Source organism: Pomacea canaliculata, linkage group LG2 (assembly GCF_003073045.1).
Source record: "Pomacea canaliculata isolate SZHN2017 linkage group LG2, ASM307304v1, whole genome shotgun sequence".
NCBI lineage: Eukaryota > Metazoa > Mollusca > Gastropoda > Architaenioglossa > Ampullariidae > Pomacea > Pomacea canaliculata.
Genome location: NC_037591.1, coordinates 17,841,896 through 17,913,785, shown reverse-complemented (window position 1 = coordinate 17,913,785; position 71,890 = coordinate 17,841,896). Strand labels below are relative to the sequence as shown.

Here is a 71,890-nt window from a genome sequence, read left to right as displayed (position 1 = left end):
GATGTCCAAAGCATGACGAGAAAGTCGCCATGGAAAAAAAAACTTCAAAAACAACTCTCATATGATTACCTCCCTTGGGAAGTCTGACAGCATTAGCCAGTTCCAATGATGCCCTGTGTGTGGTTATCGCACGTTCTGTCTAATGTGTGGATTATTTTGCGATAGTTTACTTACTGTAAAACAGTGGGTTGCCACAAAAAAAAAAATATCTCCAAAGACAAAAAGCGCGCCCTTAAAATGCGAAGTCACTTCAGTGAATAGTTCTACAATAAAGTAGAAGATTAACTAATAGCAGCAGCACAACATTATAAGTATTAGAAATGAGGACAGGCAGATTAAGAAACAGTCAACGCATAGGTACAAAGCATGGTGGAATAAAAGACAGATAAACATAAAATGATAAGGTGTAAAGTGTGTAACATCATTTATAGTTTGTGGAAGTCACAACCTTAGACATTGGGTCTGCCCTAATAAAATTATGAGCTCTTAAAAAATTCAGTATTTGCTGTCAGTCCGGGAAGACCAAAAGTTAAGAGATATATGTCTGTGAAGTTTAGAAGGCACTATATATTATGTGGTGTAGCGGGATGGGTGCTATTACCAAGGGCTTTTAGTAGAAAATGTCTAACTAATCAAAGCACACGAGGGGTTAAATATCTATTAATTTACGTTGTTCGTGTGAGTATGTAACTTACTGTGTAAGATGTGGTTTGTACGGTTACCAATGTAACTGTGAGCAGAAATGTTGCTTTCAAACATGCTAATATATCTTCTAAACTCTGAAATTAATGTCTTTGTTGTATAGATTAAGGTAAGTTCTTCCATGAAATGTTTTTGGTACAAATAACTTTCTATACGTTTCAGCACTTATAATAAGCATGTGTCTTTAATTTCCACATTTTTGTATTAGTGCTATTTAACAAAATTCGATTTAATAAAAGTTGTAATAAGTAGTCTGAACAAAGTCCATTTATCGCTTCAAAATAAAGTATTAACTTGCGTGCTGTTCTTTCTTCTAGAGTACAGAAAGCTTAATACACTGTAAACTTTAAGATACCTGGTCTCCTTTCCCCCTCATAGAGGTTATCATAGCTTAAAGATGATTTCTTTTACAACTAGATGAATGTAAATCATTACAGCTGTTCGTGACATCCGTGTAACCGAAGTATTTTATTTATATTAGACTCACAAGTTACTATTCAATTATTTTAAATTCCATTCTGTAGCTACAGAATGCATTCTAGCTCTGCATTTCAACTGTATACTTATAGAATGAATTCTGGTCCTTAAACATAAATTGCTACTTCTCACCTGTTGCTCTAGTGTTTACATACATTCATGTGTCATTGTGTTTGGCCTGTCTGTTCGCTCGCTTGAATGAATGCGTTAGATAGGGGAAGGAGATAAGAGAAAACATTTGACAAAAAGCATTATTTTTTTATTCGCCATGTGTTTTGCTTGCGCACGATTGAATGGAGATAGAAGTGAGGGAAAAATTCTTAGCAAGTGATACATATTGGAGGACTGAATTCCGTTAGTCCTGCTCAGTATAACTAGATTGTTTCTTAATTTACTCTGCACCAACTATTCCAGTAGCTGGGCACATCCAGACAGTATCTCTCTGTCAGCTCATCTAAGTTCGTAGTTTCACAAATAATACCATAACAAATAAGCAACGAATAATTACCTTTAAAATATATTTTCAGTTTGTTTGTTGCTGTATTTTATACTCTTTATATTCGGAGAATGGTAGAAATGTGCCCCAATCTTGAGAAAAGTACCAAAGACTTTATATTATGAAAACCGTTCACCAGTCTGGCAAGCGATTATCTCCCTAGTTAAAGAACGGCTGAGGTTCATATTAAGAGTATAACGGACAAAGATATCTTAATATTTGTACACATTTAAATACAGAACACAAAAAGAGAGAACGTTAAATAAAAAAAATTTTTAGGATAAAATCAAATACAACACTATAAGTATCGATTTAGCCAAGTGTCAAAAATAAAGAACATCACTGGTTAAGCAAATGTGTACATTTTTAACCATTGCATTAGTTCTTTGCATTTCAATTCGGCTCTTATTAGATTTGTTAGATAGTTATAATATTGCGTGACAGATTGACATTGTTATGCATGTTTCCTAATAGGTATGTAAGATAATTGATGGTTTACTCATTGGGGAACTGACTAAAAATAACACTTCATCACTTTTTTTTATAGAAAAATCTCCTACATGCGAGCAAAATTTATGGTTTTTTATTTCACTTTGGCCGCTGCTGTAAAACCAACTAAGTCGAGTTTGGACTTTCTCTACATGCATCTTCTTTTAAAATTTCCTTGTAAAATGAAGATTTGATGCTGTCTGTGTGCTTACCAATTCTTGACTGAGCACAGCTAAACCTGAAGCACAGTAAGCTGCTGTTTCAAGAGTAAATTTCTGATACTTAGTGCCAGAAAGGTCACCAGTGAACCTTTATGTTAACACCTTTAATAACAATATATTCCTAGTTTCATCGAGGAAAAAAAAGTAAAACAAGCGATACTTAGATAGTCGAATCTGTAAAAATTGCCTGTACAGTATATTGTACATGTTATCTGTGCTCCTATTTGTGGTATCATCTTAGTTACTGCCCCTGCCCCGTCTTTCGCGTTTCTGGTCACATTTGGTAAACAGATTAAATAGAAATATTGCAAGGTTAAAATTTATGTATAAAATATTACAATTCCTTGTCAGATAGAAAAATTTGAAGTGACAGTTCATTGCAGTGTTCTTTATAGAGGGCATTTGATACAATGCACTGCAAACATCTCCAACGGTCTTCCTTGAATATCCTTCGAAATCACATGCTTTTGTAAAGGGGACTGAACTTTGATCTCATGCTTACATAATTTTCCGAAGTCGAAGGTCATAATGTAAAGTCTTTGGAGATATTTTATTTGAATTTACTATCTTTAAAACTATCATCAAGGTAAAATCCTCTTTGCGTCTATGTTTGACTTTTATTGCTTGTCTGCACTGTGTTTGTTTATCCTTCCGTCCTTCCTGCGCTGTCCATGTCTCGCTCTTGTCTCAAGCGCTGAGAGCATGGTCCTTCATGACCGTCATCATAAATCACATATTTATTATTACTACATAAATCACACATTTATTATAATTACTAAGGAAGACAACATGATAATTATAAGATTTCCAGACCTGAAAATATTTGGACACCTAAAATGTTTCCTTCATGCTATTAACAGGGCCGCCGAGAGCCAGCCCGGGCCCCGGGACAGACGACCTCTCCGGCCCCTTGTACTTGTAATCGTAAATTATTTTCCCAGTATATAATGTATGTTTACAATTCGAATCTCAATAAGAAGAAGAAAAAAAAAAAATCCACTGACCAAGGCCGGGCCCCCTTGACAGCCGCGGGCCCGGGTACACCAGACCCCTTGTCCCCCCCTCTCCTCAGGCCTGGCTATTAATATACACGCACTGCCTAGTATACTAAATTGTTCTACGCAGGTACTGAGCATTAGCGGATTTATTATTTTTAGTCTGTGTTTGTTTTCAAATATTGACAAACAATTTAAAACATACAAAATGTGCAACAAGGTTCAACATATTTACTGCTAATGTGATCTTTGGCTATTTTCTAGAAAGCTGACATTTGTCACTGTTAAATGCGCTGTTACATACAAATATCTCAGACATCTACAACTAAAGTATTAATTTACAGTGAAACTAGATATTTCCATTTGGATTTATATATATACTATCATGTCTTTGATATTTGTAAGATTATATGTAGCTGGTGAATTATATTTCGTTAATATAAGTATCTAAAAACTGTCTACCTTTTTTAGCATTTAGACTTTTACACAATTATGAATTTAAGTGGTGGAGCAACTGGGTGCAGTTCCCTCGGGATAGTTACAGTGACAGTGACAGTGACACTGACAGTGACAGCTTTAATGTCATAGGTTTTGTTTTCTTCATCCACATCAGCGGTTGTTGTTATTTCAAGCCACACATCCTTAATTGCACTATTTAGAGTACTGCGTGTGTGTGTGTAAGATAGAACTTATACATACAAATGAGTTAATATAGGTATGTGTGAGTAAGAGTGTGTATACATAAATTATATGAGTGAGTATATGTGTGTTTGTGAGAGAGCGAGGAAGATTATACATATATAATGTGTGTGTGATCTAGGTAAGAATGAGAGAGAGGGGCAGAAACACACACACACAAGAAAAAAAAAAGAATCCCTTGTTTATATGTGTTTATTTACTTTGTTTTATTTGATTATATACGATAACACGATGTACATTAAATTTTGGCAAGAAGGAAAGAAGGAGTAAGAGATACAAAAAAAAAATAGTATACTAGGTGTTATAAACTGACCAGTGAGCGTGTTTCAGTGAAAGATATTGTGTATAAAGATAAGAATGTGTGAGTATGTATTTACTTTGAATATCTGTAAACAGATATGCATGACAATGACAGTGTGCCAGCAGGTCGTGCTCTTTCCAGATCAGCAATTCTTTAATGAGGTCAGAGTTCGTAATGATGAGCGGACTAAGGTGCGCACATGTTGCCATCAATGTATTTTGTGGCAAGATGTGCATCATTTCTGGAAACAGATTTTGTAGCCCCCTTGCTGTCGTAAAACGTTGTCAGACATGGATGGTTGGTTGGTTTATTTAGTAGTAAAGTGCTTCAACCTTGCGGCGATTTCGCACTATGGGGTAAGAGGGAGTGGGGGGAAACCGGAGTACGCGGAGAAAAGCCCAGCACTGCGAACAGGTGTCACATCTAGAGAGTGTCCCGAGACGAGATTTGAACCCTGAGCCGCTGACGGCACTGATCACAAGCGAGTGTTTTTAACCACGACACTAGCAGGCGCCTCTCTCAGACATGGAGCTGATGTCACGGGTCGTGGTGCTCAGTGTTGAGGTTGTGTCAGTCGGCAGGTGCGGGGACTCCGAGTGAGGATGAGGGCACCCTTGCCTTTGTTCCATTGTGTAGCGCCCCGAGAAGCCGCGAGAGAATGTTTTTCAGCCCTCGACACCGCGTCCCCGACCGACGCGACTCACCGCCCGCCCGGCAAACACTTACAAACGTTCGGCCTCACTGACGCCGCTGGAAAAGCAGGGAACCTCCCCGTTTTCTTCGGAACTTTCTACGGAATTGGGCTCGAAATCGATTTAGAAGAGAGGGGTGTCTTCTTGACAGCCCCCATCCACCCAGTCTGTCGGTGCCAAATGATGTAATCGCCTCTCTTTTGGTACAAACTCTGACTTCTGACTTCAAGAAGGAACTCTCCCAGCGCACTTCTTGCTACTCAAACCCTGATGACATAAGAAATAGTACTAATGGTATTTCGTACACTGTTAGTACTATACTCGGTCTCCCCACTGTTACACCCCTACATCTCGTTACACCCTTCCACCTCACACACCTCATACACCCTTACCCAAATATACTCAGATTGTCAACATTGAGCTCTGCCCCCGAAGTGATGGGCAGCAATGGTAAACATGGAAGTGCTGACACTCCGAGACAAATCTCATGGAACGAAAATTATTTTATTATTAATAATATTATTATTATTTTAGTCGCACTTACCGATGGGAGTTCCACATACTAGTGTGAAAAGTGTGACTGTTCGAGGTAAATATTAGATGAGTTACTTGAGTGTCACCGATACAACGTTTACATTTGACAGACCAGTGGGACATGTGGCTGGTGTCGATAACCAGGATGAGGACATGATGATATATCAGTCTGAAAGCTTTGTAGCTGCTAGAACTGAGTTCTGTAGCTGTTTGCTATACTTATCTTAATCTGGGTAACCTGCAAAGATAACACAATTTAATTTAGCCTCCTCATCACCAAGAACATTTTTACAGCAAGATCTCGAGGCTGACTGGCTGCAAAAGATGTGTTTCAATGATTTTCTGTATTTACCCTGACCGTCTTTAATTTCGTTGTCTGCTAAATTCTTCCGGTAGAGCTAGTGGATAAGAATAGAAAAAAAAAAAAAAAAACCCCGCTTAGTGAGAATTCGCGTAAAAAAATATTTATTTAAAATATGAAATGTATAATAGACATTAATAAAAACAAATCTTTTGTAAACAATATTCTAAGCACAAAAGTAAAAGTGTGCCAACCGGTTCACCTGTCAGTTTAACAAAACACAATTAAACACGCGAACAACAAACCAGACAATCAACCACAGTTCAGGGAGGTCGAGAGAACATTTTTGGCGAATGCATCGCCTCTAACAACGACCTGCAGTACAATAATGTTGTATAAAGTGCGAAGTTGAAAAACAAATGTTTACATCAGTGACTGCCACTCACAAATATTATTTCAGTGTTAGGATCGGTGAGGTGGTGTTGACAAGCGCACGTGACAGTCGCCAGTTCCCTCCCTTCCCTCACGTACCCCGCGGGTGACAGAGAGACGAACAACAGTGTGTTTGTGTGTGTGTACACAAGGTTAAACATATGGCTGAGACATCGCAATAGATAAAAGTGGAGACGCACAGTAAATTTTTGATAAAAGTTATTATTTTTAAGACAAATACCTGTATTATTTAGAAAGGTATGAAAGCAGAGTTTGTTTAGTGGTGTGCCTGAAGTCCATGCTGCGATTCTCGCTAGATGTGTCACGCCTCAACTTGTGTGATTGTCACCATATTAGCACTCACATGTTTTCCCTAGGTTCCATACTCTAAATGCGTTTTAATTCAACAGATCTTTAAGAGACATGGCATTTCTATATTGTGTGCTTCATCTTTGGATATATGGTATATGGCTTAGCTAGCTTTTACTGGACTACCCTAAGTTGTCGAGACTATGCCGTTGTTACATCTTACACGACTATTTCCAAAATCGTAATAAGTTTTTTGTTTGTTTGCTTTAATTTGTCACCTAGATGTCCACAAGCAGCTGGAAATTACTACCACAGCGTCCTCTCGTGATGGGAACGACTCCCAGGACAGCGACATCAGCCACGACGCCAGTCCTGGTCACGTGGTGCATGCTTGCTCCGTGAGTCCAGTCTCCGATGCGCGAGACGTCAGCTACACGCGATCGTCGAGCCCGGAGGATTGTGGGAAAGATGGAGGGCGGGAGCTGGCGAGCGTGGTGAAGTCAAGGCGACGTCGCACGGCCTTCACCAGCGAGCAGCTGCTGGAACTGGAGAAGGAGTTCCACAGCAAGAAGTATCTGTCCCTCACCGAGCGCTCGCACATCGCGCGTGCACTCAGACTCTCCGAGGTGCAGGTCAAAATATGGTTTCAGAACCGGCGGCCAAGTGGAAGAGGGTGAAGGCCGGGCTGGTGCACGCGAGGTCGGGGCTCGGGGGCACTTCCTGTAGTCAGGGCGAGCAGGGTCACAAACCCAAGATCGTTGTGCCCATCCCCGTGCACGTCAACAGGATCGCCATCGCAGCCAGCATCAGCAGATGGAGAAGACTCCCCGCCCCACATCCTGACCTTCCGGGTGCTGACAGTCGGGTGACTGGGATTCCTTTATTGACCATGTGGCAACGTTAGTCAGTGACTTCTACACCTATTCACTGTGTCAAGACAAGCCGGGGCACCGGAAGGGAATGCTAGACCATGGTGTCATGTGCATAGGTGTGTCATGTACAGCAAATAACCAAGATTATTTATTATTATTTTTTGCCAAAACGAAGCAGTTACATACAGCAACTCCTGTCATATTCACTTACACTGTAAACTAATGAAAAACTGATCCTTAGAAACTCATTATGATGCTCTTTAGTGCTGTTCACCTCCACTTATCAATCACATGTTGAACCCACCAAACAATAGAGAAAAACTTTTAGAGACAATATTGAAATAGCTCTCTTTTTAGTTTGAGAATGAAGTTTTTTATGTATTTTATTAACATGCTCATGCAGAAATTTCTACGTGTACATGAAAGTTCAGTAGGCGTTCTCGCTACTGGGGTGACTTCATAGTGAGGGGTGGTGGTAGGGGGGTCACTTTCCGCGAGTTTCCATTGGCTAAGATATGAAGTGTTCAGGTAGATAACACACTTGACATGTGACGTTTTCAAAGACATGTAGACTTACTTTGTTCCAATTCAATAAGCATGCTACAAGTCGTTCCACTCCCAGCATTCCCTACTCAGTCCTAGAGGTTTAGTCACACAAGTTACCCGTTACCAGACTATTTTGAAGGAAAAGTCATTTTCTGCTATTTTGGTACTTGTGGATTCAAAGTCGTAGGCTTTAATGTGTCACAGTAATTGTAGTAAACATAAACACAGTGATAACTTTTAAAAAACAAAATATTTGAAGAGTGCTTCCGTCTGAGGACATGTCTGTGCGTGCCGGTGTGTAAACGATGGTCAGCTAACGACAGTAGCACAATCACACAATAGTTGTGGAGAGATGTGATTTGATGTGATGTGATGTGATGATCATTGTCACAAGATTCTCATTTGTAAAACTGGCAATACAAAGAAAATGGTCATTGAAAGATTGTATTTGTACTTGTATGTATGGTTGTACTTGTCCATCTTTCTCTGTTTCTGTGGGTGCTGTTGAGAGAGTAATATGTGTGTGAGTATTATATATATATTCTCTTTTGTCTGCGTAAATTATTTCAGACACTACTGCATTGCACACACTCATAGATATTCAACCCATGTTTAATTATTGTGAACATATACTCTTTTTCTTTTCGATCACCATACAGATGATTATAATGACGATTATGATAGCAATGATTTATGGGTGTATTCTTATTTTTAACATACATGGTAACATGCATATTTTATTTTTTGAAAAAGTCTGATAACTATATAAAAATTAAGCTAATTGAATATAAGAATGTGCAAGGAATGAACTCACTATATGTATAGTAGGAGTAACCAAGTGAAGAGGCAACTAACCCATGGGAGCACTTTAGAGATGTGCTTCGTGATAATTCAGGGAATGTTTACACTGCTAACAGTTTTTTTTGCCAGACTTTAACAATATTTTATTTAGAAAATAAACACAAACCACATAAAAATTTCTGACAGTCAACTGAGCGAAATGCAGCTCTGACCAATCATTGAAAAGTATGATAATCATAGCTGACATTCTTTCCTTTTTTTTTTTCCTTCATCTTCTGCCGTGTAGCAGTCACTCCTAATCAGCTCTGACGAAGTGTCAAAGAAACCCCACTGACAAACACCGTCATACGAAGGTGGAGAGGCTCCGGCGATCCTTTCATTTTGCAGTTCTTATTAAATCGTATTTCCCAGCCTGAAGCATGCAGATGATGAAGATAAAGACTTCAAAGAAAGCGTTAATTTTAAAATTGCTTTGCCTACACTGTTGCAGACCACACAACAAACACTCCAGTCTTCAATTGACGAGCAGTGCTACCGGGAGAGAGACTTCCCTGGTGCTTTTCATGAGACATTTGTTGGTGTGATAGCAATTCTGTAGCTGGATAAACATGCTCTTGAATAGGGCAAGAAAGTACTCTCATCCGCTCGCTGGCTATTTTTTCTCTCTCTTCCTCCTTTTTTTCTCTCTCTCTCTTTCTCACACACATTGAGTCATACTAAGAAAAGTATAAAGATGAATAGGGCGATAGAATGCTAACAGATAGGCAAGCAGGCTGACAGACAGTCTATGAACTGTTGTCATATTCTCTCCTATTATGTTGCTACCTAAAGTGAAAATCGTACTGATTCCTGAATTCCATGTTTCAGGACAATAATTATCTGTAAGAACTGGTAAGAGAAGACATTTTTGTGACAGTCAGCTGGAAATTCCCTCCTTCTCTCTCTCACACACACACAGAGTCAGAATCGCTAGCATGAGTTGCGATCTGTTAACAAAATTATCGTCCCGCCTTCCCCCCACCTTTCACCGGATACTCGTCTTGGACTCGGAGGGTAACAACTGGGGGCTGACATGGACCCGCTCTGTCGCTGCGTGCGAGAAAACACCCAGACAAGGGAGACAACAGCTTGTGCGCCTGGGGCAAAGTTGACGGCGACCATTGGATAAACATTGTGGCACAACAGCGCCCCCACAGCCTCGCATAATTGCAGGATAACTCTGAGCGTCTTTTCGCCTCTCTCCGCGTTTGGCGAGTCATCAGGCGCTCAATGCGCGCGCTCAGGTTTGCAATTTAGTGTCGGCTTCAGCCTGCCCTCGAATCTGCCGGCCATTATTACATTTTCTCTTTCAAACGTTTTCTCTACCGGCCTTCCTCTATTCTCCGTCTCTCAGTCTCCCTACCGCTCATCAAACTTGCAAAACTGGCACGCGTCTGAATAGGAAAGGGCAAGCTTTGAAATCCGAAACTCCTTCCACCACCACCATCACCACCGACTCACCCACCTCTCTCCTCCTTGCTCCCTCCCTGCCTCCTCACTCTCCTTTCTACTTTCAGAACACGGTGCAGTGGAAGTCGTTGTGACACAAAAAGCGCAAATATTAAAATAATCGACTGCAATCATAATGATATGCTTCTGCAAAGGGCTGATTGATTGATTGACCACTGAAACACTTAACAAGGTGGCGCAGCTGTGTAACCACGATGTGCGAAATGTCGACGTAGAATAAGATGAGAGAAAGCGTGCAGAGATGAAGAAATTTCTTCCATACATCCTCCATACACTTGATGAATGCCGTGAGAAAGATGTCATCCAAACTTGACTACAATCACAGAAGTCTTCAACGGGATAAAAAAAAAAAGTCATCCCGCCTTTCAACAGTCCTGTGTGTGTGATGCAGGTCACGTGCTTACTACACTGGGGAGCGAAAGGTGGGCTGTGGTACAAAAACTCGCTGATTAAACGCAAATGTATTACAAAAGAAAACTTGTTATATACCAAACTAAAGAAACCTTCACAAACATGACACTAAATGAGAAAAGTCAAAGGAAACGATGGCGTGAAAATATCTTTGACTTAATTATGAATAATAATTTTCAATGTGGTCTGCGAAATGATAAACATAAAATTCACAAAGAAGAAAATCGTTTATGCCTTCAGCTTGTATATTTTAAACAAAAAAGCTAAAAAGCTTTCAATTATCTATAGAAACCCATTTTCGCATATCTTATTCGCATTTACTACAAATGTTGCTTCCAATGAGGCTAACTGTTACTGTTACTTTGATTAGTGCTGTAACTCAATGTAACAATGTCTCTCAGAAACACAAAGTGACAAATAATATAGTCCTGCTGATAGCAAACCAAAAGAAAAAGACTAAGCTCTCATGCATGAAAAAAAAATAAAGTGAAAGATATTAAATGAAATATACAAGATTGATTTAAAAAACAATGTTCCGATTTAATTACCGAAGTTAATTATTAATGTACTTGCATGAGGGAAAACGTCTCTGTCTTTAACTAGAATCTTTCACTTTATAATTTTTATCTGAGACGACAGAGGACTCATCCTCTAAGCATCAACCTTTAGCTTCAGACTCAAAATATGACATTTCTTGACCACATAGCAAAACAAAAGATGTTACTAGTCTACTCTCAACCCACGTGACTACAGAATGACGGCCAAGGGTAAGAAACCTCGCAATCCTCTGTTTTGTCTTTTCTTCGTTTTATTCTCATTTCTTTTCAATTTGTGTGTACAGTGTAAATGTGATGAACGTGTTAATTAGTCCTTCAAAGCAATAAATCAACTTTGAAATGTAAAGTTTAAAAATAATCTGCGTCATTTATAGCGGGCGAGGTTCGAGATTAGAGATCGAGATAGCCGAGTATAGAATTCGAGAGGATAAAAAGGTTTTGAGTTTATTTTAATGGTCTTACCAATCCTCTGTATTGAATGTATGCCTCGCCTGTCTTGCGTGAAAAATTATAATTAAAATGCTGTTAAGTCAAAATTAAAAATGTAACATTTACGCTTTCCTTTATCGATGCATGGCACTTGCTCGCATCTGTGTGTGAGTGAGAGAGAGTGAGAGAGAGAGAGTACGTGTGCCTACCCTCCATGCTTCAGTTAATCTCCATGGAATAAGCAGAAAACATCGCGCACGCGCACCTTGCAATGCACCCAGCGTGGAGACAATTAAGTTGAACATCGGGGCGTGTGAGTCGAGTCTCTCTCCGCGCTATTTATTCAGTCTGTCCAGGGAGCCGCCGTTTGCCGGAAACAGCAGCCGACAGATGTCCGTCTCTCGTGACGGGTGATCTCCCCTTGCTGCACGTGCAGCTGGGTCCTACGACACGCTGGTGTGAACACAGGGGTGATACCCCGGGTGTAGTGTGGCGTCTGTTGACACTGAGAGCCACCTTTCTTAAAAAACAGAAAATAAATTTGAATGCGGCTCTGAAAGTGGCCAATTGAACAAGCAGTCAGTCAAGCAGTTAAGCAGGACAATTAGTGAACATATACTGATGCACTACAGTAGTCAGTGAACATGTACTGCTGTTGTGCTACAAAACTCAAAGCATTACTTTTCAAACCTTGTCTTACTGATAATAAGAGCTGATAATAAGGTAATAATAACGAACGTTTATATAAATTAGAATAAGAAGATACCAAGGCAATGAAAAATCAGTTAAATCGTACTCAAGAATTTTTGAGAAACTCTGAGTAAACGTATTTGAGGTATTTGTGGCATAAATGAGAAAAATCAACGAAGCCTCTTGTGTTGAAGTCATGCGCAGTGCAGAGAATTAGTGATAAGGGATAACAAAGTCTAGTGTGTCACGGCTGTATTGCCAAAAAAAAAAAAGAAAAAAAAAGATGAATGGATGACGAATAAAATAAATGTTCACAAGTGGATGAGACTTCCCTCGCTCAAACACTTCAAATAACGGCACTAACATAATGGCTGTTGGAAATAATCTACGGAAAACAAATAATAGTATGCGTGTTCCCTTAGTGTCATTTCACATTTTAAAATTTCCTTTTTACATTTCTGCTTATCTTCCCATCAAAATGTTCTTAAGAATAAGCTCATATTAATATTGCTGTACCAAGTAATTCATCTGCCTTAACAAATTTTAGAAAATATTGCCTTAAACCCACGAAGATAATTTTATGCTTTCACACGCTTGATACTATATTTGAACTAGTTTGAATTGTTCACACGTGTGGCACTATACTCTAGATTCTAGATACAGTACTTGAACTACAAATCTCCCACCTTCAGGCTGTAAGCCATGGTCCACTGTTGGGCCTACGAGACATTTACATGTAGTGCCCAGACTACACCTTTGTGTCCCAGCTTACACAGGTCCAGCAGAAACTGTTTTTTTTTTTGTAGAGCTACTTTGACAGTGCTGTAATGTGAAGTCCCGACCACACGTGCTAACAGACTGTAAATTATTCCCTGAAAATCTGTTGAGGTGAGTCTGAGTCAGTTTTGCTGTTTAGTCTTTCTAAGTCTGGAAGGTTTTGCCTGAAAGTTAAATATTTATTATGGAATATTTGATTAATAGTATGATAAATTTAAGCTGAATAATTATCAGGCATAAGAACTGTATTTTTTCTGTCCATGCTTTTTTCCTTACTTTATATGTGTGTTCTTCGTATATTGGTGTGTCAGATGTTGCTGGACTCCGAGAAGGTGGGTAACCAGGAAACGTTGTGTCCTGTTGGAGTTGCTAACCTGATGGCGGAAGCTTCAAAGAGGACTTTCTACAGAAGTGACTGTAACGAAAGACTTTTATCAAAAAAAAAAAAAAAAAAGGGGGGGGGGGAACTTACGGTTTTAATGTGTCTTGTGTTTATTAAACAATTTTCTGACGGTGTATTTATTTCTTAACGTTAGACTTTTGTTGATGTTTTCCGTTCCGTGAGAAAGTAACTGCAATTTGCATGCGACACCCTCCTCTTTACCTGTATATTCTCTGGACCTGCGCATAAACGCAAACCGTATTTAATTTGACACCTAAAATGGAAAGACCGCAAAGGGTTTCTTGTTGACGACACAATAAACACCAAAATCACGTTGGCTGCTGCGAGTTGTTGAATTTATTGTGTCTCTAGCTCCTGTCCTTGCTACTCCTCCCTCACTTCCCTCTGCGCGAGAGACTGAGTGCATGAGCACGCATCTGTTCACATTATGTGACTATGTTTGATACCCTTTATATGTTAAACTTAAAGGTCGTCCCCTATCTTTTTATATGTCGTTTGAAAGCGAGGCTTTAGGTGCGCCATCTGTCTGTGGAGTAAGACACTTGTTTCCGACAGTTGGGTCCCTGAGCAAAGTTGACTGCACTACACGGGTTTCGAACAGGCGTGCTTCTCAGTTATGAAGCCGGGAACAGGGCAAACTTATTTTTTGCCTTCGTCACAACGATTGATAAGCCTGTCCCACATCCAGAAGTAACACTCTAGGAAACTAAGGTGAGGCTTGGCCTCGGTCCATAAGAAATGGTCTTCAAATATAACATAGGAAATGAATTGTTTTTTTAAAGTTACAAAGCTGACGAAGAACTGTTCATTAAATAATAAAGCACTTAATGCAAAACTATGCTGTGATAGCTTAGACATCGGTGTTGTCGAAAAACATTGCAAGCAAATAATGAGCTTAAAGATAACTTTCTAACGGTCAAAAATATTTCCACATCCTTTATCATTAATACATAGTTTGAACAAAGGTTTTATGTTCAATTTTGTGAAATCATTGTAGGCACCCAAACGCAAAACTTCACTGTAGATATTTCGTCGCAGGTCACTAGGTTTAGAGAAGATCTTGCGACACTAAGTGCCCTCCTACAGGAAAACCCGCTGGGGTCCGCGACTGCCTGGTCAAAGGAAGTCCTCGCTGGCAAGACGATTTTGTCCACTTGAGGTGTTTGCCAGCAGCTATTATCCCGACTGTTCACCGCCCGTCCTCCCAGCGAAGCCCGTTAGACGGCGGCTGTCAGACTGGCAAAGATGGCCGCGTACTCCTCGCGCGTCATCGATTGTGTTTTTGTGATTGGCTGTATCGCTGACAGCCTAGTTCTCTTTCAATTTCGTCCTTCATTCATTGGTCGGCCATTGATTGCGGCGCACCCTGGCGGCCAGACCGACCTCCCCATGACTCTGGGGACGGTGAAATAGATAATGAGATTATAACAGCACCCACCGTTCAGACGAGCCCTCGCCTCACAACGGGATAATGCTGAGAGGCAGTAATCGATGTTTAATTGTTGACAAGCGGCGGCACGCTCTGCTCCCCCCACCCCGTGTCATCTTTCTGAGCTGCTGCCAAGGAGTCCGGAGGGGCCAGCAGGTGCATGCTTTTTACACGTTTACCGGAGTGTAAAGCCTTTATCAAACTAGCGGGCATAGTTCATTATGAAATATAAACCCCAGAAGTTTCATCAAATAATGCTATTCATTTGGCGGGATATAGGTCTAACAGACCAAAAATTCTCACCTGTGCAGGAAGAACGTCAAAATGTTGCCGTCGTTTATGAGAATCTTGAATAACAGGTAATCATACGACAGTCTCTCATTTCCTGTGATCGGCACGGTTATTTCCAGAGGTCAAGCATGACACGGAGCTGAAGAAAACACTTTCTGAAAAAGTCTTGCTTACTGATGATATATTTATAAATTTTATAAGTTTTAATTTAATTTAATGCTGTTTTTTTTTAACATAACAAGTTATCGCACACCAAACTGAAGGCAAGACAAGGGAATGTGGATATCATTTTACACATGGTTCAGGTGGACATAGCTTCCTACCAGTGAATTTTTTACATAAACTGTTTCAAGCTCAAGTTCATCACGTTTCATTAAAAATGCGCTGCCGAACACACACCAAGGCGCATGAGCCTTTTCATGGTTGGGATGGCAAGCATGTCTAACGATTATTTAAACAGAAATCCTCTAGCAGCTGGCAAGATATTAATGCTGTCATTGCGGTTGGCTTGTTGATGTGATGAGTTGTATCGCCGTTGTAACAAGTCGAGTGTCTGCGCTTGATGTCAGGACTAACGGTTGAAATGGTTGTCTCAGTCAGGAATTGAGAAGAATGTAGACTGTACTAATACCTATTTACAATAGCCAGATGTCCTGGTCATCTGACCTTTCTTGTTGAGCATCTTCCTGCAAACTGGCGCTTTAATGAGAGTTTCTGTATATAATATATTATTCTAGAAAATAAAACGGAGCTGGAAAAAAAATATGTCCCAAACATTTTTATCTCCTTACTTCACATAAAAGTGTTCATAAATTTCGAAGGGTAGAGACTATGCGGCCATATAAGGTCTGGAAGAGAACCTAAGACCTTCATGCCTGCTGCCCTATCAACGGTGCTCACGGCTCAGCAGTTTCTGCCCCACGCATCATCGCAGCCACCACGCCATGCAATTAGAGGAAGATTATCGTCGTGCAGCGATTTGTTTTTCTTTTGTACCTTTTTCTTTAACCGGGAACTGATCATCACAATTTCCGGTTGCTGCAATCGCTTCCTCGCCTGCGATCAAAGGCCAGCGACCCACGTGACCCACGAGGGCAAAAAAAAAAAAAAAAAAAGGCTTACGTGACTCAAGGCGTCAAAGGTCGGCTGGACTAGCGGCTAACACTTCCAAAATAATAACAATTGTCGACAGAAGGGAACGAACCTGATTAAAGTCAAACACAATTAGTTTCTCATTACGGAAATCCCTAAACTGAAGAAAGATAATTTGAGTCGATGACATTTTAGTGGTAAAGCAATTAGGGTCAATGACTTTTAGTGATAACGAGAGTTCGAGTCAATGAGGTTTTAATAATAAAGGGTGCATTGGTGTTTATGTCCTGGGTGTCTGATTTGAGGATAGACTGGCTAATGACATCTTGTTGGTGATGGACATTGTTTCAGGATTGCAATGACGGTGTTGGCCATAACGTGACCTTCAACCCATGCTGATAGCAGACTGCTTCCGGTTTAATGCCAGCTGGTTAGCGTTCTTTGATCATGTCAGCTCTTACAATAATAATAAGAAAGATCGTTGACATTCTGTGTATCTCATTGTGCCTTCTCTGTTTACTAAGCTTTGAAAAGTTGTCATGAGAATTCATTTGGGTTTTACACTCTAGGTGTCGGGCGAAGGAGCAGAACGATCGCTAAGATGGCGTCCCACACCCTGCTATTGCCTGCACACGTTCGCGCGAGAAATGAGGAAAATGAGAAGTGGCAGACAACCCTGCCCTGCACGTGATCCGAGATGTCCTCTGCCGAGTGTCCCACGTCCGGGCTGATTTGCATATTGTTGGCTTGCGACTTCGGCATTCGATCCGAGACGGCCGGTTCGGCTTTCTGTCGGCAATTTCCGCCGTCCAAAGCGCGAGACGCTCGGGTCACGTGGGAAAAAGCGGCTGGTGCGCGCCCCCGTGTGACCCCAGCACGCGGCGGAAATGAGAGGCTCCCGAGATGAGCGAGCGCATGCAAAACAGCCATGCGGGTGCGGGGTGGAGATGTGACGGACAGGTCGCACTTTTGGGGGAGGCAGTTATGTGGGTGGAGAAGGCTGATGGTGAATGGCGGTATTGAGACTTCTGTTACCTTTTATGTCTGTCCGTGTGTTAATGTAGCCTCAACTCCAGGGTGGAAGTCGTAACACCCCGAGTAGTGTTTGACGCGAGAGAAACTTTCCCTTGGCATACTGTGCTGAGACACTAGGGAGAAATATTCTCCAGGGATGGAGGTTTGAAAGTGGGTGTTGCATGAAAAGCAATCACCCTCTCATCTCTACCCGATCAGCCTTATAGGGCGGAAAGGGTCGTTGTACACCTTTTGCCAGGAAGAATAGACAGCTCTGCTGCCAGCCACTCGATTAAAACAACCCGACCTTATTCCCCCTCGCGCAGTGATTTCAAACTAGGGGAGAACACCGAAACGACGGCGTGACAATGAAAAATAATTAGGAACTCGGCAGGGGACTAAACCTACGGCCGCAGCCTTCTCCACCGCGCAGCGAGACCCGCTGACTCTCAGGTCCCCCGTCACGCTCTTCGCACCTCCATACCCTAGTCACCCTCACCATCGCCACACGGAGGAGTCATCCCCACGCAAGATTCACAACCCCTCCACCCCATCCAACATGGCTCCCTCCCTCAGACAGCGCTGTGCCACCCGGCCCTACCCCAGTCCAGTCGCGTCAAATTTAGCAGCGCAGTCAACCGCGTAATTGCCTGGGAGCGTGCCACCCCCAGTCCCCCCAACAAAGTTAGGTGACTCTCACCCGGTCAGGGACGACAGTCGACGCAAGTTCGATTAATGCTCCATTATAGCTAAGCTGAGTACAAGCGGGTAGATTTTATGTTAGCTATCGGTAGATACTATATGATCGCGTGTGCGCGCAAGAACCACAATTAAAACAAAACAACAAAAGTAAAGAAGAAAGTGTCAAAGACTAGAATCCGAACAAGTTATCTCTATTTGTAAGCTCCAACTAACAGGGTTAGGACAACAGCTGTTCCTTTCTGCATAGGGTATGGTATGATCAGAGGTTCATGACAGATTTTGTGTTCATTAGGGATGTGGTTTTTCTGTGTATATGTTTTTGTAAGTAAATTCTTTTATGTGATGATATTTTATGTTTTGTGTATGTATTGTATAGAAAATAGGAACAAACGAATCTGAACAAGGGTACGAGTCCAGGTCCCTGACATGTCCATGCATTTATTGCGCTTCACCTGTCCACCCAGACTCTGAACATATTTTCTGTTCTGATGTTTCAACATGTACACTGCACGCGAGCTGACAGTGGTCGAGGGGTATGGACAACAATATACTGCTTTTAAATTAAGCATATTTTTCTCTTTATTTCTCCGATATGTAAAGAAAATGTCTACTTTAAATACTGAAATGTCTCATGTTTCAATGATTTGTTTTCATTTGTTTCTAAAAGAGGTATATCTAATAGATGTACCTTACAGAGACAGAGAAAAACTTTGAAACAGCAGGGAAATTTTACTGAGGATATTGCGACTTCATTAAGAGCTAAGTCCGTTGTCAAGCTTGTTTACAGACATTCCTCTCTGATAAGCATCTTACTGACTTTCCTCTCAGATAAACAGTGTACAGACATTCCTCTGTTATAAACATCTCTGACTATCCTCTGCTTTCTTTTAGTCGACTGTGGCATAGCTTGTACTTTTCTTCTCAAGACTTCTAGATGTAGGGTGATTGAGCTGATCTGCCATGTAAGAGTCGCCTTCCTGTTTCCCTTGTGTTTCGATACAGTCGAGAAGTTTCCATTGAACAGACTGTACCCAGCTGTTGCGACGCGCACCCGTGATTTACCCGCCTGAACTGACGTATAAACTGGACATCCAGATGTACTGATTTGTACGGCTACCCAGCCGTCAGGACTATTTCACACTCAAGCGGCTACTACCACCCTGTAATCTACCCAGCTCTCGCGATCTTCAACTCTGTCGTCAACCCGTACTTTCCGTTTGCACTCAGGTTCAGGTCACAGCGGCAACTTCTCTTTGAAGTGCGCTTCGGAAAGGCCTCCGCACTCCACCCTAAACACGCTCCTGTCAATCAGAATTATTTCTGCCATTCTTTCCGAACAAGAAGCTTCAGAGCTCCCAACCCATGTGCGCCATGCATTGCCACTTCTTGCACTGCGAGAAATTCGCCAAGTTTTTTTTTTTTTTTTTTGATACCCCTCCCATTCCCCGCTTCCACTCTGATCGCGGCTAATCGATTATAAAGGTTCTGTACACGGATCGTCACACTTAAGACAAAGCCACGGTTGGAATGCACCTCTGCTGATCCGTACCTGTCAACTTTCCAGGATTGACAGGCCCCACCCCCATATCGCCCACCTCCCATCTCGCCCATTCTTCTCCCACTCTCACCCCTATCGTAACCCGAACAGCCTCTTTTCTGTTCATTGACCTCTCTCCTCATCATGTGACAGTCAACTAGCAGCCTCGCCAGGCACCGAGTTATGCCGACCTCGTCACCGTGGGATAGACAGGTTGACTGCCTGTCTCTGAACTCAGGGAGGTAATCAAACAGCTAATTAAACCTTTCGTAGGTGACTAGAGATATTCATCTGTTGAAACAGTGTTAAGAAATGAACATCGAGAACTCACGGACACACTCATGGCTTCACAAATCAATGGAAAAACACAAGTGGTCAAGTACTTAACAGGGCAGATGAGGTGCGAGACTGCCAGGCAGAGATTTGAATTGTTAATTAACCAGCCAGATCATCTGTAGATATTGAAAAGACTTCACAACATGTGATTCACGATGCATCGATGCAGTCATCAGTGATGTTATTTTATTTTATAAGGTTGTGTCCATAGTGGCATCGTCATGCTACCCTGCAGTCGAAAATAACTCTGAGACTACTGTAAAGGAGAAATGTAGTTCGAAGCTGACAGTGGAGCGACGAGTATGGAAACAACAAAGAAATAACACGAATTAGTAGTAAGGGAAGTAACTCCCCAAAAAAGCCTTTATAATTTTTCTGAGGTAGCCTCCCCTTAAAAAAGAACCCGGGTTACCAGACACCGCAATCATCACAATTATTTGTTTCTCGCTGAACGTGACTATTTTGTTGTCTTTGGCGAGGAGAAAATCATTCTTTCCGAGAACAGAATGATAATGAAAAGAACTCAACAAATCATTAGCCACAATCATCAACGATGATGTCCTTTATGGGTTTTTCTGGCTTTCTCTCATCACTTTGTGCCGCAACGAGTGACTGCAGGCTGCATGTATAACAAGTGTGGACACCAGCTTCTCAGCGAGTCCCATACATCATCTGACGTCACAAGGGAGTCGCCGTTACGAGCATGTCAATCACATTTGTATGCATATACACACTTAATTAACATAACTATAGCCCCAGCTCCCACTGAGTGAAGCTTTTACTGTTGACGTCCTGCAGTGCATGGCGGTGTTTGTAGAACGGAGATAATTTACAGGTTTGGGAAAATGGTATCGTACTCAGACTGGCCGAGCCATGTGAATAAAATGTCCCTCTCTAGACCTTTTTAATAGTAACATCTGCCAAAATGTCTCAAAAGGAATTTAAAAATATTGCAATTTGCAAGGTTACTTTGTCAGAATGCCAGAAATAAATAGAAACAAATTAGATATACAGAAAGGGCAGAATGTTATTCTGTCACAATACCTGAAATAAATAGAAATAAATAAGAAATACAGAAAGGGTACAGTCAATAAGAAACACAGAAAGGTTAGAGGGTTACTCTGTCAAAATCCTAAAATAAGCAGAAATAAATAAGAAACACAGAAAGAGTAAATGATTACTCTGCCAAAAATTAAAATGTCATTAGAAGAAGGTAAAGTTGAAAGAAGTGGATGAGGAACATTAAAAAGGTAGTAATAAGTTAACAGGTAATACTATAAGACAGAATTTACGACTCTTTTTCTTTCATTGGACATCACTGTATAGACAAGTTCCCGCGCTTCGCAAATAAATTAGATGGCGGCAGCCGGATGTGTTACTAAAAATAGTTTTTATTAAGCAGACTTCCACCTTAGCCAAAATTATAGCACGAAGTTGTATTAATGAATTGCTTGCAAACAGATTATTATACCATAATAATTAATATTAAGTGTACAGTGTTCCCTCACTACTTCGCGGTTTTTTTTGAGTGAAGTATCGATCGATATTTTCGTGCTGGGAATGATCGTTCTACAAAATATCAAAGATACTTCAACAGGAAAAAGACGAAAAATGTAGCTGTATTTGTATTTCTATTAAAATACCATGGTTATTTTGTAGATAGAAAGAAAGAATTGTGTATGAGAAATCCATTGCTCTGCGTAAGCGACGAGCCATGATCGTTATCTCCCATCTCGCAGCCAGTTCGCATCAGTTTTTTGGGGTTTCTTGAGTACAGTTATAATTTTTTTTACACTAATTTGTTATTGTACTGTATTAATACCATGATTAATATATTACTTTACACTCACATGATATTGTTTTACATGTATATATTATTATTGCATGTATGTCCCTACTTCGCGGAAATTCGTTTATCGCGGCTGATCATAGCACCTATCCCCCCCGATAAACGAGGGAACACTGTAATCAGTTTATGATTTGGTACAAATATGCAGGCCTGACGAGAGGGGGGGACAGGGGGGTCTGGTGTACCCGGGCCCGCGGCTGTCAAGGGGGCCCGGCCTTGGTCAGTGGATTTTTTTTTTTCTTCTTCTACTTTTCTTTTTCTTTTAAAGAAAGGTCTAAGGACAGAACACCCAAGCATTACACATGCAGAAGTTGAGTTTGAGTGTAGATATTGAGATTCGAATTGTAAACATACATTATATACTGGGAAAATAATTTACGATTACAAGTACAAGGGGCCCAGAGAGGTCTGTCCCGGGGCCCGGGTGGCTCTCGGCGGCCCTGCTTACAGTCTAAAATAACAGGCTGACAGTTGGCTCTCCATGGAATACTGTACTTCTTGGAAGTAAAATCTAGTGTAACATCGTCTTCAGTGTCATTTACATGAGCAGTCTCTTTTCTTCCATGCAGCTACTGTAGAATAGTGCACAAAGGAACTAACACCCATCAAGGTAGATAATATAGGGATAATCTATCATCCCAGGAATATTACTGTTTACAGGAAGACGAAATAAAGTACAGTATTATTGCAGGGTCAGAAAAATGAACACCGAAGCTGAAGTGTCCTGCTCCATTGGGATTTCTGGTCTGTTTTCTTATTTTCCACCTGGTGCAAGGTGGACCTCAGGCAATGTGACTGGTACTGAGTGCACTGTACAGGAGTCGTAAGTATCCAGATGTGTTTTATTGTCAGCATTTCAAACGCACGTGGCCTAATGAAAGCTCTTGTAAATTTCGTGATAAATTTGATATTTAAAAAAAAAACCAGATTTCTTGCCTCCTTTCATTCTACTCGCTTCTGAAATATTTTTCTTGATATTTTAATACACAGTTTATGTCAAGGTTTACACATACATATCTCACGGCCGTTGCCCTAGCCTAAAGGTTTAGTCGAGTGCATGATAGTCAAACTGTAATATAATAAAGCAAATGGTATTTTGTGAAATGTGCCTTCGTGGGAAATAACATTTTTTAGATTAGATGTCCCAGTCTGTTGTTTCTGTGTAACGGCTTCTTTAAACTCCCACCGAATACCTGGCGCACACAGGCACGTGAGTTGTGTCTAAGTATTTGTGTGTAACTGTTTTTCTAAACTCTCACAGGTACCTGATGTACAAAACTGTTCTGACTCAGCACGCGCACGAAGTCTGCACTAACACGTGGTGTTGGCATTTTCCTCCGCGATGTAGGAGATGCAGGTGAGCAAAACAACAACACGTGTGAGTATGATGACGTGTGGCCTGGGTGACGTGTTCGACGTGTACCATAACGCGTGCGACATGTGACGTGTGGGACCTGTAACATAACGCGTTCCTGTGTAAGAATTATGGTGTGTGGCATGTGACAGACTTGCGATGTATGAAATGTATGAGACAAGTACTGTGTAAGGTTCAGCCTCATCTTAATTAAACACGTCATCTTCAACATACACCTGTCTGTCATCAATAGAGCAATGGTGTCAGTTTTGAAATGAATCGAGAAGTCTGCAATCCCAGTCTTGCATTTTTCCATCTCTGTTTAGTCCAGTCAAATGGGTTTGGTTTCGCTGATCATTGGAAAATAAATCTTCTAAGCCACCATGTTCACTTTCTTGATGGCACTTTCAGCACTGAAGCAAAATAAAGCAATACAAGTGTAGAAAAAAAAAAAGAAACAAAAGTAACATATTTTATCCTCTCTCTAATTTCTCATGGTCATGCAAGTCTTGTTTTGACCAAAAAATCAATAGAAATAAAATGGATAATAATTTCCCCAGGGAATTCAAATGGAATCGTTGTTAACGAGCATCGCTTGCTGTAGGCCTAGTGTCTTTTCTCAAACGATGGGCAAAAATCGGAAAAAGACTCACAACGGTCTCTCGGCAGCGCTGTACACCGGCAACGGCTGAAGGGATTCGGGAGGGTCTGGTGCCTAGGGAGGGCCTGAACGGCTCGCGCCCGGTTAGAAATTTGGAGAGGGGCGTGGCACAAGGCAGAGATGGTTAGGGTTGGCGCTATATACATGGGGAGCAGGCGTCCCGAAAGGTTTATGTGCTTGGCTGATAAGTCAATGGTGCGAGGCTACCATCTGAGGGATTATGACTGAACGCCTCTAAGTCAGAATCCCGCCCGAATATGTAACGATACTTTCAGTGCCGCTGCGATACACGCCGCGGTGTCACAGCCGCGGCGGTGGTGAAGCCACAGGAAGGGGTCATCTTCCACTCGCGCCGAGCAGTGCGCGGCGGGGACCAGGACGATTTTCACCCCATGCGACGTGGAGATGCCAAATCATTCGTAGACGACCTAGTTCTCGGTCTGGGTGTCGTACTTAGTAGAGCAGCCACCTCACTGCGATCTATTGAGACTGAGCCTTGGACCAGGAGATTTGTCCGCATTCGCAGACGGACGCATCTCCGACGATGGGCTCGAGTCCCCCTCCTCAGTACAAAGGGGGAAAGGTGGTGATGCAGCTACCGGGTGCACCGGTAAAGCAGCACACCACTTTTCTCTCTTTTACTACTTCGCTTTTTTCTTTTTTTTTTTCTTAAAAAAAAAACCCAGGGGGAGGGTCTGGTGCAGATAGGAGGGTCTGGTCAAAGACTTTGAAAAAACTTTACTCGTCATTAACTTCGCTTTGGTATTAGAAATTTAGGGGTACCTCGATTCCTTCAAGTATACTAAAATGGAGGGCCTGGTGCTATGGGAGGGTCTGGTGCATACAGGAGGGTCTGGTGCAGAGGAGGGTCTGGTGCGAAGAGGAGGGTCTGGTGCGTGAGGGCCTGGTTTAAAATAAAGGAAAGTAATAGGGGAAAAATTGAACAAATGTTGTCCATAGCAGCAACAAATTCTACTTTCGCCGGTTGATCGCATTCCGAACAACGTTGTGTCTCTGTACACCGACAAAAACCGATCACAACAATAGCAAGCCCGATAACCGTACCAAATGAGAATTCACCCATCATCTTAAAAGTTTCAGTTCAATAGGAGGGTCTGGTGCCGGTAGAGTTAGGGTCAGGTGCCCGGAGGGCTTGGTGCCTAGCGAGGGTCAGGTGCCCGGAGGGTCTGGTGCCTTGGGAGGGTCAGGTGCCTGGAGGGTTGATGCCTAAGGAGGGTCAGGTGCCCGGAGGGCCTGGTGCAATGGGAGGCGTGGCACAAGGCAGGTATGGTTAAGGTCGGCGCTATATACATGGGAAGCAGGCGTCCTGAAAGGTGCGCGAAAGGGACCGTGGCTATAAAGGTTTCTATATATGAAATTCTCACCCGGTTTTGTATTTTTCATCTGCAAATGAGCGCTCGCTCGGCGTGCGAAGCCCTCGGTCGAAAGTGATCGTTGTCTGCGTCCCGTCCTGCTGCGAGCCGGTTTCGAAGCGGACCGAAGAAGGTGTGGTACGGGTTGGCTTGGTGGCGATTCGCGGCTTTCGCTGCCGCGTTTCTCACGGCTCAGGCGCGCGCTGGTTGAGCAGAGAGAGGGGTTCGTCGTGGCTCCTTTCGGCCGGCCGCGTCGGCGCATCGAATAACGCTTGACTGTGTCTCGCGGAGGGTCTGGTGCGGAGGGCCTGGTGCCAAACTTGTAAAATGTTCGTTCGAGCAGGGTGCAAAGCGGATTGTCTGGTGCAACACATTGAAAACACACTTCTAGTCATTAGTAACTTCATTTTGGTACTGGAAGCTTAGGGGAACCTCGTTTCCTTCAAGTTTACCGAACAGGAGGGTCTGGTGCGGAGGGTCTGGTGCGGAGGGGTCAGGGTGCGGAGGGTCTGGTGCCAAACTTTGAAAATTTTTTTTACAGCGGAGGGAGGGTCAGGTGCAGGAGAAATTTTTTTTTGGTCTGGTGCCAACTCGAGGGAGGTCTGGTGGTGCCAAACTTTGAAAAATGTACGTTCGAGAGGAGGGTCAGGTGCGGAGGTCTGGTGCGAAAAATGAGGTCTGGTGCCAAACTTTGAAAATGTACGTTCGAGCGTCAGGTGGGGAGGGTCTGGTGCGGAGGGTCTGGTCTGCATGGGGAGGCGTGGCACAGCGCAGGGAAGAGATAAGTTGGCGCTATATATATGGGGAGCAGGTGTGCCGAAAGGCGCTAGAAAGTGAACATGGCAAATGGAGAAAGGTTACCATTAGCCATGCAGTGCTCACCCAGTTGTGGTTTTATCGTTGGCAAATGAGTGCTCGCTCGGCGTGCGACGCCCTCGGTCGACAGCGATCGTTGTCTGCGTCCCGTCCTACCGCGAGCCGGATTTCTACGCGGACCGAAGAAGGTGTGGTACGGGTTGGCTCGCTGGCGATTCGCGGCTTTCGCTGTCGCGTTTCTCACGGCTCAGGCGTGGGCTGGTTGAGCAGAGAGAGAGGGGTTCGTCGTGCTCCTTTCGGCCAGCCGCGTCGGCGTAACGAATAACGCTTGACTGTGTCTCGAGTGAAAGAGCACGCCCGTGTCGATCGGGTGAACGCTCAGCAAGTGGAAATGTTTGAACCGATGATTCGGTTGCAAAAAGAGCGAGAAGCATTGTACCGAATGAAATTGCACGGCCACGAACGGCAGAACCTGCGGCCTCGCCGCGGTGACTGCTTCGTCTAGGTTACGGTATTGCAAACCACAAAAACAGCATTCTGGTTGATCCTGCCAGTAGTCTTATGCTTGTCTCAAAGATTAAGCCATGCATGTTCACACCCTCGTACGGTGAAACCGCGAATGGCTCATTAAATCAGTCGAATTCCTTAGATGATCCATTTCTACTTGGATGACTGTGACAATTCTAGAGCTAATACATGCAAACCAGCTCCGACCCGGTGTCACAGCTGGGAAAGAGCGCTTTTATTAGTTCAAAATCAGTCCGGATTTCGGCCCAGTCACTTTTGGTGACTCTGGATAACTTTGTGCGACGCATCTTTCAAATGTCTGCCTTATCAACTGTCGATGGTACGTGATAGACCTACCATGTTGACAACGGGTAACGGGGAATCAGGGTGTGATTCCGGAGAGGGAGCATGAGAAACGGATACCACATCCAAGGAAGGCACCAGGCGCGCAACTTACCCACTCCCAGCTCGGGAGAGGTAGTGACGAAAAATAACAATACGGAACTCTTTTGAGGCAATTGGAATGAGTACACTTTAAACCCTTTAACGAGGATCTATTGGAGGCAAGTCTGGTGCCAGCAGCCGTGGTAATTCCAGCTCTAATAGCGTATATTAAAGTCGTTGTGCTTAAAAAGCTCGTAGTTGCATCTCAGGCATGGGTGTGCGGTCCGTCTCGCGATCACTGCGGAAGCCTGAGCGTGCGCGGCTCTTGCAGGATCATCGCAAGACGTGAACAACTGCGAAAGCATTTGCCAAGCATATTTTTCATTAGTCAAGAACTAGTCAGAGGTTCGAAGACGATCAAATACTGTCGTATTGTTCTGACCATAAACGATGCCAACTAGCGTTGTGCAGGTGTTGCTTCATCGACTCTGAAAACCAAAGTTTTCGGGTTCCAGGGGAAGTATGGTTGCAAAGCTGAAACTTAAAGGAATTGACGGAAGGTCACCACCAGGAGTGGAGCCTGCGGCTTAATTTGATTCAACACGGTAAAACACACCCAGTCCGAACACTGTAAGGCTTGACATATTGCTATCTTTTTCTTGATTCGGTGGGTGATAGCGCATGGCCGTTCTTAGGTGGTGGAGCGATTTGTCTGATTAATTCTGATAACGGGCGAGACTCTAGCCTGTTAAATAGTTCACCGATTCTTCACGCATCGGTGCTAACTTCTTAGAGGGAGAAGTGGCGTTTAGTCACAAGAGATTGAGCAATAACAGGTCTGGCTGCCTTTAGAAGGAATCAAGGTGGATGTGACCAGTGCGAACCCCTTGAACGTCCTTCGTGATAGGGATTGGGGGCTTGAAATTCTTCTTATCAACGAGGAATTCCCAGTAATTACGTCGATGCCCTTTCTACACACCGCCTGTCACTACTACCGAAGTGCAAATCTTTTTTTTAACAACAGTTCCAGGTCGATGGGAGGGTCTGGTGCACAGGGAGGGCCTGATGCAAAAACTTTTTTTTAACAAAAGTTCCAGGTCGATGGGAGGGTCTGGTGCAGAGAGGAGGGTCTGGTGCAAAGGGAGGCTGGTGCAAAACTTTGAGAAAAAAATTTGATTCATCACTTTCTTCGCTTTGGCATTAGAAGCTTAGGGGTACCTCGTTTCCTTCAAGTATACGAAAAGGGTGGGCCTGGTCTGAGTGAGGGCCTGGTGCATATAGGAAGGTCAGGTGGTAAGTGTGAATGTGAGTGCATGCGTTTGTGTATGCGAATGTGATTCGTGACCTATAATTTTACAGTTGTCATGCTCGCACTTGTTTTGTAAGACTTCTGTAACTAAAATATGTGTATGCTCCTTAGCCAAAGGAATAGGAAAAGATTAACATCTTAGAAGTAGTCGTATATACGCCATTTTTGTCTCGTCTTTCTATTTTTCGTATGCATGTATCTCGAGTTAAACAACATTTGCTGCTTACAGAACAGAGCTGAGGTCAAACGTACAAAGTGGTCACGGAGCTCGCCTATCGCAGGAAGAATGTTTGCTGTGCAGGTACACTGAAGATGGTGATACATGTATCCGTAAGTCCTCCAACTCTTCTGACCTCGTGATTCTGGGTTGCCCTCTGCATAACTTTGTTTGGATGGTTGATTAGGCGTATCCATCCACATCCGCGCACCTGCATCCTGTCGCTAGTCGACCCCCTCACACCTTCCCTCTGTCACGTGGCTGTCACCCGGCCAGCGACCACCCGACCCCCACATCGCCAGCCTCCACCCTCCCTGTGTGCGTGCTATGTTCCATCCCCACTAACTGCGATGTCGCACATAACTGTGTCCATACAGTATAATAATCGAGTTTATTGGCAAATAGCATTTGACAAGGCAGGAACATCAGTGTCAATGAGAGTGACTAGCGTCTCAAATTGACTGACAATAATGAAGTTTGTGAGAAAAGCTCATAAAGTTTTTAGTCAGCAGGTAAAAATGACAATATTAGTACTGTATAACTTTGTTCTATGAACTATTACGATTCAGCTAAAATATGCTAAACATTTCTATTTTTCTGTCATTTTTACAAAAACATTCTAATCTCCTTAAATATTAAAAGTATAACACTTAAACACTAGTCTTTAAAACAGTTGCTTTGTCTTCTAAAACTCAGCAGGTATTTTAACGGCTAGTGACTGATGGGGGTTGAAGTCGACCGAGTTTATGCTTCGTAAAAAGTTGGATGAATTCAAAATTTCTGCTTAAAGAGTCTGAAGGCGACAGTTCAGTTCAGATATGTGTTTACGTGTAACAGCATGCGTGTGTGTGTGTAGTTATTGTGTGTGTATGTGTGCGCGCGCGCGTGCGGTTTTGCTAAAGGAATAATATAGGAAGGGACTTTCGATAGGTGCTGCGTGTTTGTTATGTAAGTTGATAAAAATGATAACTGATGTGTTCTTGCTGTTCGTCGCAGCAAAACACTTTTTTTAATGAGGTTATTAACGACACTCGATGAAGACTTGTTTAGGCATTTACTTCTTCGTTCTTGCCTCTTTACATGTAGAAGTATAAAATCACTTACATAGAGAACATTTCCTTGCACGTCAGTGAGGATTAGTACAAACTCGCAGCACTTAGAACAAAAGGCGATGTGATACATCTACCGTTGTTCTAATCTGTCGAGGTTTTGACATCGCTGCTGACGTAACAGTCCTTACTAAGAGGGGGGGGGGGTCTGTGGAGCGGGTGCTACAGTCTGATCCGTTAACATCATTTGTTCCTCATTTACTAACCACTCGCATGTAAACAACTTTATGTTCAAAGTAGTGATGCAAGATCATAGTGCACTTGTCCTACTGTTTGCAGTCTATATTTCGTTACTGAATGAAGTGTAGATATTGAGATTCGAATTGTAAACATACATTATATACTGGGAAAATAATTTACGATTACAAGTACAAGGGGCCCGGAGAGATCGTCTGTCCCGGGGCCCGGGTGGCTCTCGGCGGCCCTGCAAATATGAGTGCGTAAACTTCTGATTTATTTCATTATTTTATTTTTATGTGTACAAAAAAATTTACAGCAACATATTAAGAGTGCCCCTGTTTTATATACCTTTTCTCCTATAGTATGAAAATACTATGACCTTCAAGAAGAATTTAAAAGCTTTTAAAAAGCCAAGAAGAAAAATACAAGGCGAAGAAGACAATCCGGAAACTGTTTACACGGAAGACCTCATCTTAAACTCGCTGAGTAGTCATGGTTACGGTGTCACGAGAAAAGAATAATTATAATCACGATTCCTATGATACAGAAGAAACACAATGAGTTGACAGTTAGATGGTCGTGCTAGGTCAAAGCATTGCGCGACTTCCTTCACAGGGTTGCTAGAGGCATTCACAAGTGACAGCTCCTAGCTATGGAGTGAAGGTGAGTGATGGACCCGAGGCAAAACAGAGATCTCAAAGGCTCACGTCCTCTCTCTTCGTAGCTGAGAACTGTGTCCAGACCCACTAGGGATTCTTTGGTAAAGTAATATTCGAGAGGTCTAGAGACCGCTTTATAACGACGGAGACAAAACTCGTTTGACCCTTAATTTCACTAATATTCCAGGGATATCCAACTGAGCTAACCCCTAGAAGGATATAACTGTGTGTATGTGTGTGTGTGCGCTGCGCGTGCGTGCTTGTAAGTGATGTCGGAAGATGGCAAACCAGGGGCTGACTAGGAAGCAGCTGGACACTTTCTGCTCTATCGAGCAACTCGCTCCACATTTCTTTTCACCCCGTCTTCATTTCTGGACAGAGACAATCTCATGTATGCAAGGTATACAAGTCCCGCTGTCGAATCGCGTGCGGAGGGAAAAAAGTCCCGTATGTCACGAAGCGACAAAGGCTGTAGCAGTGTCAGCTGTCACTTGTCACAAGCGGCTCCTTGCGCACCAGTAACGGGCCTGAAGTGACAACCTCTGGGACAAGGCAGCCATCTTACCCCGATGGCGATGTTAGGAGCAAGACTGCTGGTACTCTTCGCCTTCATCGTCGGCTGTAAGTTTTCAACCTTTAGTCGCTCGGCATGAGAACCTTGTGATCTGTCTAAAGGTTTGTTATATTTGTGATAAATATAATACAGTATATAATTATTCACGTTGACAAACACAAAGTGTACTTGCCTGTTGTCACACTAATTGTGGTGTCAGTGTTGAAAGCAGTCAAGTCTTTTCTGTCCTTACCTCATTCTGCCTTTTTTTTTTTTGATTATTCATTGTCTATTGATTTGATATTTTGTTATTTATTTATCTACTGTCCTCATTCGTATTTTTATGCAGGTTTCATTTTGTTTCTATTATTTAATCATTCACGACATATTTATTTTCGATTTCAACATCATCTGAAGCAATGCGCAGCTGCAGCCAAAGTGTTCACAAAATCATTCTCTTGTTGTGCTATGTACTCACATTTTTTACCTGTGATTTGACACTCTCTAGCAAACAAGATATCATCCCGCTTTTCTTCTCTAACCCCCGTTTCTCATTTTCTCTTTAAAGACATTAAAGTGTCTGTCCTACAGTCAGCGTTAGTTTAGAATTTAGTTTTCGCTTGGATTACTCTTGAGGCTGTAGCTTTTCAGCCAAGAGTTATCAATCATCCTCAGTCTATCATATTGCCAGTTCTGTTCTCATGGAAGTCAGACACTAAACAAAAGAGCCCCAAGGCATTGTCTATTGTTTTCTAGTAAGAGACCATAACTGTCAAAGGATCACAAAAACAACGGTCGTGCCAACTTGAAAGGCAATAGAAAGCAATGCCATAAAAGCAAAGCAAAAACAAGGGAGCAATGTTTGTGTGAGGAGGAGCGGTACTTTTAGGTCCTTCTGTTGCCTCTGAGTTGATTTTGCAGTTGCTGACTAGTGGCACAACCGGAAGACTGTGGTAACCATGGTTGATGTGGGAGGTTTGGGTAATGTGATGTATCCTGTGATTGTGGCGATGTTTGTGCAACACTCAGTGACACGGTCCTGTCGACTGTGGCCTTCCTTTATGAGTTGAGGAAGCGTTGCACGACAAGACATTTTTTTGTGTAACATCCGGTTCCACCCCCACACACTGTCATGCATGATTGATGACAATGTTTCACCAGACACACCAGCCCACATTAATACGCCGACACACACTTTAATAAAGGGAAGGAGCAACACGAGAAGAGGGATGCACATGAGTGAAATGTATCTTATGAGTATTTATAGCTCTTTACAAAAATATATATAAAAATCCTCAGAACAAAGGACTAAGTAACTAGCGTTGAAGACTAGAGTGCAGACAGGTCAGTCCAATGGCATGAATTTTATAGGAAAGACATGTAATTGTATGATTCAAGTAATAAAAATGCAAAGTATCTAATAATTTATCTTGTCTGTCTGACGGTATGTAAATGATTAACAGACTCTAGCACTGTGCCCGGTCAAAATTACACTTGCTTGTCACCACTGAGGAGACCCTTGGTTCAGATCTCGCCTCGGGCACTCTCTGTATGTGACATCTGCTTGTAAAGCTGGCAGTCGAGGGTTTTCTCTGGGTACTCAGATTTCTTCCCCTTCCCACTCCCCTCCAAAAGTCACCTCTAGGTGAAAGCAGTTTCCTGCCAAACAAACTAACCCTTCTTTAGGTTGTCAGGATTACAGTCGATGGAAAGAAAAATGAATCATTGAGAAAATACATGATTTTGCTGTATACGAGGGCTGCAGCACTCACTCGTTCTAAGATACTGTATGATGTGTATAATATACTGTGTGATGTTCGTGAGATATACGGTGTGATGTTTAAGCATCGAAAAATAAATTGCATTCCAACATGAAGAAATCTAGTCAATCATTTTCTAAGAAAACAAATACCCGCATGCTCCCGCAAGAATCTGAGTGGTTTACTTCATTCAGCGTACCTTGCTCATCAGGGCCGGCATCGATGGCGACAATGATGAACTTTACTTGCGAGCGTCCCACCACCAACTGTGACCTGTTGTATGGAGACTGCGACCTTCACACTGGGATGTGCACGTGCCGGTCTGGGGCCATAGGTCTCATGTGTCAGCACCCTGGCGGTAATTTCTTTCTTTGTTTCCTTTTTCTTTCTTTCTTTTGTTCTGTGATGAAAATGGTGGTGTGGGAGCAGCTTCACGACACATTTTCTCTCTCTGTCAGGATTCACGCCGTGTACGAAGCCCTGCCATCATGGCGGCACTTGCTTTGTAACCGGAAGCGGACCACGCTGCGCCTGTGGTGACGGTTACTATGGCGATAGCTGTGAACATCCAATGGGTATGTACACCTCTTCTTTGTTATTAGTCATGCGTGAGGGGGAAGGAGGTAGGTGTGTAAACATACAAGACATGTGTATTTTTAAAATACCATCTAAAATAGCGCTTTCCTCGGTCACACCCGCAATCAACCTCCTCTCTCCGCCTTCCACCCAGAATAAAAAACTTTCTCAGGTCTTGACTATATTCATACCTTCCTCCTCACCTTCCATATATTGTCTTTAACAACTTTGGCATCGCCATTCTCCCTTTTATTTTTTACCAACAGTAAGTTAACGTAAGATGATGCAGCGTGAACTAGTAATATCCCATAATTTAGTGTCTGGATGTGCTCGTGTTACTCAGCAAGTCATAAATCAAGTCTTTTATGATGAGAAAATATTGAACTTACTTGTGTTTCAGCTACAGCCGAATGCTTCTCGGATAAAATGTGGATTAATATCTACCCCTATGGCTTCCAGTCCGCCTTGGACTGGTCTGCACCTTCACCAGAAATACCGCTGGCCAACGGCTCTACCTGCCCAGTATGTCCATCATCAGATTATCTCAACCTTCCTTCCTTTTTCTTTGTTTCAGTTTTGTTCAGGACAGGTTTAGGTATATATAATGTTCTAGTCAAAAATGGCAACTTGTTGCACCCGAAAGGCCTTCACGACTCTTTTCTGTCCTCATACTTGCAGGTCTGCCTCCTCCCCACTCCCGGTTGTAAACCTTATGTTAACATGTTGACATGTCTGTTCTCAACAGCTGGTGCATGCCGGCACCAAACCCAGTATGCAGATCAACCTCGGCTGGGAGGGTTTTGTTGGCGAGTTCCTTCACGCTAATGATTCTTGTGCAGGCGACGCCACTGTTGTGTGGGACAATGTGAGTTTGAAAATCTGGTTCACTTATAATAATAATAATAATAATAATAATAATTAAATAATAATAATAATAATTAATAATAATAATAATAATAATAATTAATTAATAATAATATAATAAATAACTAATAATAATAATTAATAATAATAATTTAAAAAAAGCTAGATGAACGTAAAGAATAAATTATAAATGACAAGTATAAATTATAACGCATATATCGGTAGAAAGCAGGTGCGCACATACGCGAACAAACACACACATACAAGTATAGTCCACTGCCACAAGACATGTACTCAGGGAAATCAACTGGAATCACTCAGCATCGTGTAACAGCCTCATGTCATATAACAGAAAAAAAAGACGCTAAGAGCTCCATATTTCTTTAACAGGACGAAGTGTTGACCGCTAGTTAAAAACAGATATCCGCACAAGATACACATTTCTGAGAAATGTAAAACTGCAGTAGAAATATTTAGTTGCGACTGTATTGTTCTAATGAGTTAGCAATGAGATTCTTCAGTCTGCATCGCCATGTTGTCAGGGGAAGGGTCAAGGGAGTTAAGTGGTGAGAGGTGACGTGACGTGGCTGCTCTCCCCTGCTTACTTGCTGTATGTGTGTGCAGGCCACCAGCAGGGGCTACTCGCGCCTGGTCAAGATAGCCTACAGCACAGTGTTTGAGACGCCGACAGACCAGCTCGTCCCCGTGCACTGCGTCATCGACAAGCAGCACGCGGCTGCTGCACCCAAGTACGCCAGCGTGTCTGCGCACGTGACAGCACGTGCAACACCGTGCATGTCTTGCAACAAATGCGCTATACATTTCCTGCTTCCACTTGCATATTCGTGCTTCTCCTTTGTTCTTTTTTTCTTTCTTTCTTACTTTGCTCTCTCTCGCTGATCAAGAGTTCGTGTGTGTGTGCACGCATGTAAGTTATGTGAGTGTCTGAGTTATTGGTCTGTGTGTGGGGAGGGAGAGTGTGAGACAAAGAGAGAGAAGCAAACGAAGTGAATATTTTTAATCGCTTGTTGCAGGCCCAGTCCCGTCAACTTTATCATCACGGACACTCTCAGCCGTCCAGTGAAAAGCCCGGTGAAGCTCGGCTCTCAGGTCAACGTGACATTCCGAGTCGACCCAAACAGCAGTAAGTAAACTGAGGACATCTTGCACAGCTATAATTGTTTTTGGTTAACCAAATTTACTAACTTCTTTCTCCAGTTCTCTCCAACTTTTTATAAATATTTCTTCACAAAAATGTGTATCATAATTCTGTCTTAAAAAAAAAAAACCTAGGTTTCCACAAAGTCAATGGGCAGCAGTAATAATTTTGTCAACATCATCCCTACTCCAACATCAACACAACCACCATAAGCGTCTTTATCATTTATTTATGCTTCCTAGTCACTCTGTCGATCCAGTATCAGCTTCGTAATGAGGACAACATCATATGAGAAGTTGTTGGTCTGTGTGCAGATTACCTCGACCTCAAGGTCCTCTTCTGCATGGTGACGGACACCAGTCTCTCAGAGCACGTGGTGGTCGTGGACAATTCGTGAGCGAATAGCACTCCGTTCTTTGCCCTGAGCAACTCTCTGCCTTCAATAGTGAACTGTACTCATCAATAAAACAGTTACTTATACCACAATTACATATACTGAACAACACAGTCATGCCTCGAATAATGCAAAATATCCACCAATAACACAGATTATGTAGATCGTAGTTTCCTGTTGTTGACGAAAGGCTGTGGTCCAGTGATCATGGATGATGCCTGTGTTCTGCTGCAGGTGTGCACAGCCTCCATTTGGCCTCACGTTGTACAGCCCGGGACGAGGTGAGAACGTGCTGATGATGACCATGTACAGGTTCGCCCGCTCCACCGACCTCCACTTTCAGTGCAAGGTGCACATGTGCGACATCCTGGACAGATTTTGTCAGCAGGTGTGTAATTTTGCTTGGAGGTAACCAACAAAGCAGTGGACGTCCCCTTTGCACAATGTCTTTGAAAAGGTGGCAATGGTCATCTCTCACGTTTTCTCCTAGGTTTTTGTGGAAGGGGTGCATTGAATGTCTAGAATGTAAAATATTTTTTTCGTTGTTCTAAAGGGAGATCAGTTTGAATAGAAATACCTGCGTGGATATTTTTGCCCCTAAAGTGACACTGCAATCTTGCAACCGACATTCGTCATCCTGGACCTTGAAATATTCCACATCATAGAACACATCTATGGCAGATGTTGTGTATCATTCACAGAACAGGAAATATCTATAATAGATTATGTATATTATTTGTACCAACATACTGGTCCCTGACACGTGTGTCTCATCGCAACTTTCAGGCGCCAAACTGTCCGGTGATCTCCCCACCTGCTTTCCAGCCACCAGCACCTGCTTTCCCGCAAGTAGCAACTGTTCTCCAGCAAGCTGCACCTGCTTTCCCGCACTAGCAACTGTTCTCCAGCAAGCTGCACCTGCTTTCCGCCACTACCTGCTTCAGCAACCAGCACCTTTCTTACAGCAACTAGCACCTTCTTTACAGCAACTAGGACCTGCTTTACAGCAACTAGCACCTGGTTTACAGCAACTAGCAACACCCTTGCCTCTAGATCCTTCCTTCCCTGGCACGTTTCGAAGGAGGAGGTCTGCTGCCACAGACATCGCCGACAACATCGTCTTCGTGGGAACTCGTCTGAGTGGGTAACAAGCCGACAGGGCTCCCACCACCACCACCACTACCACCACCACAAGGTGGGCCACAGCTGCTAGTAGACACAATTTCCTGTCACGTGGCTTTGGTCACCATTTCTTCGTGATGTCTTTAATTTTCATCTTGATGTCTGTTCTACGTTTGTTTTAAATTGTGGAACAGAGCGACAAGCATTTGTGCTTCCAATTTCTTCTTGTTTTGTCAGTACAAATAAAAAACTACACAGTTATCTTTATTTGAAATGACTAGTTTCAGGCCGCATCTCGCGCTGTCAACACGATTGTGTACATCAGGACATAGACATGTTCTGTATACACGCACACTTTTAGTGAACATCGGTACCGGGATGGATGTACAGAGTAACTATAACAACGAAAAAACACGAGTTGAAGACATATTTTACAATTTATTTCCCAGTCTCAATCATGCCACAACAAACTTTGATTTTGTTTTGCTTTAAGTAAATAAAAGATGCATGCAGTCTTGAAAAAGCCAGAAACTTTTTAAAGTTTTTTTTTCACAAGTGAATGATGCGACGAAACAAATGCCTTTGTATATTTTAGCTGTAATCGTTAATTACTTGTAACACAAATTAATGCTCGAGATGTCACATGACACATTTAATTACAATAACTGAGAACTACGTAACAGCGACGACACTATAACAATTATCCAAACTGAAAATGACTAGAAACGGTAAAAATGTCATATTCAATCTGACAATAAAAATGCGTGCACAACAAAACAACAACACTATACACGAAGCATCCAGAGATATATCGGGGCCTTGTCTACAAGCTAGACAGATGACATCAATGTTTAGAAGTCATTAATGCATGCTGTGATTAATCTGCTGGGGCTACCAGATTGGGACATATTGTTGTAAGAAGTGTGTATGAATGTATATATGTATGTATGCGTCCTCCTTTATATTTGTGTCAGTGTTTCACGTTTCAGTCAGAGCATAAACACTCAGAAAAGAGAAATAATTGTGAGAGTCCGTGATGCACAGACAGAGCCATCAGGGGGAGACTAATCCCGACTGGGGTGGGGGTGGGGAGAAGGCTCCCATGTCTTTAACGGCGTGGCTTCGAACATCTCTTGTGCACGCGATTGCAAATACAATTACCTGTGCCTTCATAAATCGCCATAAACATGATTCTTAACAAGACAGTCCAGTCGACGAAGTGGTGTTTGTAGTTCGTTCTGATTTTGACTTGTTTGTCGCCAGTCACCGCACGATTCCGGAGCTGATGTGATCTGTGCTGGGCACTAGACATCAACCCTCCCGATGAGAAAGTATGTGTGAATAACGCCTTTGCCCTGTTGATGACACGAAGTCCAGTTAACACTTCTAAAGTTGTAAGTTATTGGAGTAACTCAATACAGCAACATCATTTAAAATAGAAACAGTTTCAGCAGCAATACCAGCAGACAGTAACATTGTCAGCGACAATAATGGTAACAAAGTAGAAACTATATGAATTTTTCTTTTTTAACAGCAAAGTAGGAGGTCAACTTAAAGTCCCCCTCTCTCACACTCACACACACACTTGTGGCAGTTATAACAAAAAAGTGATGATTGGTTGTCTTGGACTCGGATCTCGTCAGGGTACATTTTTTTTCTCTGCATGTGGCCCAATAAAACACGGATTCATTCCCACACTAGGTTTCTCTCTTCATCTATCTCTCTGTCTCTCAGTCTTTTCTTTCTTTTTTTCTTTCTTTTTTTTTCTTTCTTTCTATCTCTCTCTGTCTGTCTATTTGTCTGTCTGTCTGTCTGTCTGTCTGTCTGTCTGTCTGTCTGTCTGTGTGTGTGTGTGTGTGGTAAAGAAAAGAGAGAGGGAGAGAGACTGAGGTATGTCTTAAAAGAGATGATGAACGAGAGATTCTAGAAAAGGACACGATCACCTTCATTTCTACAGGTCCTCTGTCTTGTAAGATATAGCCCCCCAGCACGTCCAGATACGCTTTACACTCAGGGCTGACATGTACACGTTGAGCTGAACACAAATACATGTATTACATGTATTATATGTATTACATACTCACACAATATTTGTTTAGTACAGCATGCGAGGTGCCAAAACAACTTGCCGGTGTGCACAATATTCCATGTCATGTCATGGCTTTTGCAGTCAATGTCACAAGGTAGGAATTGAAAATAAAGCAAAGTGCTACCTGATGCGGTTGCATCAAATAACCTCCAACTAATGTGTGGTGCCGTTAGTTTACAGTCCGCTGACCACGTGTCCTTTCATGGTAAACGTCACGAAGCCACGCGCTAGAATGAAACACTTTGTCAAGAAAAAAAAAGTGTCATGAGATCAGATTCTACTGATTAGTTTCGTGACATCACGTCCTACTCCAATCATCTCATGGTCCTAACGTGGAGTCCTACACTCACGTCCGTCATCAAGTATGGAAATAGTCTCGTCACGTGACACGTGACGTCGCTGCTTACCGACGCCGGTGGACTCCATGCGCGAGGCGTAGTTGACGGTGTCGCCGAACAGACAGTAGCGCGGCATCTTGAGGCCCACCACCCCGGCCACCACCGGCCCTGAGGACACATCACATGTCACGTTGAACACGTCACAGAACAAAGTCTTGCTGGGGTCACGACCTCCCAGACAAGCACAGAACATGCTCATACCATGCGACCACGTAGGGTGAGAGAATACATTCCTAACATGCTCGCACTCACAGAGACAAATGACAACTGTAAAACTGCTTTGCACTCAGAGGGTGTGTGTGTGAGAGAGAGAGATTACATCGGTAAAACATATTGCTGGGCAGAGCGAGAGACAGAAATAGAAAAGAACAAACACTATTTTGGGTTTTTGGTGCCACCGGTTGACAAACACGACCCTCTCATGACACACCTCTTATCACCTTGACTCGCCCAGGGTTTTATCAAAAGCGAGCTGAAACTAACTCTCATCGAGGTGTGTTAAACCAAACCCTTATTAGAGGTGATGGTCCTTCAGTTTAAATCATTTTTTTTTGAGACTTAACCAAATTTAATCAAGTATTTGGCCTACATTCAGCGAAGCCATTCTATGACAATTGTTACACTTAGACGTGCTTTTCTGTGTTTATATCCTTCTTACATTCAGCAGACCAGATCATTGTGCATGATACCTTTCCCTTTCCGTGATTCCTCTGTTCATACCTGTGTGAATGCCGATGTTCATACCTGTGTGAATGCCGATGTTCATACCTGTGTGAATGCCGATGTTCATACCTGTGTGAATGCCGATGTTCATACCTGTGTGAATGCCGATGTTCATACCTGTGTGAATGCCGATGCTCGTACCTGTGTGAATGCCGATGTTCATACCTGTGTGAATGCCGATGCTCGTACCTGTGTGAATGCCGATGTTCATACCTGTGTGAATGCCGATGCGGATATTCAGCTGCTCCCCAGGCAGATGTCGGATGCGGAAGGTGAGGACAGAGTCGGCGATCTTCAGGGCCATGGTGGCGATCTCGCCGGCGTGAAGATTTCCGTTACGCACCGGCAGCCCGCTGACCACCATGTAGGCGTCACCAATTGTCTCCACTTTGTACACGTCAAATGACTCAATAATAGTGTCAAAACACGTGTACAGGTCATTCAGGAGGTCAACTACCTGTCGCCAATAAAAAAAGACAAGGATTGCACCTTGTAAAGTTTACATATAGAGAGAGCGCGCCATGAGCACGTGGACACATGCACGACGACTCATTGGTGGTGTTTTAGCTTGACACACACCTCTAAAATCTGTTTAAAATGACATGCATTTAAAACATGAAATTCCTCTTCTGCACTCTCTAGGCACAATGGATAATGGCGAGCTACTTTGTAAAGGGTTTCTATGACGATTTATTTCAGAAATCTCAATTGAAAACTCTCATAAGACTTTTATATTTTGTTCAAAATATCAATATCTTTTTTCAGTTCTATACAGCTTTGGAAATTACTGTGCACTTCAACGCAGGAGGTCTATTCTGAAGGCAATACGAGACAAGATATTCCCTAGTTTTCATTCGCATTTTGGTGAAACAACAGACATACCGACAATCCTTATATATTTTTTGTACCATGGTTTCATATCCTCGGGCATTTAGCATTTAAAAATATTTTTCTTTCTCATACTAACCCCTCTCAGAGAGAGAGAGAGATAAATAGAAGAATAGAGAAAGGCAATAAGGCACGAAAAATACGAAAGGGAAGGAGAATCCGCTTCATTTAAAACTTCTTTGTGGCGATAACGAGAGGACAATAAATAAACTTGAACAAAACTAAATTTACATAAAAGTTGTCATCCAAGAAAGTGTTTTACAGTTTGTGTCATGGTACTTACAGAGAGTCTGATTCTCACAAAACCTATTGTTTCAGCACCATCGAGTTCCAGCAGGGCATCGGCCATAACCACATGACTATAACAGTTTTGTACTACACATCAGTGACCAAGGGTTCGCTTCAGCTAAACGAGTGTTTGATGATAGATTTGATAACAGGCGCTGACGTTTGCAAAGGGTAAAACACCGGGGTGAAAGGTCAGACCTGAGTCACGAGGCTGGTGCTCACCTGCATGGGAGTGCTGATAGCTGCCAGCGACGTGAAGCCCACAATGTCGGAGAAATAGATGGTGACCGCATTGAAGGACTCCGGCACCACTTCGTTACCCAACTTCAGGTTCATGGCAACCGACCTGCCACACACACACACATATCCATTGTGTGGACTTGGTGATGTGTGAAGTCTACCCTCCTGCATCCTTGTGCTGGATGCAGGCTTGTACCCAAGTCACGTGACAGACCCCATGCAAGGCTGGGTCTGGTGTTTGCATGCATGAACAACTGCGTTCTTATATTTACAGCGTGCTACAGCTGGCTACATGACTGTAATCAACTCAAATTTTAAGGAAACAATCTACTTTGGAAGAAAGTGTAAGAATGTGAAAATTCATGTTGAACACACCAGTCAGAACAAAAGAATAATCATTGTTTATTGCGAGCAGTCCTGCGATTTACGTAATTACGAGACGAGAAGTTTGCACAAGTAGTGTATTATAAACTATGAATTTTTTTCTCCACACACACATAATCATAAATATTCTCTCTTTTTTTTTGATAATCAAAGATACTAAATACTGCAAGATGGGTTATCTAGAAATTTCCATAATGAGAGCGATACGAGGCTACCAGATGGACAGAATGATGTCTCGAATGATGTCCACCGAATGAAACAAGATCAGCACAATATTTTCCTTATAGACATAACTTTATAAATGTTTGCTTTCTGAAGACTGTAAATATGGGTGGTATGCTAGTTATCTACAGATGACATGTTAGTTATCTACAGATGACATGTTTTCCCCCTGTAAATGCAAGCAGAGGGTACAGAGGATCAGGAGAGAGACTTGCTAAGGACAGGTCAAGAGCTGGTGTTTAACTCTGGCTGTTACCTCGGTTGTGAGCATTATGGGAACTTACAAGTCATGAATGCAGCTAAGAATAGAAGCTGCTTTGGTGTGTTATGTCATCAATCTTCAACGTTCCCACCTGTCACATCAAGATGACATCCCCGTAGAAAGAAATTGTTATGTCAGGGAAGAATTCATCAGCTAGCAAGGAAAAGAAGACTATCAGGTGTACTGTGGGTATATATATATAAGCTATTGCCTGTGTGTTAGTTACAAGTGTGTAAAAGTATAAGTAAAAACAAAACTATAAATCGGGTTTCCATTACAAGCTATCTGTGCTGTGTTTTAATTTCTTTGCAGGCTCCCTCCCTGCCTACTTCTCTGAACTTCTCTTCCAGTTCTTTGTCTGATGACCGTACGCTAAGTCTGTCACCAGAACAACCATCTACAGTCACGTGACTTTTAGTTACTATGCTACATTGACCATTGTAGACTTACTGCTTTGTTGTTTGCTGGCGTTTATGAAGCAACAAAAGTAACATATACGACAAGCACTTGAAAGATACACTAAACAATATTATAATTATGGCGCGCACATTATTGGTTTGCGATTTGCTTGCAGACGACATAAACAGAATTTTTTTTTCACTTGTCTCCCTTGAATCAGATTATCACGTAGTCCGCTAGTGTCGCTCTGCGCAACGCGGTCATCGCTGTTTACACAGGATATTCCTCGTTGTGACTCATCTTGTAGCATTCAGTATCTTTTACATGATTCATCTCTCTCACACAGATATACGCGAGTTTGTTTAGTACTTCCCAATCCACCAACCCCACCTTCCCACACACAGCAGCTAACACCTTCATTACCACACACACAGCAGCTATTTCATTACCATACACACACATTACCAGTTACCACACACACAGCAGCTATTTCACTACCATACACACACATTACCACACACACACACACAGCATACTACTACTCCATTACCACACAGGGAGCAGCAACACGACCTTTGCCACTGTCTGCACTCACTTGGGCAGCATGCGACACAGCAGCTCCTCTGTCTTTTTCTGCTCCATCTCTAGCTGGGTGGTCCGCTCCTCCACGAGCTCCTCCAGGTTGTCGGCGTACTTAGACAGCATGTGCAGCATCTGGTCCACCAGGGTGGTTGCTCTGGCACACAGACAACACGTGCTTCACAGAACGGCGCCATGTTTTATACAGTCCATCTTCTCAAATAACTGGGCTGAGCTCACTTCAGCAAGTTGAAAACCGCAGTCTTTCAAATAGTTTGTACTCTGAGATTCATTACTCATTAGAGCTTCATTTGAAAATCTTACCCAAACAACGTTTAATTTAAGGTAATTCTCCATTTCGGACACTGAAAATCGACTTCTTGGTGCGCAAAATGTGGACACAAATGAGACGCCCTGTTTCATTTAAAGGTTGTGTAGACTTTGTGACAATGAAGACGTAGGGGACGTATTTCATTATCTACTCAATCGTAGCAAAAATTTACTGAAAACTTGAATATATTTTACCACCTTATTATGTAAACCACACCACCATCCAAATGTCTACTCGAGGAGACTTACGGTCCGAGACCACCTCTCACGTTCTTGATCATCTCCGATACGATGGGGAAGGACGGCCTGAACTGCTCAACATCGTCCCAGCACAGGTACATGATGTCCTGAAGGTTCTCATCCGCAGCTGACCTCGGCACCACAGGCCGGAACGGAGGACTCTCCCTTTTTCGCACTCTCTGTACGATTTCTGTCTTGACATGACAGAGTAGCATCGTGACAAGCTACATTATAAAGTACTTGAATCTCCTCAGTGCTTTGAATCATTCAATCGAGTGCAAAACAATAATGGGACTATATTACTTTAAAGAAACTCTTTTTAAATTGTACGAAAGGTTGCAGTTAAGGCGATCCTCTGAAGTGTCCATAAGGCACAAATTTTCGATTCACCAAAACTGAATCCAGTAACTGACCATGAATCCCGTTAATGCCGTCGTGCAGCAAACATTTTTGAAAAACCGAGCATCACTGGCCCTTCAGAAGACACAGGGCAAGCAACTGGCAGACAGAGAGAGACTAGAGGAGTTGCTACATCACACAGCAGGCTCTCACCTCGAGCGTTGTCGTCCGGGCCGATGCTGAAGGGCCGCGAGCGGAGGATGATCTCCTGCATGATGATGGCGAAGGCGTAGACGTCGCCTTTCTTGGTGCCGCGGCGCTGCAGCGCTACGTCATACAGCAGCTCCGGCGCCGTCCACAGCAACTCTGACGTGAACACAGATTTACACTTCACTTCACAACACGTCTGACGGAGATACAGAATCACACTTCACCTTCACATCAAGTCTGACGTGGACGCAGAATCATACTTCAGCTGTTTGGCGTAGTGTAACGTGTATTCAACAAAACGAACTCCAGTACATTAAGATGCTAACAGAAGAAATCCAACATCAACTTGATGTGTGGGCATTCCTTAATAAATTGCTAACGATGATCCCAACCATTAATGATGTGCAGGACTAGCGTCTATACCAGTAGGTCATTCAGCAGCTAAATATAGTAATTTATCTGACAAGCAGCAGTTACTCACCGAAACACGGAATCTGATGTTCATCTTGAATGCGGACCTCACCTTCTCGAAAGAAGGGCATGGCGATGTCGGTGATGCGGCATGACCAGTTGCTGTCCACCAGTACATTGCTGGACTTCAGGCGGCCATGGCGACCAACTGGACTGTCATGTAGGTACGTCATACCCTGCACATACAGCGATACATGGGTGTCTAGGGTTGGTTTGGTCAATGGCAGTATGCATGTGTATAATCTAGATTACCATTCTCTCTCTCTCACACACACACAGAGCAAGCATACAATTCTTTTAATAAAATATGTTACAAAATTACTATTATGCGGTTCGCGTGTTTAATTTCAACTTAACATGCTTTCATGTAGCTGTTATTTTAGTAACTATTTTGTGACAACAAAGGAATGATTCCGCAGCAAAATGTTTTGGATGTGCACGTTTAGATTAAGCTGTGCATGTCACCACTGGACAATAGTTTACACTGTTACTAATTATATCTCGACTATCATCACAAGACACACCACAAACTGTTGCACACGTGTTATTCTGAACTGCATTTTGGAAAATATATTTTCGTTTTTCGTAATGAACTCATAATATACAGCGTGTAAGTGAGTGCTGGAAACAGACGTGAAATAAAGAGCTCTGTGGTGCCACGGTGAATGTTTGTTGTCTTGTCATTGCAGACGCACCCGCACAATGTCGCTGATGAAGGAGACATTAAAGATGACGTCCAGCTTTATACCCGTATGCTGCAGCACGTTTTCAAGTGAACCTTTGTGGCAGTACCCCCACACCAGACACACCTGCCCCGTCTCCACGCATGCGCCAACGAGATGATTCACATTAGAATGCTTCAGACGCCGGACCTGTGTAGACATGGCCACACACACACAAACAGTCCAACACACGCGTGGATTGTATTAAAAAAAAAAAAAAAAAGACGGTGGACAGCCATAAGCACAGCGACAAGAGGGAAATAAGAAGGCATGGTTAGCCAAATCAGAATGCGCAACGCTTTGATATTAATCTTAAATCACACAACGAGAGCTACAAACCAAAGGGCAATCACTCTGATTTATCAACACAAAACAGACGATGGGAAAGAAAATGAAATAACAGCAACACAGCACTATCACTCCTCATCTCCGCCATTCTGCACACTGTATCACAGCTGACCTTGTTGATCTCTTTGGTGATGTCACTGGTGACCACGAGGTTCTCCTTCATGACTGGTTTGACAGCCACTAGTTGACCGTTGATCACCGCCACCTGCAGTGACAAGGACTTGCCATCTCAGTACTGCCCTCTTTCTTACAAGTGTCTTCTTGGACCCCCCTGATACTCAGGGTGACTGTGGAGATTATAAACAGCAGGAGGAGGAGGAGGAGGTGGAGGAAGAGGATGAGGATGAGGATGAGGAGGATGGGGTAATAGCGATGCTTTAAGATCTCACTGAATGTTTCAATGTCTTCTATTGAATATTTCTGTGTATTACGTGTTTTGTTGTGTGTGTATGTATTAAGAATAGATATTATTCTTCTAACCAGACCCTGTTCCCATGAGCCCGCTATATATATATATACACACACACCCTGTACATTAGGGCATGATATATATAGTGTGTATTAATGTCTGTTCCTGTAGACATGATCATGCTATATATATATATCCTGTACACATGCTCATCATATTTATATCTTACCTTGTAAACATCCGCAGGCTCTCTCTCTATATATGATTTCGTTCATAATAGTATCTAGTCGATACTCCTGCTGTTAATATTTTATAACACACTGTAGTAATACATCGGGGACAACGAGCATCACAAGGTCACCAGAACTAATCATAATCAAAGATTCGTTTCGCTAATCTCATCGTCAGGAACAAATAATAGTTTTGTATGCATGAGACCTTTGTGAAGGCGTTGCCGCCGAAGCCCTTGAACGAGTCCTGGCTGACCAAGGACCACAGCCTCCCACGAAAGCCCTTCGTTTCTTTTCTTAACCACTGTTTCTGGACAAAAGAAAGTACTTGTAATTAGCTCATGGGAATTGCTCTATGCATTTTATAAACGATAGGTGTACATGCACAGCTACGCACCAGGGGTAAGAGCACACGATAAGGGGAGACAACAAACATATTGACAGGATATTAAAAAAAGAGAGTAATCTATCGAGCCCCCCCCCCACACACACACACACACACGCATCCACACAAATTCGGACTTTTAAAATTGAATAAAATCACTACGATGCCTGCACAGACTACAGACGACATCGGTCTGATGTGCTAACCGTCGAGCCGGTGATCGCCCCTGCTTTTCCTTCAACGATTGGAGCCGAGTAGAGCTTGTTGGCGCTGATGATCCAGTCTCTCTCACCCAGATCCCGTCTAGCCTTTATCCTGGAGAAGAGGCATTACTTATGTGTGAATCCGGCTGTGTTCAGACATGTCTAAACAAATATTAATTGTTTGCTATGAATGCTAAGCACAATAAATGTAAACTACAAAATAAGTCAGGCTGATAAGACATCAGACGTGTAAAGCTCTATAATATACACTGAGTGCTTATATCGCCTCGAAATTTAATGGGAATAGGACGACATGGATATTAAAGTGGCATGTCAAAAAAACAGGGATAACTCTTATAACTCTCATCTTGCAAGAGTACTCTCCCGTGCCATACTGGATTCCGCAGTTTTTTCATGTTTTTACTGCTGAAATAGCCTTGCACTGCTTAACATCATCTCATTTTTAAATTCTTCAACCATTTACCTTCACACGCCATGCGAACACTTCTAGAATTTAGAAATTTTCTGTTGAGAAAATTATTTCAAAGGCAGCACTCTCCTTCATGAACAAAAATGTCTAACCTGCATCGACAGAGCTCTGCTACATTTTTCAGGTTAGATTTTCATGTTTTAAATTTTGTACCTCTAGTTTTATTGCTTTTATGGCTTGAGAGATACCAAAATACGACACTTTTAACCTTCTGCAAAGATATAACTATAACAAGGGTATAATCAGGGCTTCTGCTTACGCAAAAAATTGCGTACAGTACGCATTAAAAGCTCAGAGGACCCCTTCAATTTTCGTCAATGGGGTCCCATTCAAATTTGGGCGAAGAACAGGGACCCCTTAAAAATCTGAAGAAGGGGTCCCTGGGACCCCAAAGAATTCAGCCTTAGCAGAAGCCCTGGGTATACAAAGATATAACTATAAACGGTTATAATTAGCTGTAGTAAATTATAATGAAGTCAGATTTACCGGCTGATGATGAACACACAAATACCAATTCCAATGAGGGCTAGGACCACAGACACCACGATGGCTGTGACATTGGCTAGAACACATGCATACAAACATATATGAGTAATACAAATATACATATGTAATGACTAAAACTCACACATACTAACATGTTAAACATTCCTGAACATTTGTAAGCGTTAATACAAAGAATGACAACTAGTCAGTTAGGTTATTCTAAATAACACAGAAACGCCCACAGTTCATTATGCTTGAGAAGTTCGTGTGTCTCACGCAATTTCATTGAAGGTAGTGAAAATAAACATTTTGTTACAGATACTAATACAGATGAAGAAACTCATTTTGCAGATATACACCATATAGATGAGAAAAGACAGTGACATCAGGAAAATATATTATGTAATAGCCTAGAACACATACAAGCAAACATGCATGTGCAATAGTTACAAATGTACTGAATAGATACAGTATCAAATACAGTAACACTATTTGTATTACTGTCATATCAAAAGATGTCCTATACGAATTATCTACACACAGAAAGACAAAAGCTGGGATTTTTATATTATCATAAAGTAATAACATATTAAAACATTAGGCTTAATAAAATCTTATCGTAAATACTAACTCATTTCCGAATAACACTCATCATTTTTCCAGCCACATTTGGGTTTGACACTAGGACGCACGTTGGTGTTGCCTGGCCAGATGATAGAGTTGTTCAGGTTAAAGGTCACTGCCTCGCTGCGTGAAAAGTCAGGGATGTTAACTGCAGTGAGCGAAAACCAAAAATTATCTCTCTCTCTCTCGCACACACACACACATATCTACACACGCACAAGACGCACATGATCTATCTCATCATCGCCGTTTTTGGTCATCATCGTCCTCAGTACACTGAAAAAAGCGATGACATAGGGCGCGAAGCTGCTTGGGAACGTTGTTGTGATGGAAGGGAGATTGTAGTGTGTATTTATTCGTTTATTTGTACGATTCGCTATATCTGCAACGCTATTTCTTTAAAGTCAAATCTCACCCGTGTCCGAACTCGAACCAGCCAACCTGATAGTAGCAGCCGCTGACCATATTATTGAGCACCAACCTCTCCATCCGAGAGCCGTCCTCGTCTATTCGCACGTCCCCCACAACACCTGTAACAGTCAGCCCTTCCCCTGTAGTCACTGTGACACATGTAACAGTTAGTTCCCAGTGGTTACTGTAACACCTGTAACGGTCAGCCCTCTGTCATGAATGCAACACTTATTAGCACAAAGTTTTCTTACAAACGTAGCCATCAAAGATTTTGAAAGGCCGTGTCTAAGTTTTTGACCCTCTGATGCTTTAGCAAACGAAACTTTGTGTGCAGCTCCATCAGACGCGTGGGTTAAGTGGATGCGCAGGAAGAGAGGTCATCGAGTACAAGTTTACATATCCCTCTTCCTCCTCCGAACCTGTCGATCTCTCTCTCTTGGGTAGCCGCATCTCCTTTCTTGAGATCACATACTCTTGACGAAACAGTATGAAGGAGCAATTGGCAGTAATTTATTTTCCTTGACAACGGCCTGAAATCTGTCGTCCTTGCTAATTAAACGCAGGGACCTAATACTGCGGGAATCACAAATGAGAAGTTTATGCGCGTAGATATTTGACAAATTAACTGTGTGTTCACACACACACACACACACACGCACACACACTCATGCACACACACGCACACACACTCACGCACACACACCCTACTCAACCACCACAACACAACTGCCCAAACATAAACAAAATATTTAGCAAAACATGCTATTTAAATAGCAGTGTCTAGTTACCTTGAAAAGTCTGGTTGTGAAGGTTGATCAAATCGCACTTTTTGCTTGAGTTTCTTTCCTGAGTAAGGTTTATGCAGTGACCCATTAACAGAATTGCGTCTGCAAATTCGTTAAGTGCTATCCCGATCTGTAATAAGATCAGACACATGAGCAAACCAAAGATGAATATTTTTCATATCATTACTAGTTTACAGAGAGAAAGCGTGGAGAAAATAAAATGCTTGCATTGTGGTCCAGTGCTAGAACTGCTCCGTCCTCGAACATTTTGAATAACAAAAGGAGGAACGGAGGAAGTTTTGTTTGTTTCAGAGATTTATGAGAAATGAGAAAAAGATGACTGAAAAACTACCACAGTGCGATCTGAGTGACCAACCAGCAGCCTCAATCAAAATAACTGAACAACCTTCTCGACTTCAGTAAGCAAGCAACAGCCTACGGTTAGGCCGTGTCCTCAGTGACATGTCAGCCTAATTTTTGCAGCCAAAATGTTTTTTTATAAATTAAAACCTAATTAGCTATAACACCTGGGTGACGTATCAACTGATGAACTCGCTTCCGGTTCTTAATTCGCTCAAACCTATACAGGGTGCTTCGACGCGCCTGAATGACACTTCAGACAATTTCACTCTTCCTTCAGCCTTCCCTCTTGCTTTAACAGTAAAAGAAATAAAAGGAAATGGCAAAAAGAAGTGCGATTGTCGTAGCGAAAAACTTTAGGCTTTTTCATGTCCTCATGGATACCGGTAAAACTAGATGTTTTTTCTATTGGAGTTGGCAAAATTGTTCTACTGTGACAAACGTTGTAGGATACAGGACCTTCCCAGCTGACTAGAGACTGACCCCTCTTCTCCTGACATCTTCGACAAAAGAGCAAAGTACAGACAACCCACAAATATGACCAAGTATTGGCTGTTAGAAGAAACTAGATGACAACGACCAGGGAGGACATAACAAAGGTGAGGAAGGCAAATTGTGGCCTGTCTATGGTCGCTCAAGAAGGTCTGTGTAGTTTCTATTGACGACAACAGGACTTGCCGCTCGGTTCTTGCATGGTAGCGGGAAGACATCTGAGCTGGAGCTGATTTGGGATACAAACTGTTGATATTTGTTCCTGTCTTGCAGGCTGTCGATGGTTATGTCAAGCAGTCCTGCAGGCAGACACCAGACAGGCAGACATGAATAAGAAAGTAAGACAGAAAGTATCCGCGCAAGCCGGCAATACACACAGTCATACGCACACACATACGCACGCGCGCGCTTATATTAAGATTACAACTAAGCTTAGGTCCTACTATAATCACTAATTGCTTCACAAAAATATTGCTTTTTTAATGATTGTATGTCAATCGTCTTCACCCCCGTACCCTTCTGCCGACCACTGCTTTAGGATCTCAAATATCACTATAGCTCCATTGGCTAACCAAGGACAGCCCAAGATAACATGTACGAGAAGACGTGGATGTGAGCTCCTCCCTACATCAGAGTGCTACTGGAATGGCCAAATACTTACAGTTCGTTTCACCGAGTGAAACTTTATATTGTACATTCATACATTTACACTGAGGGCGGAGGACCTCGACCAAAGATCAAAGGAGCCATAGTTACTGGTGGGAGGGAGGGGAGTGAGGGAGACAGCAACAAGCAAGTATCACACACACACATACATTCTCACATCCACACTTCACACATTCACACACACACACACACAAGAATTTTCCAGAAGAAATGTGTAGAATCATTGATTAAATTTACAAAACCTTCTGGGGGCAATACCCGTCATGTTGAATAACTGGGAGGTGGAAACATTCATGACCATTCCGTAGTTGGCGAAGTCAAAGGTAAAGAAGGCGTATCCTTTTTTGACGAAGCCAGCTTTGTACAAGAGTTCGTGGAATCGGATTACTTCTTCCGGAAACATCAGCCAGACAAACACTGCAAAGAGTGTTGGTGAGATTTTGGGTATCATTCTTCGTGAAAATATCTAATACTGTCAGGATGAGTCGAATAATAATCACGTGTCATTGATAACTCACAAAAAGGTTACTAAGTGCACAATTACTGTTCGACTTGCAGCATTACTTTCGTCTTCGGTCAGCGTACGGTATTGCTTACAGAGAGTACAGAGAGGCGCCCGAGGAGATGGAATGATACTGGTTTCATGTATTTTTACAAATCGGCAAATTAATTTTCATCATTGTCACCCCTATCCCGTACCTTGCCTCGGTTGTCATAATCATATCACTATTACAGACCAACCTGAATGGTTTGGTGTGTTTTTTTTTGTTTTTTTTTGCCACGTACTTTGCTAGCGGATAATTAATTAATGGATGGGTTTGGGAGGCTGAAATTTACAGGTTATTTCTACATATCTTGCATCTATTGATATCTGAAAAAATGGCAAACCATTCTGGTTGGTCTTTAACATAGATAATCATACATGGATGAAGATGTAAGACTGAAACCAATTTCTGCAATAAAGCCTGCTGGATACGTGGAGGTGTTTTACATATGTATACAATTTGCAGGTGGGATTCAGAAGATTGCGGCAGCAGGATGATCGTGACTGCTGACTATACTTTTTCTATGTATACCACAACCATCTGGGTTTAACATGTATGTGTCAGTTTTATATGTATCTTATACATAATCGAACACTTTTCATTGGTTCTGATAACCTGCTCGTTTGGTGGAGAATCTCTGTACCACTCAGCCACTCTGGGTACTTTCATGTCATCAACAACTCTACATCATAACTTTGAAAATCTACTACTTAACTTCATTTCTTGGAAACAAACAAATGTAGACAGTCTTAAAATAATAATATGAAGGCCATAGTGTGAAACTAAGTAAGAATTACGTTTAATTATCGGCTAGCAGGATGTTCATCACGAAACATGCGCATAAACGTAAAGCCATTTGCTTATTATAGGAAACGGGAATTTTGATTTACCAAAAGACTGCTTGGTATATTTTTCTGTAGCGGCAATGACACTGTCTTCATGTGTCAGTTCTACCATCCAGCGAAAGACATTAACGCTGGTTTCTTGTTTAGGATATTCTTGTATAAGAAAGCATATAAACATAGATTAAACACACACACACACACACACACACACACACACACACACACACATGCATGCCCACAAACATCATTTAGTAAGTCCACACACAGACAGCGGCATACTCACACTCTCTATCACACACACACACACACAAGCAAAGAGGCTCACGACATTGAACGCATAATTCAGAATAAAGCACACATGCAAACTTTAAATTGTCGTAGTATGTGAATGTTGCTTGGATGTCTTTATGCATACAGAATAACACATGTTTCAGAAGGTCCCACACACGTACCTCCAACATGTCCCCCAGCTCTGACCACTCCGCAGAGGATTCTGTCGCTGTCACTATAGTGACATGCTCCCAGTTAAAGTACCTCACCATTTCTGTAAAAAAATAACCCTTTTCCTGGAAGGAGGGCATGATTCGCAAGAAGTTTCTGCTCAGGTTTTTGTTACCTTCCAGGTGACCGCAAGACTTGTAGCTGATAGCTGTAAATTTCCATCTCTTGGTCAGATTTATGAGTTGACCGCAGAGCCAGTTACACGTGGGACCTGCAACCAACAAACGTCGCCACACCACGTGACATTTGTATGCAGCATGTTTGAAACCCGGTTATGAGATGACATGTTCCATTCTCCACAGAAAGTCCGTAGGTAGGCTCATCAAGCCAAGTACACTTTACGATACTCTTGATAATTCGGAAAATAAGAGCGCTTTTTTAAGCATGCATGCAAAGTGATAAGCGATTGTCTGCTCAATTCGTGCCTACAAATACCTCAACCTTAAATTTATTAAACTTTAATGACGAGAACATTGAGACGAAATTGTCTGTAAGCAATATTATGATTAAGAGTGCGTTTATTGTATAATATCATGATAAAACGTGTTGAAATTCCTTTAACTGAGCTTTCTTGTTCAAAGTGAAACTCCTACCCTGCTTCTACATTCTACACCAGTGTATAGAGGCCTGACAGTCTATACGGAACCCCCAAAAGAACATTCTCTTCTAATCTGTAGGAAAATTGTTCCTCTAAATTTCTGATTTTTACAAACTAAACGAAATGCTAACGTTTTGCACAGATCAAACACACTAAACGATGAATAAATGTCATTTGGTTTGTGTTAACAAAAGTAGAGAAACTATAAACTTGTTATACCAAGAAAAAAAAATGGATTATGACTAAGAAAGTACGAGAATTAGAGAAAGTGCAAATTTCTTTTTTATTTAAAATTTGTTATTCCTCTAAATTCGTATACTTCAATTAGAACCAATGACGCATTATTTCCTTATTCTCGGTCTCATTGAAACAATCGTCGTGTGTTTTGAAACTTACCAATGAAGACATCAACAGGATTAGTTTGTCTCTCGTTCATATTGATGAATTCGTCCAAGGTATCTACAGAACTACAGCTCTCGAAGATCTTTTCTACAATAAAAGTTTTGTTTGGCAGCATCTTCTTCACCACCCTCAGCATAACGTCCAGCGTGCGATTGAAGAACTCGAGTGCTTGGGGCGATTCTCTGTTTTGGATATAGACTCCAACAACAACATTTGAACTGACCGCAAAGGGCGCACAGAATAGAAGTGAGCAGAGGGTCAGCTGGATGAGTACAGACGGAGTGGGCTCACAGCGCAAACATGTTCGTGGACAGTCAGTTCTAGATTGGCTACACCCGACTCTGTGGTCATTCGGCTGTTTCTGCTTGGAGATGGGACTGGTGTTGTTTCTCTCGCTGCTGGAAGTGCCATGAGCGATGGTGGCGCCCTCAGCATCACCTACTTGACCTGCCGTGGAACAGTGGCGAAGGTGAAGCCCCGCGGTCTCTACAGCATGCAGGTCGCCATAGGAACAGTCACCGTTGATACCTCTTTGGTGTTCCCGATGACCACAGGACGTGCTCCGACGCTTGGCTTTCTTCTGTCCGATGGCTCCCCAAGCTTTGAACTCCTTGCAGGGAGACTTTCCCCTCGAGTTCTCCTCAAGTGAAACGTTAATGATGGTGTGTTTCTTCTTGTCCTCCCGCGTTGCATCCTCCGTTTTTAATTGGCTAACTGTATTAGTGACGTTTATCTCTCTAGTCATCCTTTGATTGTTATGGGTCATGTTTGTCCGGCTAGCCCCATGTTGCATTTTGTTGGTTAGTTTTGTATTTCTGTTTAACTGGTGGTCTGTGTACATCTGTGCTGTCTGCGTCTGTGGCAGTCGACAAGTAGGCGTCAAGAAGAGTAGCTTGGCTATTTGATTGCTAAACGCCAGGTCCTATCTGTCCTTCGTGTTTCACATCTGAGTTTACGGCTTTCTGAATAACACAATTTTCCAAGTGTGTGCGTTCCTCTGTTTTTCGGTCGTTGTTTGTCAGGCTTATTTCACGACTTTGGTGTCGTCTGTAATACACTGTCCAAAGTTGTGCATCCTGGCGATGGTAATGTAATACTGAGCTTATCTGCTGATTTTGCATCGGCGACAGTATGTCACCTCTTTTTTCACCTTTTCATCTCTGTCGTGTATCACACTCAACCATTGTTTACGATGCTGATCTTGGTATTTCAAAACTTTCTTTCGCGACTGGCGATCGTCACTACACTTTGCCCATGTCTGACTTTCTTCAAGTTTTTCTCGGAATTTCTTGCTTGACGTTCCAGTTTCTTTATATCGGGTGTGTCGTTTTTTCTGTAGGGTCTTCAGCTGCAAGAAAGTGTTGTCACCCTCATGAAGAACACTGCTTCCATAGTTCATTACCTGAATGATTTCTTGGTTGCTATGTGCAAACACGTCTTTCAGTTTTAATTGCCTTTGATGGCATCGTAAAGTTTTCCAGTTTTACGGAGTACATCCTTAAGAAATGTCTGTGTTTATTTTTATGCAATACAGTTTGGAAGAGAGAGTTAGTAATGAAGTTTGTTATATCACTAACGAGTATCTTGTGTTGCTCATCAGTAAGCGTTTGTATCGTCAACTCACAGGTAGCAAAATATTTTACGAAATGTGGCATCATTTCAAAGCCTTTGACGGGACATACATTTATGAAGTACGACACCCTGCCTGGAGAGCTGCGAGCAGAATGAAATACACAGGATGTTCTGGTGCTTAAATATCTCACCCTACCGCCCCACAATTTTATGTGTGTCCTCATTAAAACCAAACAATTTTGGGCTTTAATGACGAACTGACAGAGAGCGAAGGCAATGGCGAGGTGTGGGGATGTCGGAAGGCAAAGCAGTTCTCTACACACGACAGACATCACACAGCTCTACTCTGTAGACGAAGTTCTTGTACAGGTCCTTCCTGGCTTGTTAACAGCCGGAGCCGCCAAGGCTACATCAGGGTGCTTAACACTTTCACTGGCTTTACACAACAAAACTGCTTCCTTTTTGTTTGAAACTCTTTTCCACGTGAGCTCAGTCGTCATGCCCAGTAAGTCTGAAGATGGTGGCCTGACATCAAGAGACACACAGGTGAGTCGAAGCAGGAGGTGAGGAAGAAGAAACTGTATTCCGAGACATTCAGACTCATGGTCTACTTGTTTATGAGGGAACTCTCTCTGTCTTTGATATTTACAGTAAAGCAGTGTCACCGTCGTCAGGCTGCTTTCCCAGCAACGAGAGGAAATGCGAGCGAACATGGTGGATTTTATCATGGACTTGAGGAGAAAGCTTTTACACCACGTGATGACAGAGATGCAGGCTGCACGTACATTACACATCCACAGCGACGAAGGTAGATGAAATGCGGGAAAAGCAAAGGTCACGTGTGTGTTCGTTCTCGGAGCTTGGATGCCGCCCGTCGTTGCAGCGCGTGAATAAAAGAAGCACAAGGAGGCCCACGCATGAAAGAAAGACATTCTCCTGGCTAGCACCTGTGGACAGGTAAGAACTCTTTACTTTTTTGCGATAATAATGTGGAAGTGAAAACTATTTTTATAAGATCTTTTGAATAGAGTAAGACAGACAATTTTTAGCTAGAGTTTATTGATGATGATAATTTGCCTTTGTGATGGAAGTCACATGTCTTACTCCTTGTCTTCACTCTTGTCTCTGAGCGTTCATTAGAGTTATCAATTCTCTCTTTCTTTAAAAAGGTAATTTACAGACACAGCTTGAGTCAGCAATAAGTACATGTAAATTTTGTGAAATTTTTACCTGTACGTTTTCCAACAGCTGATGCTTAAAACACTATGTCGTTTTGGCTGATACTGAGTGTGAATGCTGAGTGCTGATTGATATACCTGAGCAGTTACAGCGCCTGAGACAGGTGTTGATGTAGCGATGCTCCACACAGTGTGTCTCTATCTCCATAGTGACATCAACTAGTGACGCCAATCAATAGTGACGCCGTAATATTTCTTTTGCGTCACAGACGGCAGCTGTTTGCGTGTTTTTATCTTTTGACGTTATTCTCTCTCTGTGTGTGTGAGAGAGAGTGAGTGAGAGAGTGAGTGAGTGAGAGAAAGAGAGACATTCTTTTTGTTGTTTTCCAGCAGGAAACCGCCAGTCATCCTGCGTGATAAACAGTTGTGGGCTCTAAGATAATCGCTTAGGCAGATGGCATGACCTACACGTCAACTCAGAAACTGGAAAAAATAACAACAACAATAATAATTGCAAAATTTGTAAAGCGCATACTCACACCCCTAAGGAGTATGCTCTTAGCGCTTGGGAACAAGAACGAAACACGGACAACACCGAGGCACATGAAAGAAAATAACATATGAACTATAAAAGAATAAACAACAAAGAATTAGATCAAATACAGAAAACACAAAGAGGAACCGAATAACAAGAACAAGAGCTGAGCCTAACATGATATTACAAAAAGAAGGATGCAAAAAAGGACTAGCATGATGGGAAAGGGTGTTAGTAGTGATGTTTACAGAAGAGGTGTGTTCTGAGTGCATGTTTAAAGGATTCAATAGTGGGTAGGTGGCGGGTATGGAAAGGAAGAGAGTTCTATTGTTTCGCTGCACAAAGACTAAAATCATGTGGCCATATGTTGTTGTTTTGGTGACAGGAAGATAAAGGAGACGATCATCAGACGAGGAGCGGAGTTGTCTAGCTGGGATGTAAGGGAAAAGCAATTCGGAGAAATAATCAAGGCAGGTGCCAGCAAAGACATTTAAACACAGCACGGACAGTTTGTACTGGGTGCGAGAACGAATGGGAAGCCAGTGTAGACAACAAAGTAGAGAGATAGCGTGGTCCCGTTTCCTGCTCTAAGTACCAGACGTGCAGCAGAGTTCTGTACTTTCTGGAGTTTGTGAAGAAGGTATGCAGTGCCAATTATGCAACAAATAACATAATCAGTTTTTTAATTGTATGCTCGGCTTAGAAATGCTTTTTTTCATTGGGAATGGTGTAACATTTCCCGACTATAACAAAATTCTCATCTTCCTTAAAGATATTTTAGCTTTATTTTAGCCATGCATACAGTCCATGTATAGCATACAAAAATAAAGCACATGAAAAAATACTGCATCCATGTATCATGACATATCGATATATTCAGAACTGTCACCAGTGCTCGAGGATTTCGTCACATGACGGTATATTGACAACACCACTTTGCAGAGCAAACAAACAACACCCACTGCAAGCAGCACGGCGGTGAAGACAGAGTTAGTCGCCCCTGCCTGCCAGTTTCTTTCCATGGAGCCGATGAGAGTGATGACAACGACAAGGTAGGGTGTGATGGTGTAGCGGCTGTGATGGTCCAGTACACACAGGTCGGTCAGCACATAGACTACAAGCTTCACCAACAGCACACCCAGGGTCACAGTACCCGCCATGTCGGTGGAGTTCCCAACATTAAAGCTGCATCATCATCATCATCATCATCATCATCATCATCATCATCATCTCGCATTGTTTATTATCGCATAGTTTATTATCTAGGTTTATTATCTAGTTTATTATACACATTTATACATAGTTCATCTTGGAAGTTGCCCGTCATATGTAAATGTAAAATATGAATTTTGCAGACTTTTTTCTTATACATACACACATAATACAGAACATTCAAATCGTTTGTGGAATACAGTAATAATCGGTATAAGCATCAAAGTGGCTGCTGGGTAGACCAATGGAGTTTTGTGATCCCTGACGAGGCCGAGCTTTAAAGCAAAGACGTTAGGTTTTAAACCCCGCAGCTATTGAGCATCCAACACATACGCATGTTTGTTATACAAATAGACAGGTACACACACACATGCACACGCACGCACGCACACACGCACGCACTCACACACGCACGTACCTATAGGCGATGACTAAACCTAGATTGAGCCCTGTGGCTATGGAGGTCCAGGAGGCATAGATGCCCAGCCCATTGAACAAGAAAATGCGCAGCAGCCAGATGTCCAGCTGCCGGGACTGCGAGAGGAATGTTGGCAAGGCTGCATTCATGCTCCTGTAGCTAAGGGCGAGGCAGATGATTAGGCTTAAGGCCAGACACGCTAGGACGACCAGGGAAGCTTCGATCTTTTCTTGGTCGAACAAGAACAACCTAGTCACATATATTAATTGCATTAATCTACATCGTTCTTGCATTATTAGAATTGTGCAACTCTTCCCCTTTATAGGGCGAAGGCTAAATGTAAACAGAAAATGTTTTACTTATTTTACTACCCTCAAAAATAGATTACTATCGTTGACATCCAAAAGGTATTGTTCAATAGAAACTGTTGGGAACCCCACAGATAGAGAGACAATTTTTTCTTACTTTTAATGTGACATTATTTTTTTTTTATATCTAAGAGGGTAATTTAATGTTGGATAAAATATGTACCTAAAATGTTTTGAAATCAAAGGAACAATAGAGCAAAAATTTTAATAAAGTAGGCTGTTTCAAAGTGCAACCAAGGGGAGTAAATCCTTATAGCTAAATAAACTAAGATATGCAGTTGTCTCCCCGTAACATTTCTTCCTAAATCATCCAAATAATTAAGATTTAGAGAGGCTGTTTTTTTTTTATAAGTATAGCAACTATTTTAGAAATAGACGTACAACAATAAATGTGCAAACATTTTTTTTTCACTGTGTTGTTATTTATTTTGTTAAATCTGAAAATCGGCACTGTGCTGCAGCTCATAGTTTTTTCCCCCCGGCTGCATTAAAATGTGTGGTTAATCAAAGTCAATGAAGCAAATTGTGTGTGTGTGAGAGAGAGACTACTCAAAGGTTGTTAGCCATTCACTCACCAGGCGATGTTGCATGCATTGGCTACCATGAAGAGGAGGACCATACGGGGGACTGAGGACGACGGGACTGATGTATGCCGGGCCGTGGTCAGTGCTGCGACACAGCAACGAGAGTGAGTATAGGACCCACAGAGCCTGCCAGGTGTAGATGAAGCCCCAGATCGAGAAAGTCCATCCAGCAGGTGTTACTGGCAAATAGAATTTGTCTATCTTGCTCCCAGCTGGGCCTTGGAACAAACCCACTGAAACCAAACACCTGAATTTAATAAGGTAGTCTACAAGGAGCTTAGAAAGTGATCAAAGAAAATAAACACACTAAACATCGGTTGCTAGGAGACTGACACTGATTAACTGTGAGCACTAGGAAAATTATGTGGTCACGAAAACAGCGAACTGACACCAGTAAAGTTTATTGTGCAATTAAAGTTGCCTCTCTCAACTCATTAATGTCAGCTGACGTACGAAGGTCGCTAACTCACATTCTGGAGCGTTAGTCAGTCCGTTCAAGACTAAGACAGCACAAAGAGGAGGGCGTTCAGCTGGTACAAAACTATCAACCACACGTCGCGACCAACGGTCTCTTCCATTTTAGCCTCTGTTGTTGATCAAAACATAAAATATAATCTTTTATAGATACATATATAAGTAGTAGTAAGCGTAGACAATTGTAGTTCGCTCTACCATAAATAAAAAAGTAAATTTGAATCATATTATGCTAAACGCATATTTAAACTAAGTCAAATAAAAATCGACAATGTCCCATCAATTATTATAAACAACATGAAATATAAAACACATCTCTGTAATGATTTGATATTAAAGTAAAAGGTGAACAAATCTGGCCTTGCACATATGGAAATTTCAGGTTTTCAAGAGAGGGATGTCCTGATACTGTACTTGCTGTTCGCGGACGATGTGCTGGGTGCTCCTGCAGAACTTCGTCTTTGTTTCAGAAGCCGTTTGATGCCGTTACCGTTATTTTATTATTATTTTATTTTATTTTTTTTTAGTGTTTCACTTTAGGCCCACTCTCGAATTATTAGCCGGTAAGCTTCCAGGATCTCGACTCTCAACCCAGCCACAACTCTATGTACACTGTGGGTAGGTAAAGATGAGGTCACTGAGCATGTTTATATAAGTTTGACTTCGGACCCCTCCCACATCACGCCCTCCACACCTTTGGGGCGCCCAGCGGGGAATGAATCCCTTACAGGGCCCCACAAGTTTTGACCAATCAGAGTTAATAATCACTAATTTAGACCCATGACGTCACCAAACAGCGCTAAATCATTTGTCAAACAAACAAACAGTGGAAGAAAGAACGGGTTTAGATTGTGAAGTATTACAGTGTGAATACGAGTAACCAGACGAGTTGTGTCACTGATTCAAAGGTAGTGCTGTAAGTTATTCAGATCGACTGATGCAGAAGGCGAATGTATCTCTAATTCTGACTATACACACGTGTGGACAGTATAACGACAACATAATACACAGTGTGGACAGTATAATGGTGAGTTTAGTGCGCCGTAGAAAAAATTAGCGACAAACCAGGAGTTAACCATATGACTTAAAAGTTTCGAACACAGACACAAGCACCAAGATTTCCAAATGGTGCATTAAAAATCTCAACTTATTAATACTATTAATTTCAAGTAAAGATGGTTGTGGATAAATCCCGCTACTTCAAAACCCGCCTGAGTTTAATTTCTTACCGTTCCTTTTAAAGACTAGACATTTTTCGCAAAATGCTACCCCTTTTAAAAATACTAACCCCTGATACTAATCTCCCACATACTAACCCACAAATAGAACCCCCTCCCTAATACTAATCTCCCAAGTTCTTATCCCTCAAAACGAGCATCAAATACTACCCCATAAAAGACTAATCCCTATAATTATGCTAGCACCCACGTATTATAATACTATATAACTCCTAATACTAACCCCCAAATATTAATCCCCTAATACTAATCTCCCAAATACTAATTACTAAATAATAATAACACATAATTACTAATCCCCTAAATACTATCACTACCCCCACCAGAAAAAATACTAATCCCCGTCCTGGAAGGATGGGTTCTGTCGTGAGCGCACAGAATAAGGTGGAATCTGTTGTATCACTTTACAGATAGGTCACACCTATTTACTACAATTTCTTGATGTATTATATGTAAATAGTATTCAGATTTGAGAAAAAATAAAGTTAGGAGAACAATATTTTACTGTTAGCGCGATGAATGAACTGAAGTATGTCTAAGTTTACTGTTAATACCAATGGACGACCAGATGTATATCCTTGTTTACTGTGAACATCAATAGATGAATTGATGTATATTATAGTTTACTGTTAGCACCAAATGATGAACTTTTGAATATCACAGGAGAAAGAAATCCTTTAGAGTGTACAGGGATGACAAAAGACTTGCTGTCAAGTTCTGAAGGCCCGAGGTCGTTCTATAATTTCCATTGACAGACCAATTGATGGTCACGCCACAAATAAGTATTACAGAACTTATCTTCCAACGCCGTTTCCGAGGGCATAAGATTTGCCATGGAAAAGATCGAATTATGCACACACGTGCACGAAGACAACGCAAACACAGAGACGCACACGCGTACAAGCGCGCACACGCGATGGCACAGGTAAGAAGAGCGTGGAGAGATCGCACATCACTGATCAATGAACATCTACAGCCATCAGCCATTTCGCGGTGATTTATGAAGCAGGCGGAGAACACGAGGTCGCTGCCTCTGATCACTCAGCGCTCTCAGTGTTGCTTCCAGATCGATGAGGTGTCGGTGGTCGTCTCCTCGCACTGGTCTGTCATCGCCTGACGACAGCGACAAATCAGCCCAGCAGACGTGAGCAGGACGTCAGGCGGGATGCCAGCCATCCTTACCTGCACAGCACCAAGCCACTGGCCGACACCTGAAAATTGCATCCATGGCGACAGCAACTTTTGTGAAGGTATGATAGCCATCTCCTTGTCTTTTCCGTGTGTTAGATAATCTTGTGTAATAATGTTATGTAGTCATCTTGTGTGTAATGTTGTGCTGTAATCTTGTATGTAATGGTGTTGTAGTTGGACACGTGCACATACCTACAGCCGTCCACACACACTTGCTAGGGCTGTAGGTTTGTTGTGTTGATATTTTGTGGGAACTGATGCTGCTGCTTTTGTGTATTGCTTAATTTTATTTTTTCATCATCTCTTAAAATGGCCTAAAACCCTCGTTGGCAATGGAACCGGACGCTCCATCTGTTTATTTGTTACACACCAGTAACTGGTCTGGTCACAGGTGCTGCACCAGCGTCTCGGAAGGGCAGTTCGAGTGCAGGTGTTAATGTAACATGCATGACTCGTCTAGGGGCCAACCCGGGACCTCCTGTACCCCAATCAGACGGAGGGTATGTGCCCCGTTCATCAAATGTCCTCATCAAAGAATACCTCTGTGTCTGTGCTACCTCGTTTGTCTAGTGTTTAGCTTCAAGTTGGGTTGTGGATGGGTATTGAAGGTGTCAGGTGTGCATTCCGTGCACTGCCTGACCCTGTCACACGCAGCTGACCTTAGGACATTGCCGAGCGTCTTCACGAAACAACAGGTGTGGATAGAAAGTCTCGTTCTGAGAACAGTCCCCTCTGCTTACTTTATTCTAAAGGCGGGGACAGTCATAGACTTAATTAATCTTAAATGCATTCCATACATGAACAATTGGACAGTCACACATCAGAAAGATGTTTCGGCACAGAGCCCTTGTTTTGCACCTGCTTACAATGAGTGACTACGTAATGAAACTAAAAAGACTAAAAGTGTCGAGTAATTGTACATTTTGAAGCGCACCTGAACCTACGTATTCGAATAGACTTCCTTCAGGCGAATAAGTTGTATAAGAAAGTTTTGGAGACTAGTCGGGTGCTGAGCCAATCTTATGACAATAACTCCAACCTCATCCCTGTACTCGCCCTGTATTTCACTAAATAACACTTCTACACTGCACTAAATTACAATAATAATAAACGAAGATGTAATCGTAATATAAAATAAACAACTATTGACTAAGAAAAATGGAATCAAAGTTTAGGTCATTCAATGGAAAGGGAGAGGACACGAAAAGAGGCAAAGGTTGCTCGTTGTGAGAACGATACCAATCATCTGAATGGCACGAGAAGCTACAGGATGAACGTAAACCTGTCATCTCGAGATAAAGCTGTTGGTTTTATGAATCATATCTACTGCTTCATCCCCAACTCTATATACGATGTCCACATGGACATAAACAATGTTTTACGCGCTGTCATTATCGCTCTTTGCGTCTACATTTCCTTAGACAGTTGGCTCCTCGTTGAAAAGGGATTCAAAGTTCATAGGCCAATGACAGGAGCCATAAGTCTTTTGGTTTATTTATCTCTGTCTCTTACACACACACGAACGTACACGCACACGCTCACACACACACACATACACACTCTCTCACACACACACACACACGCACACACACACACGATCACACGCGCGCGCATGACAGCCTCGACGTCTGCGTGCATGTTGATGTTAAATCATATTTACCTCATATCGACATTCTTTATGGGTGATACATATCATCAGATGTCGTTTTCACAGAGAGCTGGTAGTTCTCTGATGCTTGTAAAAGAACAGGTCAATAATGATAACATCAACTTGAAACAGTATTACAATGTTGAAATATGCCTATTTATTTTTTCATTTTGCGCAAACGGTCCTTAGATGGTTATATGCACATCCTAAAAAAAAATTTCTGCATAAACACATTGATGTGATTTTCAGCTACTGTTATCAATATTTTCTGAATAAACTAATTTCATGTAAGAACTTAACAAGAAATGAATATAAAATACTTTTTTTTTTTACTATAGCAAATACCTAGTATGTTAGATACTGCAAGGTGTTCAGTGGAAGCCAATAAAATATGGCTGTGAAGCAAAGAATTAGATTTAGCTGTAATTTAATTTCATGAATTTAGCTAAATGATTCATCTACTTAGCCTTGTATAAATGACATGTCTTGTACGAGGTATTTGACAGCACCATCGTAAATGCTTAAATTGTATTAAGTGTTAGCTGAAGATTTATTACTGACAAATGCATCTCGAGTTACATAGAATATAAAATTCAACGGTTTAATTACCCTTAGACGAATTTTACCTTTTACTGAGCTTCTGAAACTACAGCAGCGGTATCCATGCATACAAACTCATACAGCCGTACATACAGACATGTATATACAGATGTGTACATACAGATTGTACATACAGCCGTACATACAAACATGTACATACAGATGTGTACACACAGATGTGTAGATACAGCCTACACACAGACAGAAACATCCAGAAATGTAAAACAGACGTGCAAATGTACAGGTAGGCAGACACACAGACAGCCCATTCACGCTGAAAATGGTGGTTTACACAGATCTACAAAGAAAGTATCACCTGTATATTGACCGCGGTTACACCAGCTTGGGTCATAAACAAAAGTAACTTCGCGGACCGTTCGATTGAGGCGGTCGTGGAAGAAAACAGCGAAACCTATCGACACACTTTGTACATGATTAATGGCTGTCCCGTAAGTAGCAACAACCTGCCAAACAATATGGTGCCTATCTGTCGAGAGAATATGTTCCCTAGTGCACACCACCAACAGACCGTGAGCAGCGCCCTCTGAACGCTCTGTTCACACGGAGACTAAAGCAAACACGTGGTCGTCTCCACGCCTACAACACGCCTTCTGTCTGCTTCGTCACAGTGAGGGATGGACAAGACTAAGATAGTGTTAAACACATAATTTACTATGTCTCTAGCCTTTTTATTGACTGTTCTGTAGTTCTTTTTTTCAAAAAACATCTCTGGAAATTTGACCGTAGAGAGGTACGGGGTGGAACTGTTTGACAGACACGTTTAAATGGAAAAAAATTATACACCGATTGTTTGCTTTGCTCTTTCGTCATTTAGGAAAGATTATAGACACTTTGATATTGTAGAAAATATTTTATAAGGAAGGCTTTTCTAGGAGATTTTATGACTGGAAAAAAGTGCATTAAAAATAATATAATTCATCCTAAACATACCATAATTCTCTGCCGCCTTGTTTGAAGCTTGTCGCGACCGTTCGCAGATCTTACAAATAATTATTCCAGTCTTATTTATCTGATCTTTGTATGCGAAAAAGTGACAAATATTTGTATCGGCCTTTGCATTCAGTTCAGGTTGCCATGGACAATTAATGACTAACATATAAACAATAATGATGCCCAGTTTTTACGAAAACCGGAAAGGCGACGGGATACCTCAGTCCAGCGCACGCGCATCGCAAATAATCTCTTCCTGGGTTAGATGGTGTCCACGTTGCCTAAGGATGCTGATGTGAGTGTGCACATGGATTTGTACCTGTGATCCTGTTTTTGTTTTGACATGTGACAGAGACGACTATGCACCAGACTCACCTGCCGCCGGTGGCTGTGGTTGCTGTTAGTGCCGGGCGTGTGGTTGTTCTTTGGTTTTATCAACAGCTTGCAAGGTAGTATTACTGATTCCTTATAGCAATCTGTGTGACAATCTTTACCACCTTCATTCCGTTATTAGCGCTAAAGACACTTCTTCTTATATGTTCTTTTATATTGTTATTAATATAATACAAGTTGTTTGTGTTTCCTTGAATTAAAACAGTATATACTGATGTCATGACAAGCCTTGTCCAGTATCCAGCAGTCTTTTTATGACACTATGTATCCTTTATTTTACTAGAAATATTATTACACTGTTTGATTACCCTTTTTACACGTGTTGGCAGGATCTATATTACAAGTCCAAATCTCTTCTCTTCGATTTCCGTTTGATGAGGCGGATTCTGCCGGAAGATAAAAGCAACGATAAATGTAAGACATGCTGGCGCTGGCGTCTAAGCCATATGTACTTAGAGAACACAGTTGCTGATATTTCTCAAACACCCTAGCAATAGCCGCATAGTCCCTAGCCTCATCAACTGCATATGAAATGGTTTCGTTTCAGTGTTGTTCCCAGCCCGCAAAATCATTCTGTTCACGTACGGTCGCAGCGGTTCGTCCTTCACCTCGGCCATTATTCAGCGGCATCCAGACATATTCTACACTTTTGAGCCTTTATACAACCTCCTGAGGAGAACCATCGGGCTTCAGGAAGGACGCAATCACTTGTAAGATGACTTCAAATGCTTGTACTTAGCAACCGATCTTTTATGAGTAACAAGGTTGTGGTAAGTTCAATCTCGGCAACTCTCTCTCTGTCTCTTCATTAATTGTGAGCAGTGGTGAGGGGGACGTGATGAGACGAAGTAATAGTATAGGAGAGCTAGTGGGACATTCTTTCAGTAGGTATCCCATCTGACGATGTCCACTCCTTGTTATTCAACCACCATGTCTTCTGTTTGCCTCGTCGACGTCCTCCTTGCACGCATCCCTGTAGGACATGCTTAATAGTGTGTCGTGCTTACCAGCAAACTCTTTATTCTCACAAACACTGGATGTTGAAGAACAAATTACAGTTCTTCTTTAATTATTATTATTATTATTATTACTATTATTATTATTATTATTATTATTATTATTATTATTATTATTATTATTATTATTATTATTATTATTATTATTATTATTATTATTATTATTATTATTATTATTATTATTATATTATTATTATTATTATTATTATTATTATTATTATTATTATTATTATTATTATTATTATATCAGGTTTGTGACGGAAAATAAGTGTTTTGAAACAGATGTTTAATTTGACGAAAACGAGCAATAAATATGTCAAAAGTTAAAGATAGCACGATGAACGCTGACTCTTTCTTCAGCTGGCTGCCAAACAACTCGCGGGAACAGTTTGACAAGTCATCAATCCAGATCATCCAAGCGTTCCTCAACTGCAGCTTCGAAAGTGTCGACATTCAGGACGTGGACAACTACCAGCTCCGCAACTCCTTGGATAGCCGTCTTCTGTGGAAATGCATCCACATTCCTAAAATGACAGCCAAGGAGGCTCTGGAATGCTTTCTGAAAACCCGGAAGGATTGCTTGGGTCACCGAGTGCGCATGGTCAAGACTATTCGCATGACGGGCTCTGCAGCCGCCCGCATGATGGCGTCACACAAGGACCTGCGCATTCTCTACCTCATACGTGACCCCAGGGGCACAATAACATCCCAGAAGAGAGTGTTTGGCAACTTCGAGTGGGACAAGGTGGACGCCTTTTCCAAGAACTTTTGCCGGACTTTTCAGAGTGATTTGAATGACTTGGAGCCGCTGTTCGTGGCTTACCCAGGTCGGATCAAGTTGCTGAGGTACGAGACCCTGGCGGAGGCGCCCATGAAGGTTTCGCAAGAGATGTACGAGTTCCTGCAGCTCAACTTCACACGAGACGTGTACGAGTTCGTCTACAACAAGACGTCTGCGGGACAAAAGTCCATGCACTCCTACAGTACCACGAGGGCTAACTCATCTACTGCCGCATACACCTGGCGCTCCTTCTTGCCTCTTCATCATGCCAAAGTCATCGATAAAAACTGTCAGTACGTTTACGACAAGCTGGGTTATCTGCCTGTCACCAGTCTCGAGGAACTTCGGTCCACAAATCACAGCTTAAAACTTGATGATGTGATATTCAAAGGCGTACGAATTTAAATGTTTTGGTGTTTTCATGATTTTTTTTATCTGATGTTGAAGAAACTGTAAAAAACAACAACAAAAAAACCAAAAAAAAAAACAAAAAAAAAACAAAACAAAACAAAAAAACAACAAAAACCAACAACAAAAAAACAGGAGTATAAAAATACAAGAATTAAAATGACAGTAGATCTGTAATAGTCGCATTCCTGAACACCATCAACTGCAGTTTACTCGCACTCTTTGGTTGTTGTAGCTCGAAATAATCAATTGATAGAAACATATCGTCATTATTTATCCACAGCTGTTACATCGACTTTAATTTGAGATTAAAAAGCATGATGAAGGTTTATATTCCTCCAAACTGTGCCGCAAAGCCCGGCAGGTGCTTTTTTTTGGTTTGTAAAAATGAAGTTCAGCTCGAATGTACTAGGGTTTACAATTTGTTATTACACCCATTTTTCAATGTAGGCACAGTTTATGGGCTGAGAGTGTAAAGGTCGATGCTCGCCCGGAGAGGGAGACCGTTGGCACAAGACCAGACTTCGTTACAGACGCAGACTGAGGCGTTTTCATTGGGGATTGTACACAAAACAGCACCTCGTATGTTCTAGCAATGCAATAAGTGTTTCTGGATGTACAAAGTTTGGACCGCTAGAACGGAAATCAGAGTGTACACAGGAGGACATAACCCCAGGTCTGTGACTTTGTCTCACCATCAGTCTGTGGGACAATCCAGTGAATATCTACATGTGAGGGTGTGAGAGAACAAGACGGGCATAGTTTCTGTTGAGGTAGTGTAAGAGTGTGTGTGTGTGTGCTGTTGGGAAGTTTTATATCTTGTTATTAAATGATGACAGGACCTGTAAAGGGAGAACTTTCTTTTCTTTTGTGGAGTGAAAAGAGTTCGTAGATGTCGGCGCATGCTAAGAGTGGGAGGTGGGTGCGTTTATGCATGATGTGACATTCAATTAAAATGTTCAAACGGAAATTCACTCAACAGACTGGTAAGTAAATCTCCATTTTCAGACAATGGAACAACAATCATGATCATTGTATTACTGATTCTCTGTTACTAAGTGGGTGTATTTGAGTGAGATTTTCCATGTGTAATGTTGTTAATAAACTATAAACACATTTCAACTGTGCGTTTGTTTAAGATAAAGTTCTGTCAGTTTTTTAATTTGATATATGGTTACTTTTCAGCACTGAATTTTTACTTTATAGTTACAATGGACTGCCGATAATCACTTTTCTACCACTACAAATAGAAGATAACATTATGAAAATCTGATACACATTTATTGATGTAAAAACTTATTTCTTCCTCATTTAGCTGCATGCAAAATTCACTCTTTACTTACTGATACTCGCAGATGTTCCTGTTTCATCTCCTTATACTTTTGTCTCCCTCAATTCATTTTTTAGCTGTTTTCGAGTATCCACACCTCATCACACATTTTAGTGAAGAATCCACAACTCAAGCATTGGACAGGTAAGGTGTGTGAGGGTAAAAACATACTTATCCCCCTAAGTATCCCTTCCCACTTCGTCCCCCGGTTCTTACTTACAGCTTGTCATTTTACTGGTGGAACTAGGCACACTGTCTTCTATCTTGTTTCCCTGTGACCCTTTTGTCCGCACTATTCACATGTTCACTATTCACTCCGCACATGTTCTTGAATGTTAGGGGAGGCAAGCGAAGCAAGTATTAATCAACTGCATCAGTAGCAGTCCCTGTTCACTGACAACGGCTCATTGTTGCCGAGACAGATGTTTGTTAGCTAGTCTGACATCGCCAAAGGGGGATAACTAGCGGTGACAAATTAGTTTTGCGACTATCCAGCAAGCCAGCAGGGCAAGGGAGGGAATGCTGCATTTGAAATAGTTACGACAGGGTTTCTTCCCTTTCCCCTTTATCCTTTGTTTTCTTGTTCCAGTGCTATAATAATTAATTTCCACTTTGCATATAATTAAAAAATTACAAAAGACACTTTTTAATAAACAGAAAATGATGACAGTCAGATTTATAATGCATATGAGCACACAAATATCTAAATACTGGAGATGAAAAGGAGAGGAGAGCACACACGATCACCGTGCTGTCTACTCACTGTTTGAGCAACAGATGTACGTTTGTCAGACTGTTAATGGAAGGAGAGAAGGCCGCTGTTAAAAAGGTGGTAAGAAAACGGAAGACGAGATAAACATATTTTCTCCAAAACTTATAGCTCATGGTGGTGACAATATTACTGCTGGTCTTTTTACTGGTGGAGATAGGCACATTGTCTTTAATAAATTTTGTTATTCATTATATTTATCATTTTGGGAAAACAACCTGTTCCTCTTTTACACAGCCTACAGATAACGTTTCAGTGGTTCTGTGTATTGTGAACATATTTTTAAAAAAAAACAACTCCTATGTGTTACAAAACACACCTCGGCAACATTCTGTATCAACACCATAGCAGAAAGATAATCTCATTCAAACTAAACTATTTTTCTAACTTATCTGTGTATTCTTCTATCCGCTACTAGACATTGCAGTTCATTTTCTGCACAATTGCTCCTCAGAGAAATCCATTACCAGTAAACATTTATATAACCTTTATAACACTTGCCATTTCCCACAATTCAAACACCAGTTCCTCACGTTGACATATATCCGTCTTTAGGGATCAAAAGAAAACATTCCATTTATTTTGTCCAGCTGTACCTGTACAGGAGCAAAGCAGCAGATGAATAAAACTGTTGTTAGGTAAAATCCCTGGAGTGTAGTCTGACATGCCAACATCAGAACCATCTGACACCAGTGTTCACTGTTTGTGTGTACATAGCAACACGGCGTCAAAAGGGTTTCTCTAATATTTGTCTGTACCCTCCCTCTCTC

General features: G+C 42.0%; 5 protein-coding genes across 9 annotated transcripts in view; 3 read left to right on the top strand and 2 right to left on the bottom strand.

Moving 5' to 3' along the window:
• The window catches only part of LOC112556585 (homeobox protein GBX-2-like), a 15,709-nt gene extending 7,209 nt beyond the window's left edge, over positions 1 to 8,500 (top strand). Inside the window, 3 exon segments of the mRNA XM_025225735.1 lie at positions 6,931 to 7,305; positions 7,308 to 7,439; positions 7,442 to 8,500. Of these exon segments, the coding sequence (XP_025081520.1) occupies positions 6,931 to 7,305; positions 7,308 to 7,439; positions 7,442 to 7,491 (557 nt within the window). The 3' untranslated portion in view covers positions 7,492 to 8,500.
• Positions 8,501 to 30,871: 22,371 nt separating this feature from the next.
• LOC112556584 (EGF-like domain-containing protein 2) lies at positions 30,872 to 37,420 on the top strand. Its single transcript, XM_025225734.1, has 10 exons — positions 30,872 to 31,083; positions 32,987 to 33,133; positions 33,234 to 33,350; positions 33,752 to 33,873; positions 34,097 to 34,216; positions 34,840 to 34,964; positions 35,250 to 35,359; positions 35,689 to 35,767; positions 36,003 to 36,156; positions 36,555 to 37,420. Exons 1-10 carry the CDS (start codon positions 31,032 to 31,034, stop codon positions 36,660 to 36,662), a joined length of 1,134 nt encoding a protein of 377 aa, XP_025081519.1. The 5' UTR covers positions 30,872 to 31,031; the 3' UTR covers positions 36,663 to 37,420.
• A 382-nt stretch (positions 37,421 to 37,802) lies between these two features.
• LOC112556579 (atrial natriuretic peptide receptor 1-like) lies at positions 37,803 to 57,543 on the bottom strand. 5 transcript variants are annotated; one of them, XM_025225721.1, is made up of 23 exons: positions 57,257 to 57,543; positions 54,449 to 56,973; positions 53,406 to 53,665; positions 52,999 to 53,106; positions 51,822 to 51,980; positions 51,084 to 51,196; positions 50,049 to 50,175; positions 49,265 to 49,379; positions 48,857 to 48,972; positions 48,226 to 48,301; positions 47,253 to 47,361; positions 46,870 to 46,971; positions 46,135 to 46,227; positions 45,648 to 45,824; positions 44,963 to 45,128; positions 44,485 to 44,637; positions 43,942 to 44,122; positions 43,379 to 43,519; positions 41,499 to 41,622; positions 40,314 to 40,557; positions 39,387 to 39,485; positions 38,834 to 38,925; positions 37,803 to 38,245 (listed from the first exon to the last, which is right to left on the bottom strand). In XM_025225721.1, exons 4-23 carry the CDS (start codon positions 53,063 to 53,065, stop codon positions 38,195 to 38,197), a joined length of 2,505 nt encoding a protein of 834 aa, XP_025081506.1. In that variant the 5' UTR covers positions 53,066 to 53,106; positions 53,406 to 53,665; positions 54,449 to 56,973; positions 57,257 to 57,543; the 3' UTR covers positions 37,803 to 38,194. The 5 variants fall into 5 exon arrangements, with proteins under 5 accessions (XP_025081506.1, XP_025081507.1, XP_025081505.1 ...); XM_025225722.1 differs by having other exon boundaries at positions 57,343 to 57,543; XM_025225720.1 differs by lacking the exons at positions 53,406 to 53,665; positions 54,449 to 56,973; positions 57,257 to 57,543 and having other exon boundaries at positions 52,999 to 53,165.
• A 961-nt stretch (positions 57,544 to 58,504) lies between these two features.
• Positions 58,505 to 63,296, bottom strand: LOC112558111. The gene is given in 6 exon segments (XM_025228321.1): positions 58,505 to 58,924; positions 59,370 to 59,618; positions 60,313 to 60,357; positions 60,359 to 60,554; positions 62,661 to 62,769; positions 63,216 to 63,296. Coding segments are annotated over 6 exon segments (1,008 nt in total). The 3' UTR covers positions 58,505 to 58,596.
• Positions 62,848 to 70,143, top strand: LOC112558282 (carbohydrate sulfotransferase 1-like). Its single transcript, XM_025228647.1, has 5 exons — positions 62,848 to 63,283; positions 66,776 to 66,872; positions 67,146 to 67,230; positions 67,364 to 67,526; positions 68,193 to 70,143. Exons 3-5 carry the CDS (start codon positions 67,191 to 67,193, stop codon positions 69,016 to 69,018), a joined length of 1,029 nt encoding a protein of 342 aa, XP_025084432.1. The 5' UTR covers positions 62,848 to 63,283; positions 66,776 to 66,872; positions 67,146 to 67,190; the 3' UTR covers positions 69,019 to 70,143.
• The last annotated feature ends 1,747 nt before the right edge of the window (positions 70,144 to 71,890 follow it).

Coding starts and splice junctions, on each gene's coding strand:
- LOC112556584 (XM_025225734.1), top strand. CDS start 31,032: ATGGCGATGTTAGGAGCAAGACTGCTGGTACTCTTCGCCTTCATCGTC. Junction 35,360..35,688: donor CCGAGTCGACCCAAACAGCA/GTAAGTAAACTG, acceptor GTCTGTGTGCAG/ATTACCTCGACCTCAAGGTC. Junction 36,157..36,554: donor TGGACAGATTTTGTCAGCAG/GTGTGTAATTTT, acceptor CGCAACTTTCAG/GCGCCAAACTGTCCGGTGAT.
- LOC112556579 (XM_025225720.1), bottom strand. CDS start 53,131: ATGTTTATATGCTTTCTTATACAAGAATATCCTAAACAAGAAACCAGC. Junction 45,129..45,647: donor TCATCAGCGACATTGTGCGG/GTGCGTCTGCAA, acceptor CTGTATGTGCAG/GGTATGACGTACCTACATGA. Junction 39,486..40,313: donor CCGCATCGGCATTCACACAG/GTATGAACATCG, acceptor ATGTGTCCTCAG/GGCCGGTGGTGGCCGGGGTG.
- LOC112558282 (XM_025228647.1), top strand. CDS start 67,191: ATGAGGCGGATTCTGCCGGAAGATAAAAGCAACGATAAAT. Junction 67,231..67,363: donor AGATAAAAGCAACGATAAAT/GTAAGACATGCT, acceptor GTTTCGTTTCAG/TGTTGTTCCCAGCCCGCAAA. Junction 67,527..68,192: donor CAGGAAGGACGCAATCACTT/GTAAGATGACTT, acceptor CTCTTTCTTCAG/CTGGCTGCCAAACAACTCGC.